Genomic DNA, 70,991 nt, shown 5'->3' with positions numbered 1-70,991 from the left:
GTGGTTCCCTGAGTGGGTCCAAACTGATGTAACCACTAGTCCTTTAGTGATGGTCTTTTTTTTTAACATGCACAATTGACTACCCATTTTCTTTAAAACATAAAGAAAACCAACATTTCTATTTCCAGGAGACATGGCCACTCTGACACCCAACCTCTAATGATCACTATTGTCACCTACAGGTTAACCTATTTTAAACACACAACAAAGGGGTGTGTGTGTGTGTGTGTGTGTGCGCGCCCACGCATACTTCTCTCTGTATTAGTTTTCTTCTCTATTGCGGCTCTAACAAATGACCACAGACTTGGTTGGTTAAATAATACAGATTTATTACCTTAGAGTTCTGGAGATCAGAAGTCAGACGTGGATCTGAGCTAAAACCAAGGTGTCAGCAGGGCTGTGCTCCGCTCTGGAGTTTCTAGGTGGGAATCTGTTTTCTTGCCTTTTCCAGCTTTGAGGCATGCGTGGCCCTGTTCTCCATCCTCAATGCCAGCTACCTTCTATCTCTCTGATCCTCCTTCAGTAGTCACAGCTCTCCCTTTCCTGGACTGGAAAGGTTCGTTCACAATTAGGTTGGGTCCACCTGGATAACTCCCCACCTCAAGGTCCTTATTTTAATCACATCTGCAACGCCCCTTCTGCCACACAACGTTGAAGAGTCCCAGGTTCTGCAGATTGAGGCATGGACGTCTTCGGGAGCGCCATCCTTCCGCCTGCTGCACTTCCTGTCAATAGAATATTTAATTTCCTGCTCTTTTGTCAATTTCTGCCTTCTTCATTATTTCTTGAATCACCTGTCTTCCCTGAGTTTCGATTTACTTCTCACTCAAGTTCTTATGCTAATGTGTTTTTTTTTTTAATGAGAAATGGTGAGTGGGAAACTCCATTAACCTTTCCTTGTCTAAAAATATCTGTATTTTCACTCTCACTCTTGATTATACCATTGCTGAATACAAGATGCTAGCATGACAGTGATCCTTGCTCAGTGCTTTGAAGATGGTCCTTCCTCTGGTGTCTATTACTGGTGATGAAGATTTTGCTGTCCGCTAATTTTTGTCCTTTTATTGGTAATCGGCTTGTTCTCTCTGGCAGCCTTCAGGATTTCCCATTATCCTTAAAATTCTGAAGCGTCCCTGCCACATCCTGCACCAGCCTTTACCTTCATTCGAGGGCTCAGGGCTTGGAGGCCACTCGGGTGTCACAGCCGGGGTGAGAGTCCCCACCAGCGGGCTCTGGTCAGTCAGGGACCTCGGTGCCTGGGTGGGTCATCCCAACTTGCTTTGCATATCAAATTTTTTAATTGGTAGGTAATTGACTTTTTTAGTAGCTTTTTTGAAATAGAATTCACGTACCATACAAGTCATCCATTTAAAATGTACGATTCAATGGTGTATAATGAAGAGTATATATTCAATAGATATTCGGTATATTCACAGGGTTGAGCAGCCGTCATGCCAATCAAGTTTTGAGCATTTTCATCACCTCCGAAAGAACCCTGTCCCCTGTCATATATCCCCATCCCATCCCCCACTGTGACCCTGGGCAGCTCCTAATAAGCCTGCTGTCTCTGTCTCGCCTGTTCTGAACATTTTGTACAAATGGAATCATACGATATGTGACTTTTGTAAGTGGTTTCTTCCACCTGACATAACGTTGTCGGGTTCACCCACATTGTAGCAGGTGTCACTGCTGCATTCTTCCCTTTTGTGGCAGAATAAGATTCTAGGTAGGTCTTTTTAACCCTGAGAAAGGCATGAAAGAGAAGCAGAGGTCAGAGCTGAATTTACTATGAAATGAATCCAGCTTATGGGCTTCCCTGGTGGCGCAGTGGTTGAGAGTCTGCCTGCCGATGCAGGGGACACGGGTTCGTGCCCCAGTCCGGGAGGATCCCATGTGCCTTGGAGTGGCTGGGCCCGTGAGTCATGGCCGCTGAGCCTGTGCGTCCGGAGCCTGTGCTCCGCAACGGGAGAGACCACAACAGTGAGAGGCCCGCGTACCGCAAAAAACAAACAAACAAAAAAAAACAAATGAATCCAGCTTAAGCTTCAGGCTTTTCAAGTGCAAGAGGCCTGACCGAGGCCCTGGGCACTAGAGACAGTGAAAGTCCAGCCTATGTGTATCAAGTGAAGGGATAGCCAGGACAATCCTGGGGTTTAAAATATTTGTAACAGTTAAGAGAATTTGGACTCTTTGAGAATATAACACACTGGACTTGTGGTGGTTCCAATCTAATGTGTTTTTGAGTAATTGATGCAGATTTTGATATTAACTTGAAAGATAGAATCTTACTAAGTTTTTAAAAACATTATTAAATATTGGAAGATGGCTGGCAAGTCGCTGTGTTTATAACCTTAGATTGTTAAAATCACTTAGGTGCTTCTACAAGTTTTGTTTGTGAGATAACTAAAGTATTTGAAACAAAAATATAAATATTTAAAAATAAGAAATGCAGTTCAAAATGTTTAAGGACATTGAATAAACAGTGTTTGAAGCACGCCTCCCCCACTAAGCCTTATCAGAATTCTCCAGATCTGTAAGTAGAATAAGATAAAGTGAACTTCAAAGCCTAAGAGGAAAAAAAACAAGTTTTAAAACTTGTCACTATTGATAAATCAAATATTACATTTTTTTAAAAGGCAGCTGTGGGTAGTTTTTCCCATGCACAAAAGAGGTCCTCCAGGACACCATGAAATCCAAACAGAAACACACAAGTTCCTCCTCCAGGTACAGCTCTGAGTCTTCTGTAAAATTAATTTGCCAGGAGAGAATTCATGTTCCAAAGATCAATTTCTTGCATGTCTCCCAGCATTGGCATTTATAAAGGAGTTTGGGTGTCCAGCCCCTTTGAGGCGAGCTCACCTGTCCCGGTGCCGTGGATTCCTTCGGCTCCCTCCTCCTGGCCCCCTGCTCTCCATCCAGAGCCAGGTCCAACCCTGGCACTCAAGGGCCCTGTCCTGTCCTCACCGGGGGCCCAGGCCTCTCGGGATCAGTTTCCTGACAGCCCCCCAGCGCGGAGGGGTGCAGAGTTATTCCAGCCTGTGCTTCAAGCCCTGAGTCCGAGTCTGGATCTTCATCCCTCCGGATGCCCCCCACCCCCCAGCCGTCTCCCAGGCCCCTGGTGGCCTCAGGGCAAGCATTCTTGTCATTCAACCTGTGGGCAAAACACCCACTGGCCACTAGGTATTTTGTATTTCCCTTGCCCGCCCCCGCAAAAGGGGTTTCTCTGTGTATTCCTTTTTGTTTCCTCTTTACTTATGTCATCCTTTATTGCTATACTTTTTTTTTCTGTTTGTTTGTTTTTTTTTGCGGTATGCGGGGGCCTCTCACTGCTGTGGCCTCTCCCGTTGCGGAGCACAGGCTCCGGACACGCAGGCTCAGCGGCCATGGCTCACGGGCCCAGCCGCTCCACGGCATGTGGGATCTTCCCGGACCGGGGCACGAACCCGTGTCCCCTGCATCGGCAGGCGGACTCTCAACCACTGCGCCACCAAGGAAGCCCTGCTATACGTTTTGAGGCAACAAAAAAGTCTCAAGGTACCAGACTCTGGGGGAGGTTCTATTTTCCTCTTTATATATATTTCTGCAACATTTAAACTCTTTGCAAACATTTATCTGCTCATTTACTATCAGAAAGAAATTTCAAAACACAAATTGGGAAGGAGGGACGCTGTGGGCCCTCATCGGACTTGATCGTCAGTGGCACTGGATCCAGTGATCATGACGGATCACGCCCTCTGGTGCACAATTTCTCCTGGGTTTCCGTGACCCCACCCGGAGTAGTGTATCATAGTACTGCAAACTGTGCAGCTTAAACAACAGAAATTTACTTTCTCATTGTTCTGGGGGCTGGAAGTCAGTGATCAAGGTGTGGGCAGGGTTGGTTTCTCCTGCAGCCTCTCTCCTTGGCTTGTAGAGGGCCGTCTTCTCACTGTGTTTTCACATGGTTGAAGGGGAGTGGAACGTGCCACCCCAAAATGTGCCTCTTTAGCCTGTGAATTATTTTGAGCTGAAGGCAATCCAGACCCAGATGACTTAGGAAAAACTTTCACCTCTCCCTTAACCGCCTGAAAGAATTTCGATAGAGGCCCAGAAAGAGGGCTCTTATCAGAGATAACTGTTTATCTGACAGACTTACCTGCACGGCAGGGCAAGCATCTAATGACCAAACCTCTGCTCTTCTTAGCGTCCTGTGAGAGACCCTCCTCCCCTTCAGAGCCTAGGCCCCCGTCCCGTTCCTTAACTCAGGGTGGTGTATCAGCCTCAGCTGCAGGAAGGCCTCTGGGTCTCGTATTTTTATGCGGATCCCGTACGTACAAGTTAAATGTGTTTTTCTCCTGTTCATCTGTCTTACATCAATTTAATTATCAGACCAAAGAATTTAGAAGGGAAGAAGGGGAAATTTTCCACCACGTGGCCTTTGCCTTGCGCACACGCACCCCGGAGGTCTTTCTGGGTCTTCTTCTCATCTTCTTGGAAGGACACCAGTCAGACTGGATTAGGGCCCACCCTGAGGGCCTCATTTTACCTGAGTCATTTCTTTAAAGACCCTATCTCCAAATATAGTCACACTCAGTGGCATGGTGGAGTGAGGGCGGCAATGAGGGGGTAGGGCTTCGACATGGGAATCTGGGGGAGGCCACAGCCCAGCCCATAGCCCCACCTTGACTGGTCCTTCTCCCGCCCCTTTCCAGGATCTCGCTGCCCCCAGGCCTCCATCCAGAGCTCCTTTCTCCGGCTCCCTCCCCTTGGTGACCGTACACAGCCACAGGCTTTAGACACTGCTGTCTCCACTTCTGTACAAACGATTCCCACATCTCTCCTTCCGCCCCGCTCTCTCACCCCAGCTCCAGCCTCGAGTTCTCAGTTCCCTCTGTGATATCTCCATTTAGGTGTCAAGTGAGCATCGCAGATTTAACTTGTCCAGACCTGAACCATCACCTCCCCACAGACTTGCCCCTTCTCAGCGCAGTAGCTGACAACCCCATCCTTCCCACAGGTCAGGCCAAGAACCCTGGAGGCATAAGACTGGTCCTTCCCGCTAATGAGGAGAGCAATGTGCTTGAGTGCCTTTCTAACCACATGAGGCTTCAGGCAAATCGAGGCCCAGAGACTTGCTGCCGGCTGATGGCGGGTCTGGGCTTCGTGCTGGATCCCCATCACCTGCAGAAACAGAGGCTGGAAGGGCTTGGAGCGTCCAGGTGAAGAAGGCCTTCCCAGCAGACCTGTGCTGGCGGGGCAGCAAAAGCTGGGCACTTCACAGCTCTGCAGAGAGGCAGGGCTTGGTACCAGAGCTTCACCTTGGAGCACACAGTGGGGTTTACCTGTAGGCTAAGGAGGCGAAAGCCTTGGGGCCCTGGGAGGGTGGTGCTCACGTGAGCATAGCATTTTTGCAAACATCGCACAAGTAAGATGTCATAACTGCCGTCGTGAGGACCGCTGTCTCTGCTCACACTTGCCTCCAAGCCAGTTCTCTTGGTGATGCTGCAGCTGCCATGGACATATTGGGATGGAAGCTGAGTTGGGGACACACTGCAGTTGAGATGAGTAATTTTTAAGTTGTCTGCCGTCGTGTGTAGGTAATTCGCTGTTAACTGCGAGTGTGGGAATGGCTTCCAGGAATGCTCCTACCGCCCACAGGGCGAGCTGGGGCGTAAGGATGCTGGACAGGTGCCTCCTCATCATATGAGCACAGTATGTCCTGTGGTGCCCAGCACCCTACCTTTGTGGGAAGTGGAGTAGAGCAAAGGTTCTAGACTTGTGGAGCCAGAAGCTGCCCTGCTAAAGAAAGGCATGGGGTTCTTCCATCCTCTGCACAGAAATGCTATTTTTTTTTTTTTTTTTTGCGGTACGCGGGCCTCTCACTGTTGTGGCTTCTCCCGTTGCGGCCTCTCCCGCTGTGGAGCACAGGCTCTGGACGCGCAGGCTCAGCGGCCATGGCTCACGGGCCCAGTCGCTCCGCGGCATGTGGGATCTTCCCGGACCGGGGCACGAACCCGTGTCCCCTGCATCGGCAGATGGACTCTCAACCACTGCGCCACCAGGGAAGCCCCAGAAATGCTATTTTTAAATTGTTGTCATAAGAAGTAAGCAAAGAGTATGCTCCCCGCCAAAATGTAGTTTAAACGTCATTCTAGAATTAATAAAACCCTTAGGTTATTTTTCTGAATTTGTACTATCGTGGTACTGTTAGCTTGTTAGCATTTGCAATTTATGGTGGTTTCTCATTTTATTTTATTTTTTGAAATTGAACATTTTAATCCTATCCATAAACACTTCTGCTCTAGTCATGTTTTATTACACTTAAAAAAAATGAATTCATGGCGTGTAGTATAAAAATGGAGCAGCACAAAAGGAATGAGAAAAGAGTAACTACGTCTCCCAGTCCCTTAATTACAGAACAGATTCTTACAGGAAATGCAATTGCTTTTAAATATTTTTGTTAGCAGTATTTTGTGATTATCTTCAAATTACAAAAATATCACAATTTACTGATGTTCATATTTTCCTGTTCCAATCGACAAGAATTTTGTCTATTCAAACACCTCAGTTACTCCCCCTTCTACCCCTGTATTTGGATTGTTGTATCACTGATTTCAGTTCCTTTAATAGATATCTCTGCAATGTGGATTCTCATTTTAAATAGATATCTGATCTTAACCTGCTTTTGGATTTATAATTTTGTATTTTACTCCTTCAAGCAGGTCTTTCCAAATCAGATAAGCTCCAGCTGAGGGTCTGGTCCTAGAAGGGCCGCTTGCAAATATGCCTCCCCCATCCTCCAGCAGTGCTGGGTTCCCAGGTCTGTGCAAACAGGCCGTTTGTTGACAAAGAAGGAGAGCTGGAACAAACCGGTGCCACAGAAAACCGGGCTTCGCACCTGCCCAGTTGCCCGTCCCGGTCGGTTTGAATTGAGGTTTTGTTCGGTTCTCTGCAGTAGTTTTGCTCTTTCTTCTCTTTTCAAACCACCTTCAGATCATCATTTCCTGGACCGTTGACACAGTAAGGACAGGCACACCCCCACGTCCCTGCATTACAGAGTTGGACACGGTCGCTGGCTGGCAGCCTTCCCACTGGACCCTGGGGGCCTGGAACCCGAACCCAGATTTCCTGGAAACTCCAGCCCTGGCCTGGATGCATGTATGTCCAGTGAGGGAAGTCGTCTGAAATTTCCAGCAACAGCAGAGATGTGCTCAAGGAACTGTTCTCTTCTCGGGGCCCAGAGAAAGAAGCCCACGGCCCCAGGGCTTAATTGCCTCTGCGGGTGTTTCTGGTCCAACTGGAAAAACCAGGTAGGCTGGGCTCTGGGTGATGGGCCAGTGGGAAGAGGGGAAATGTTTCCCCTCTGGTGCACCTAGTGAGAAAGGGGAGAAGCAGAGAAGGTGAACCACTCAGCAAAGAGCACAACCACCAGATCTGCTGGGGGAGGGACAGAACCAGTCCTGGGGGAGGTCTAGGCCCCCCATGCAAGCACCCCAGCTATGGACCAGGCCACGCAGGCCCGGCAGAGGAAGGGTCAGGACTCACTTCAGTCTCTTGCCGAGTCCCCATTTCTACCAGCCCCCCAGCTCCCCATCTCATCTCCCAGCTGTCAACCCAGGTCCCTGATAGGACAGGGGACCGCACTTCATCTAACAACCTGGCTAGCACTTGCTCTGTGGCCTAGAAGTAAACTTGGAAATGTCAGAACCTGCCTGCCCGCGTGCTAGGCCTCCTGGGGCTGGGTGTACGGCCTCTAGGGCTCAGGCCTGGGCCTGACTTTGCTGCCGCCATCTGCAGGTATGGTGCAGGCCTGGCAGCCACCTTGACCACAGCCCCCCGGCACATGTGTGTTAAGCCTGATGACACAGCTACGTTTAAGGACACACAGCCCCTTCCCCAGCCTCGGCCACCTTGCGGCTGTGAACGAGATGTCTCAACTCTGGGCCTCATCTCTCAAGCAGGGCTAGAGACACCTACCGCCTCTTCACACTCAGGAAGCACCACTGATGTATAGAGCACATGGTGGACCCTCCAAACTTAAAAAAAATTAAACCTATTAGTCTATTCAGGCTCCTATAACGTAGATACCGTAGACCAGGTGGCTCAAACAGCAAACATCTCTCACAGTTCTGGAGGCTGGAGCTGAGGACACCAAGTTGCATGCATGTTCAGTGTGTGGTCAGGGCCTCCTTCCTGGTCCACAGGTGGCCGGCTTCTCACTGCATCCTCACATGGCCAAAGGGGCGAGGCAGCTCCCTGGGATCTCTTTCATAAAGACACTGATCCCATTCATGAGGGCTCCATCCTTAGGACCTAATCACCCCAAAGGCCCCACCTCCTAATACCATCACATTGGGGGTTAGGATCTGCGGATGAAGAATGTCACCTGCCATGTCAGTGAAAAAAGAACGTTGTGGCCAACACGCTATCAGCCACTGCGGCAGTCCTTCGGGTCTCCATCAAACCGTTATTCCCTAAAGACAGTAAGACCCTTTCCTTGCCTCTGCATTTTCTTGGGTGAACTGGACCCTGGAGAACACAGTGAAAGAATTGTCAGATGCTGTCCACGTACAGTAATAACAGGCTGCACTTGTGCAGAATCCTGCAAACATAGTGCCAAGGCTGCTGCACAGCTTGTGTCCTTTAATCTTTCCAATAACCCCATGAAGGCAGGCGCTACTGGTCCCATATCACTGATAAGATAACTGAGGCTTAGAGGAGTTCAGTAGCTTTTCAAGATTACATATGTTGAGATTCTAACTCATATATTTTTCTTACACCTCCCCTTTTCCCCCTCATTCGGCTAGATCTGGCTGTGGACATTATTTCCTGGAGATGGAGGTGACAGATGGAGAGAAGTGGGTCTTTCTGGTTCTTTTTAGTCCCAAAGCCTAAATCCTTAGGAGAATTATTTAGAGAGCCTCCTTTTAAAAGGCTGTAAAATGAAGGGAGGAGAGACTTTGCTAAGAAGGAGAGGAGAGGGCTGGGGTTTTGTGTTTGGTCTCTATGCCGTGCTCTCTTCTAGGTGGAGATCAATTGTTTCAACTTCCTCTTGTATAGACGGCTGGTCACCTTCTCCCCAGGGGATGTGGGTTTCCAGGTAAGACGGTGACACAGCCCCATCTGACACTCCTGAGTGTCAGCAAGTGCTGTGGTTTTGCCAGTTTTGCCTTTTCCCCACCTGGGGCCTTTTCTGGGCACCGCAGGGCGCAAGGAGGCAGCTACCAGCAGTTGTTATTTTTTACATTTGTGCTTTTTTTTTTACGGGGCTGCATGGTATCTACTTTTAAATTTTTATATTGAAATGAGTGGATTCATGTGGTTTGCAAATTTGAGAATTTCATGTAGCCGTTGTGATCATGAAATATATCTTGAAAAAAAGATCCAGGACTGGGAATCCCTACAAGGGGGTCTGAAAGGACTGGGCAGGTGTTTTATTTACTAGGATTGATTTATATGCCACCTGTCACAAAAGTTTGATGCAAGATTGCAAAAGAGAATAAGAAGACCAAAGCAATAAGGTGACTAAAGTCAACAAGCAGGATAAAAGGACAAACAGGAAGCAAAGCGTACCGACGACAGAGGTGAACACAGCAAATGTGTTTCCGAGCTGCCTGAAATCCGAGGGCATGGGGGGATGGGGGGCAGCACGGCAGTTCTCCTTGGGAGCAGACAGTCCTTTCCAGTAGGACCAGATCTGACACTGACATCTTTTCACCAGGCACAGACAGGACCGTGTGTGATGTGGGGTCCACGCCCACAGGGAGAGCTGATAGCAATGCCCACTCCTAGGCTGGGTTTTCCTTCTATAAATAATATAGAAGAAAATCCTCCATTCTTGGAAGGACCTTAAGACTGTGCCTCCAAAGGGCATGAAGTGTCTTCTCCTCCCCTTCCACTCTCTCTCGACTCCCAGCAACCAGATGTATCACCGCTGGAATCACCCTCACGGTGGTCCTGGGATCAAGCCAGGGTCCAGTCCGGTCCCCGCTTACATCACAGGCCAGCTTTTCCCTTCTGCTCGGAGCCCCTTCTTCTTTCAGCCTCCCAGGCCCTCTCCCCGCTTGGTCCCTCCCGACCCCGATCATGGGCTGTGTCCTCTCATCTTCCTTCCCTGGGTTCTCCCCGACCAGCTCCATCTGTGGGGGACACTCCCTTCCTGGGGGCCTGTCTAGACCCCCGGCTCTCAGTAGCATCCTCTGCAGATGACTCTAACTTTGGGGTCTCCTTTCCCTCAAGTCCAACGCAAAGTCAACATCTCTACTTAGAGGCTCATCTGGCAACCGTGCTAGTTTCCTAGGGTCACTGTAACTAAACACCACACCCCGGGGGGCTGAAACAACACAGTTTTATCCTCACGGTTCTGGAGGCCAGAAGCCCAAGGTCAAGGTGTCAGCAGGTTTGGTTTCTCCTGAGTCTCCCTCCTTGGCTTGTGGGTGGCTGTGTCCTCCTGTTACCTGTTACACATCCCTGTTACCTGTGTGTCCAAATTTTCCTTCTTGTGAGGACACCAGTCAGATAGGATTAGGGCCCACACTACATGACTCATCTTAACTGAATCACCTCTTAAAGGCTCTACCTCCAAATGCAGGGTGTTCTGAGGTGCCAGGGGTTAGGGCTTCACCATATGAATTGGGGTCTGACACAATTCAGCCCATAACGGCATCTCAAACTCAATCTGCCCAAGACCACGTTCTTAATCATCCCCAAATCTGCTTCTCCATCTCAGTAAATGGCCCCTCCAGTCCCCCAGCTGTTCAGATGAAAGCTCTCGGGGGTGCTCTCTGAGCCCCCGCTTGCCTCTCAGCCCACACGCAGTCGCTAAGGCCGCTCCCAGCAGCTCCATCACCATCCCAGCTGCCAGGACACTCTTGGCCTCGCTGAACGCGCCTTCTCCGTGGACCTCCCTTATCCGCGTGGCTCCCTGGTAATTCGTTCTGAACACAGCAGAGAGCAGACTGCTCCTTCCAAAGGTCAACCAGGCCCTGGGATTTCTCAGCTCCCATCCAACTCAGAATACAACCTCACATCCTTCGCGAGGTCCCGAGGGCTCCCATAACCTGCCCCGTTCCCAGTGCCCCCAGCTCTCCTCTCTTACATGTTTTTTACTGTTCCTCTTTCTTCTCCCACACAGCCTAGGGCCGCACCCCTGGGCTTCTGCCTGGAAAGCTCTTACCCTACACAGGGGCACCTGTTTCCCTCCAGCCTCATTTCGGGGCCTCCCGAATGAGAAGCATCCCCCTCTCTGCCCACTTGTCCTGGTTGAATTTTTCTTTTTCGCTCTTAGCCCCATCTGACACTCCGTATTTATTGTTTATGAGGTTCTGCCTTTTCTGGTGGAACAGAAGCTGCATAAGGACTCACTCTCCCAGAGCCCCCAGCACAGGCCTGGCTCACGGCAGGGGTTCAATAAACTTGGGGGCCCCCAAGAGCAGAAGCAGGCGTGGGTGGGGGGACCCTCCGCTGGTTTCCCCATGGCCTCTACGTAAGGATGTGAGGAGTAGAGAAGGAGCACAGAGGAAGGCGGAGATGTTTGGGTTGCTTGTACGCAGCTTCTGGTCTCAACCTTCCAGGGAGACAGGGACCCAGAACACGTTGCTGGGCATCCAGCACTGACTGGACTCCAGAGTTTCTGGAACAGATCAGACAGTGGTTCCAAGTGTGTTCTGTGTCAAGGCCAGCCAAGCAGATGCCCACGTAAACAAAGACCCCAAATAGCCAAAGCAGTCTTGAGGGAAAGAAACGGAGCTGGAGGAATCAGACTCCCTGGCTTCAGACTATACTACAAAGCTACAGTAATCAAGACAGTATGGTACTGGCACAAAAACAGAAATATAGATCAATGGAACAGGATAGAAAGCCCAGAGATAAGCCCATGCATATATGGTCACATTATCTTTGATAAAAGAGGCAAAATATGCAATGGAGAAAAGACAGTCTCTTCAATAAGTGGTGCTGGGAAAACAGGACAGCTACATGTAAAAGAATGAAATTAGAACATTCCCTAACACCATACACAAAAATAAACTCAAAATGGATTAAAGACCTAAATGTAAGGCCAGACACTATAAAACGCTTAGGGAAAAACATAGGCAGAACACTCTATGTCATAAATCACAGCAAGATTCTTTTTGAACCATCTCCTAGAGAAATGGAAATTAAAAAAAATAATAAACAAATGGGACCTAATGAAACTTAAAAGCTTTTGCACAGCAAAGGAAACCATAAACAAGACGAAAAGACAACCCTCTGAATGGGAGAAAATATTTGCAAACGGAGCAACTGACAAAGGATTAATCTCCAAAATATACAAGCAGCTCATGTAGCTCAATATCAAAAAAACAAACAACCCAATCCAACAATGGGCAGAAGAGCTAAATAGACATTTCTCCAAAGAAGATATACAGATTGCCAACAAACACATGAAAGGATGCTCAACATCACTAATCATTAGAGAAATGCAAATCAAAACTACAATGAGGTATCATCTCACACCGGTCAGAATGGCCATCATCAAAAAATCTACAAACAGTAAATGCTAGAGAGGGTGTGGAGAAAAGGGAACCCTCTTGCACTGCTGGTGGGAATGTAAATTGATACAACCACTATGGAGAACAGTATGGAAGTTCCTTAAAAAACTAAAAATAGAATTACCATATGACCCAGCAATCCCACTACTGGGCATATACCCTGAGAAAACCATAATTCAAAAAGACACATGCACCCCAATGTTCATTGCGCCACTATTTACAATAGCCAGGTCATGGAAACAACCTAAATGCCCATCGACAGATGAATGGATAAAGAAGATGTGGTACATACATATGATGGAATATTACTCAGCCATAAAAGGAATGAAATTGGGTCATTTGTAGAGACGTGGATGGATCTAGAGACTGTCATACAGAGTGAAGTAAGTCAGAAGGAGAAAAACATATATCGTATATTAACGCATATATGTGGAACCTAGAAAAATGGTACAGATGAACTGGTTTGCAGGGCAGGAATAGGGACACAGATGTAGAGAACAGACGTATGGACACCAAGGGGGAAAGCGGGGGTGGGGGGGAGTGGTGGTGGGATGAATTGGGAGATTGGGGTTGACATGTATACACTGATGTGTATAAAATTGATGACTAATAAGAACCTGTTGTATAAAAAAATAAAATTAAAAAATTAAAAAATAAATAAATAAAATAAAATAAACAGAAAAAAAAACCAACAACCAAGAGTCGGTGGGTCTTTTGGAGGTTTCTGGAATGAATGAGCAAGCCATGTGCCTGGGCCTCCTGGAAAACAGTCATGCTGTGAAGCCAGTGGAAGTAAAATCTTGTTGACGCAGAGACAGGGAGGTCTGGGTGTTTTCAGTTTTTGTATTTTAAAGGACACAGTCACTGAAGCAGCTACAATTTCTAAAAACCAGTGAGAAAAGGAATATCTGTGTATTTGGATCTTTAAAAATATATATACACACATTACATATACATACTCTGTATTTATACGTGTATGGACATGTACGGGTTTATGCATACATACATATGTGTACACATATGTGCATAGATATTGAAATTGTGCTCAGTGGTTCACACACCTCAAATGGATTGAACTAGAGGCATGTGAGTCCCGATGAACTAGGCGGTGTACTGATCAGCTACAGTCGGTTTCCTGAGTGGGGGTGGCCACACGGAGAGCATCCTCCTGCCTGGAGAAGTGGAAGGAGGACCAGGCGGTCGCTGCAGGCTGCGGGCCACCCCTGGGATGCTCCTGTTTCACTTTGCAGCACGTGGCCCCCATCCCAACAGAGCAGCTGCCATTCTCACACTGCTGGACACTGTGTCTCTCTGGGGAGAAAGAGATTGAAGGTTTTTTGTTCGTTTTTTTAACATCTTTATTGGAATATAATTGCTTTACAATAGTGTGTTAGTTTCTGCTGTGTAACAAAGTGAATCAGCTATACATATACATATGTCCCCATATCTCTTCCCTCTTGTGTCTCCCTCCCACCCTCCCTATCCCACCCCTCTAGGTGGTCACAAAGCACCGAGCTGATCTCCCTGTGCTATGCGGCTGCTTCCCACTAGCTATCTATTTTACGTTTGGTAGTGTATATATGTCCATGCCACTCTCTCACTTCGTCCCAGCTTACCCTCCCCCCGCCCCGTGTCCTCAAGTCCATTCTCTAGTAGGTCTGTGTCTTTATTCCCTAGGCTCTTCATGACCTTTTTTTTTCTTCTTAGATTCCATATATATGTGTTAGCATACGGTATTTGTCTTTCCCTTTCTGACTTACTTCACTCTGTATGACAGACTCTAGGTCCATCCACCTCACTACAAATACCTCAATTTCATTTCTTTTTATGGCTGAGTAATATTCCATTGTATATATGTGCCACATCTTCTTTCTCCATTCATCTGATGATGGACACTTAGGTTGCTTCCATGTCCTGGCTATTGTAAATAGAGCTGCAATGAACATTGTGGTACATGACTCTTTTTGAATTATGATTTTCTCAGGGTATATGCCCAGTTGTGGGATTGCTGGGTCGTATGGTAGTTCTATTTTTAGTATTTTTAAGGAACCTCCATACTTTCTCCACACCCTCTCCAGCATTTATTGTTTCTAGATTTTTTGATGATGGCCATTCTGACCGGTGTGAGGTGATACCTCATTATAGTTTTGACTTGCATTTCTCTAATGATTAATGATGTTGAGCATTCTTTCATGTGTTTGTTGGCAATCTGTATATCTTCTTTGGAGAAATGTCTATTTAGGTCTTCTGCCCATTTTTGGATTGGGTTGTTTGTTTTCTTGATATTGAGCTGCATGAGCTGCTTGTAAATCTTGGAGATTAATCCTTTGTCAGTTGCTTCATTTGCAAATATATTCTCCCATTCTGAAACTTTGGGCCGCCATTAACAGGGAGAAAAAACCCAGAAAACAGATGCAGCCCCTGAAATTGCCTTCCTGACGCAGAGCAGTAGGGGGTTTTAGAGGAGAGAATGCACTACGGGTGGTAAATTCAGCTAGTGCCAAGGTCTGGCCATTGAAGCTCGGGGATCCTGAATGTGTCCTCAACGTCTGAAGGGGCATTTAAGCAAGAGTACCAAAAAGAGCATCTATAGCATCCCAGCCAGACTTCATCTTTTTCCAAAAGGTTATTTGAATGCATATGAGCCAGAAAAGAGAAATCACATATAAGCATGAAAAAATCAAGCATGTTTTATAATGAGAAATACTTGTGAAAAACAAAACCTCTGAGTTTTAGATCCTTAAGAACTTACTATGAATGGAATAACATTTCTAAGTTTTCTCTTTTGCAAGGAAAAAAATTATCCGGACCATCGACACCACTCTTTGTCAGCAGGGTGAAGATTCAGGGCTCACACAGGGGTTCAGTGGGGCCCATTTCATCAGAGCAACCTTTCTGCAAATATATTGCATTTGGTAATGAGCACATTTTAATTTCTCTTGACTGTAATGTGCGTTCTGCAAAGAATAACGAAAACTGTATCGCTCATTTAGAAAACAATTTTAACAAAATGCTAAGAAACGTAGGAGGGGTGGAATATTATTTGCTATGTAAATGAAGCTTATCACGAGAGTCCCCTGGGTGTCTGACCTCACTGAGCACCCCTCCCCCACAAGCACCTCCCCCTTCCTGCTGTGTACCTGGTGGGGGAAGGGAGGGGAGAAGAAACCAGGGCCACAAATCCACCTCATCTCCCCTCTTAAGCCCTTCAAGGATGCCCCCGCACTGAGGTCCAACCAAGCTCTTCGAATGGGTCTGTGAGGTCTCCGAGGTCTGACCCAGCCCAATGTTTTCAAAGCAGCACATTTCAAATGAAATATTGTCCACGCTGCAAAATGGACCCAAGCAGACGTGGACAAAGGAGAGAGTTCAGACCTGCCGGGATTGTCCCACCTTGGCCTCCATGCGCCCACAGGACTTGGTCCTCTCCAAGCACGTGCAGTGGTGACAGGCCCCCCTGCCAGGACTGGGGAGAAGCAGCTCCTCTGTGCTGTCTCTGTTCCCCACTCACTGGCCTGCTCCTCCCCCATCTTGCCAAGACTGCCAGCCTGGCCTTAGTTCTGGTCCTGGTTGGGAACTCCCGGCCTCTGGACAGTCCCCGAGGGACGAGCTGGCCAGCAGACGTGCTGGCCTCGGTCTTCTGGGAAGCACGAAGCTTGAAAGGATCTGTGACCACGACCTCCCCTGAAAAGTGACCCTTCATGCCTCAACACCTGGCCGTATATAACCTTTCATTCAACTCTGCGGTTTTCAAAAAGCTCAGGATGTGGGCTGGAAAAGTAACTCTGCTGCCTGATCTTTAGGGAAGTTTATTTAACAATAAATTGTTATTGTGAGAGTCGTGGGGCATCTACTAAAGTGCTTTAAAGGGCATGGCAGGCCCCTGTATATAAGCTTTGCATTTGTACTTTACCTGCAGTTCTGCTGCCATTTCTTGTCTGAAAATGTTGGCTTTCAACACTAGGATGAAAACATTAGTCTGGACCTAATAAAAAAAGTCTTTCACTCACTAAGGCATAGACATGCGATCCGCTGGGCTCTTGACAGAGGTTAGGTATTGGGGGGTCTGACGGTAACAGTCTTTGGTGCTCCGAGGTAGAAATGTGGTTTGACAAGAGACAGAGCTTGAAACTCACCAGGCTGAGGTCGATGGTTCCTCCATCACGGGGTTAATTCCAGAGTGGATTAATTAGAAATGGATGAATTCGCATACGCAGGAAGTGAATACCCTTAACTTATGGTTCTTAGGCGCATGGGTACCATCTTGAGAGTCAGGAACACGTCGCCATGAAGATGTGGGTCCGAGTCAGGGGAGAGGTTTTGCTGGAGGGGTAGCAGGTCATGTTTTAGGGGGAGGCGGTGTCCTGAGAAGTACTAGTAGTATTACCAGTAGTAACAACTGGGTGAGAGTCATACTTTTGCTAAACCTTTTACACTCCGTTACTCAGCTTAACCAAACTTCCTCTCTGTGGCTTTTCCACTGAGGCACTGAGAGGTTAAATGACTTCTGTCCTGTGCCAGGTTCCCTGAGGCGGGAAGTTTCTTGAGGAGTGTTACTGGAGTCAATGTTTTGGGAGTGAAGGAAGCAGAGCTGGACAGGGGATGGGCTGAGCTGTGGTACCGTCACCACAGAGGCCTGGGCCACCCCTTGGGGAGCAGAGACCTCCTACTCAGCGGTCATTGTGCAGACGACCTCCTGGGAGAGGGGGGTCCTGGGTCTGGGAATCTGGTGCGTCGGGGCCAGAGGTGGGCGTTTGGGTGGAATGCAGCGGGAGCCCCCCAGGATGTCATGGAAGAGCCGGTGCCCTGAGAAGCACTGCAGTTAGAGGGTTACAGGGCTGTCCCTTCATCGCTGTGAGAGGGGACAGTCACGGCTGAAAAACCTATCAGCTCAAGAGTTCATATTCTTGAGAAGAGAGAGAATATTAAGCAAGAAAAAAAGTCACAGAATCATGGGAAAAGCCAGAGCGTGGCGCATGCCCCTGGCCTGGCCGGCACAGGGGAGGCCCCGGGAGGGAGTAGGGTCCCTCCCCAGCACCCTTCATCGTCTGCACCAGGCCACCGGCCGGTCAGGGCCAAGGACCGGGCCTGGGTCTAGCTGTGAGGATCCCGTCTGACCAGAACTGGTTGGTGGAACCAGAACTGGTTGGTTGTGGCCAGCAAGCTGGCCGCAGACCTGGAACAAGCATCTCCAGAGATGCCCCATGCAGCGTGGAAAAGCCATAAAGCCTCCGCCCGGAACTGCAAAAGGAAGTCGCTCCAGGGCCGAGCTGGGGGCCGCCAGCGCCTCTCGGGATGCCAGCAGGGCAGGGAGTCCAGGTCCTCCCTACTGGACGGGGGTAAGGGATGGCCAGGTGGCCACCAAATGCTTCTCTCCTCCTCCCCTTTTCCAAGTGGCATTTTTTATTGCCATTGTCCTGTTTTCTGTCCATCATGATGAATCTTGTGTGTTGGGGACAAAGTTGGAACTTAGCCCGCAGAGCCAGGCTCAAGGAGGCTTGCTGACCTGAGTGAGTGCACATCCACTGCTGCCCGGTCCTAGGTCCCTGGGTGCGGGGTGTCTCCCCGTGGAGGTGAGAGCAGCTGGGTGCGGAGGGCCAAGTTCGGATGCATGGGACCCAGGGCACTGGAGGAGGCCGACAGAGGGAAGCAGGAGGCAGGGTGGGCTGTTCCTCGTTCACTGCCAGCTGCTGTGGGTGTTCCCCAGGCCCCTGGCACACCCTATGCCCTTGCAGTTGTCTCTCCGTGGGTTCTGGGGCAAAGGGGGCCAGTAGGACTTGGGACAGACTGGGAACACTGGCCCCTCCCACATCCTCATACCAGGAGCCCTGGCCCCTGTCTGATGCAGCCACCCAAGCGATGGCTGAGCCGGTAGGCCCAGTTCTAGCCTCAGCCCCATCTGTGTGTCGAAGGCAGGTCAGATCTCACCCCCCGCCGCCCTGCCCTGAGCCCCAGGGTCCTCAGCTGTAAAATGGGGAAATCAATGTACCTGTCTCTCAATGAGGGAGTGTAAACTCCATGGTGGTGACTGGCACAGTAAATGTTTAACGAAAGATAATTGCTATTTTTACAGGGCCAGAGACCCAGGACACGCTGAGCCTTGGAGCAATGCCTTACAACTGGCTCCAGCCACAAAAAACAACAAACATTGAAAACTTTTTCCTTGTTTGAACAAGTGAGACCTGAATTCACCCAAAGAACTCGCTGAAAGCACGGAGACGTACCAAGCAACCACGGGAGATGCTTTTCCAGCAGTGGCGTTTGGGGAAGGGGCCTCATCCACTTCAGAAGGACGGGCCAAAGGTCCTGAGCTCACCCAGGGGTGTGGCTTCATGTGTCTTCTGAACAGTCTTCCCCATCATTTTGGCTTGGAATAAATTCTCTGTGTCCTGCATCCCTGTATTTCAATAGACTCGATTCTTTTTTGCTCCTTCTGAGTCTGGGTACCCATGGGACTCTTGGAGCAGGTGGGCGTCAAAACCACAGCACAGGGGCTTCCCTGGTGGCGCAGTGGTTGAGAGTCCGCCTGCCGATTCAGGGGACACGGGTTCGTGCCCCGGTCCGGGAAGATCCCACATGCCGTGGAGCGGCTGGGCCCGTGAGCCATGGCCACTGAGCCTGCGTGTCCGGAGCCTGTGCTCCACAACGGGAGAGGCCACAACAGTGAGAGGCCCGCGTACAGCAAAAAAAACCTCAAAAAACAAAAAAACCACAGCACAGGACTTCCCTGGTGGTCCAGTGGTTAAGACTTTGCACTTCTACTGCAGGGGAAACGGGTTCAATCCCTGGTCGGGGAACTAAGATCCCACGTGCCATGCGGCACAGCTAAAAACAAACAAACAAACAAACACCACAGCACAGAATTATCATCTCCATCTTAAGCAGTGTGGGCCCAGAGATGGTGTCATCACTGACAGATCATGACTAGCTCCATCATTTCCATCAGGGGAGTCATGTTCAGTTACACACATTTTAAAACCAATTTGTTTAATGATATCACATCATTTGTAAAATTATGAAATATTCCACGCATACAACAGCATAACGCGAAAAACTATAAAGAAAACATAAAGGGAACACCTACTAGGTAGTCACCATCCAGGTTAAGAAACATATTATCACTGATACATTAGGCATTATGTCCAGTCCCCCCAGTTTTCATCTCCCCACCCACTGAACCCTATCCATTTCCACTGGGGGAAAACCCCAATACTGAATTGGGTGTTTATCCATTTCTTTCTCTTTTCCACAGTTTTGTCATATATGTATATACCTCTAAAAATGTTATTTAATATTGAATGTTTAGAACTTTATATAAATGGAATCCTCTGTATGTTGTCCTCCTGCAACTTGCTGTTTTGCTCCACATGTTGGGAGAATTATCCATGGTAATGGGTACAGTTGTAGTTTGCCCATTCTAATTGCATCGTCTGAATAGATCAATACATACTTATTTCTTTTCCCATTAGAAGGGACTGACAGGAGTTTCCTGTCAGTATTTAGGTTGTTTCCAGGCTTTTGCAATAGAAATAGTGCTTCTGTAAACATTCCTGTAGAAGGTTCTGGGCACTTCGCAAGAATTCTTCAGGGCACAAACTTGGGGGTGAAATTGCCGGGTGAAAGTTTTAAACAACTTCAACGTTACTGCAGAACTCTGAAGTTTTTCAAAGTCTTTCCACCGGTTACACCCTCCTCCTTGATCCTCCCCTCCCCTCCAGCTGACTCAGTTTGGGCCATACATGGTAGTGAGTAATTTTAATTTTTGCCAATCTGGTACGTGTTTGCTTTTGTGGTAAAATATGCATTACATGAAATTTACCATTTTAACCATTTTAGGGGCGCAGTTCAATGGCATTAAGCCCATTCACAGTGCTGGGCAACCACCACCACCATCCATCTCCAGAATTTTCCATCGTCCTCAACTGAAACTCAGTCCCCATTAAACACTAACTCCCCATTCCCCGCCCCCAGCTCCTGCCACCCACCATCTACTTTCTGTTTCTATGCATTTGACTCCTCTAGGGACCTCATATAAGCAGAATCCCACAGTATTTGTGTTTTTGTGTCTGGTTTATTTCACTCAGCATAAGGTCCTCAAGCTTCCTCCACGTTGGAGCCCTCACTAAGTTTTAATTTGTGTTCCACATTCTACAATGATATATCTGCAAAGATATGTCTGTTCTACAATGATAACAACCCCCAAAAGGGGTTGGTTAGAGAATTTGACCTTGTGCTTGAGGAAGTCGTCTAACCAGTCTCTGTCTGGTTCTTGGGTTCTCATCTCATCTCGCAGACCACAGGGCATTGAGCGATTTCGTATCACTCTGCTCAGGCCACCATAAAAAAATATCACAGATTGGGTGGCTTAAACAGCAGACATTTGTTCCTCACAGTTCTGGAGGCTGGAAGTCCAAGGTCAGGGTGCTGGCCTGTTTGGTTCCTGGTGAGGCCCCTCTTGCTGGCTTGCAGACAGCCGCCTTCTAGCTGTGTCTTCACATGGCCTTTCCTCGGTGTGTACAGAGTGAGAGAGAGAGAAAGAGATCTTCTTTCTATAAGGCCATCAATCCTCTCAAAATCACCAATCTACCTATGACCTCATTAAACCTTGATTACCTGAAAGTTCTATCTCCAAATACAGTCATATTGGGTTGGGGCTTCAGCATATGAATTTGGGGTTCATGATTCTGTCCACAACAGGTGTAAAATGGGGGAGGGCAAGGACAAGCTGTAGCCCACAAGGTTAGACTGTTGCCCCTGACCTTGACAGGGGTGTCCTGCAGAAGCTGAGGTAGGGCTCATCGTCACAGAGGTAAACACACATGGCCAGGAGTCCCAGAAGTGGGAAGGTCGGGGGCCTGGTCATTGCCTCATGCAGGAAGTGAGCCAGCTGGCCAACAACAAGTGTGGGAGCAAAGCCTTTCATTCCTGCTTCATTTCTCCCCAAATCTCCTTTATCAGGTAAGAAAGCTTCCTTTTATTTTATCTTTGCAAAGGACTTTTGTCATGAATGCATTTTAAATTTTATCAAATGCTCTTTCTATATATATTAAGATAGTTTTATGATTTTTCTGTTTTAATGTGTTATTGTGTTGAATTATACTAATAGCTTTTCTAATGTGAAATCAGTATTACATTCCTAGGACAAACCCAATTTAGTCGTAATCTTTTTTTATACATTGTTGGATTCATTTTCCCAATTTTTTAAAGGATTTTCACTTCTATATTCATGAATTAGATTGGCTCATAATTTTTCTTGAACTTTCTTTGCTGACTTAGGCCCTGATGAGCTGGAGCGTATTTTCTAAATTCCTATTCCTTGGAAAAGATATTTGAAAGCCTGGAATATTGTGTTTCTTAACTGTTTCTAAGAATTAACCTGGAAAATCCTCTGGCCAATTATTTGGTGTAGGCATCTATATATGTCCATTAGTAAAGTTTGCTCATTGCATTGTTCAAATCTTCTATATCTTTACTGAATTTTTATTTGTTTGTTTGGTTGGTTGACCTATCATGACTAAGAGAGATGATGGTGGATTCGAAAAGATTTTTCAGTTCTATCAATTTTTCTTTGTACATTTTTTGGAGACTATGTTGTTAGGTATAGGCAAGTTCCCAACTGTTATATTTCTCCAGTGATTTGTGTCTTTTACCATTACTAAGTGACTCTCCTTATTCTCAATAAAGCCTTTTATTCAAAGGTCTGTTTTGTCCATTATTAAATTTGTCAAGCCAGTTTTCTTTTACATATGTTCATTCTACATAGGTCTCATACATGGCATGTTTCTGTCTTTAAAAATTAGACAATCTGATAATCTATATCTTTCAAAAAATCTATTCGTATTAACTGGACAGTTGGGAGTACTTACATGTATTGTGTTTACTGATGTATTTGTATATATTTTTAGGTTTATATTTTATGCTTTCCATTTGTCTTATTTTTTCTGGGTTTGATTTTACTTCTCTTCCTCCCCTCATCTTTCTTTGCTTTATTTTGTTAAATTTCACTGAGTGTTTTCTTCCTTATCTCATTTTTTTCTTCTTTGGGTTTGGACTAGGTCAACATACATTCTATTTCTATTCTTTTACAATTTTCCTTTTAACAAGCATACTCAAAGAAGCCTCAGGTTAATCTATGTGTTTATTCTCCTCCAGAAGATTACCATCATTACAATGCTGTAATTCTGATCCCCCCACTTAGAGGAACAGAATTAAAGCATTTTCCAATATTTTAGTTCTACTTTTTGTTGTTGCTGTCACTGCTTTACCTTTATAGATTAATCATTATCAGTGATGCTTTTTTTTTTTTTTTTTTGCAGTATGCGGGCCTCTCACTGTTGTGGCCTCTCCCGTTGCGGAGCACAGGCTCCGGACGCACAGGCTCAGCGGCCATGGCTCACGGGCCTATCCGCTCCGTGGCATGTGGGATCTTCCCGGACCGGGGCACGAACCCGTGTCCCCTGCATCGGCAGGCGGACTCTCAACCACTGTGCCACCAGGGAAGCCCATCAGTGGTGCTTTTTTATGGTGTCAATATTTGTTTAGATTTATTTACATTGTTACCTTATTCTTGCCTCACCATTTCCTTTTGCATGTGAGACTTGCCTTCTGGAATTATTTTTCTTCTTCCTGGACTTCATCCTTTTCAAGTTTCCTTGTTGTGGTCAACACTGTCTTGGTTTGTCTGTAAATGTCTTTTCCCTCTTTCCTGAAGGACAATTTTACAGGATATAACATTTTAGGTTGACAGTCATTTTTTTCCTAACACTTTGAATATTTTTTTCCACCATATTCCGTCTTCCATCTGGGGGCTAGGTCTTTCACTTCAGGATGTGTTTTTAGATCTTTTCTTTATTTTAAGAGTTCTGCAGTTTCACTATATTACATTTAACTCTGGATTCCTCTCTTTTCTTCTCAGAATTTGCTGTGCTTCAATAATTGAAGGATTCATGACTTATCAATTTTGGAAAAAATATTTAATCATTATTGCTTTTACATTTGTTCTCTCCATTTTCACATTTTCGAGGTCTAACCAGACATATTTTAGATCTTCTTACTCTGTTCTCCATACCACTTAGCTTCTTTGTCATATGTTTTTAAAAATAATTTTGTCCTTCTATGTGAATTTTGGATAATTTCTTCAGGTCTATATTCCAAGTCACCAATTCCCTCTTCAGCTATTGAAAATTTACATTGTTGTTTGTTTGTTTCTAGAAGTTCTATTTAGTATTTTACCCCTAATTCTGTTAATTTTAAACAATCCTTGCTTCTCATTCATTTTTAGAGTCTCTGCTTTATTTTTTCACCTAGCAAACATATTTATTTTATCATTTGTATCTAATAATGCCAATATCTCTGGTCTGATTCCACATTTTGTTATGCTTCTTGATTTTTTTCATGGTGTCTTATTTTAATTGTTTTTAATTCAATTAAGCTCATTTTAATTGACTGTGTGGGAATTTCTCCCGGGTTGAGGAGTGTATTAGTCAGGGTTCTCCAGAGGAAAAAGAACCAGTAAGAGATATATGTTATGTCTGTGTGTGTGTATATGTGTGTGAGTTTATTATTATAGAAATTAGCTCACCTGATTATGGAAGACAAGTCTCAGAACATGCTGTTTGCAGGCTGGAGAAACAGGAAAGCCAGTGGCATAATTTAGTTTGGGTCCAAAGGTCTAAGAACCGGGAGCACTGATGTTGGAAAGCAGAAGATGGATGTCCCACGTTGGAGAGAGAGAACAAACTGGCCCTTCCTCTGCGTTTTAGTTTTATTTAAGCCCTCAAAGAAATGGATGAGGTCCACCCTCATTGTTGAGGATAGATCTTTACTCAGTCTATGGATTCAAATGCTAATTTCTTCCAGAAACACCCTCACTAACACACCCAGAAATAATATTTTACCAACTACCTGGGCATCCTTTAGCCTAGTCAAGTCAACACATAAAATTATCCATCACGAGTGGCATTCCACTAGAGAGGCTATGGGTTTGCTTCTGCCATGTGCCTGGGACATGGCCAATCTGGGACCACTTTTGATTAAATTCTTGACTTGATGTTTTTCTGACTACAAAGATAGTGGGAATTAGGGTTCAAAACTTAAATTCTCGTTAAGAGGGCTTGCTGGTAGTTATCAATTCTCAGGAGGGCATTAGTCCCCCTCCACTGAGAGCCAGGACTAAGGTATAGACAAGTTGATTAGTCATCACCCATCGGTGGGGTAGATACAATTATTTTTTAATCATGCTTTTTCTGAGGGTATGGGGCTTTGGGGTGCTGACGTTGTGGTATCCTAGCAACCTCCCACCTTGCTGAGGCCTGCGACTTTGTTTGTCATTCACCCCACCCCCTGCCCACAAAACTCTGCAGGACTAGAGGTATTTAGGTGATTTCAGGATGCCTGCCACGACCCTGACTTCCCTGCATATCTGCTCCCATTTCACTTTTGTGTCTGAGTATTTTCCAAGTTTTCTTGCAAAATCAGCTGTAATTTTAAAGAGTAGTAACAATATATATTCTATCAAGCCCTTTTGGTTATTTTGTAGTATGAGCATTGTTTCAGGATATCTAGCTCGCACATTGCCATGAGCAGAATTCTGCTACTTATTTTTAACCTATAATAATATTGTTTTGCTTTCATTGTATTATGGCTACTCCCCTTGGTTGAGAATTCTGATTTCCACTTGTGTTCATGGAAGATGTGGTAAAGGGTGCTTAGCTTCAGAGCTGGTTGGATTCAGTTGTTCAATGCTGTCATCAAGAATTGGGTTTCTTTTCATCTCTACGCTGTGGGTTGTTCTTTTCTTTCTTTTTTTTTAAAATTTATTCATTTACTTCTGGCTGTGCTGGGTCTTCGTTTCTGTGCGAGGACTTTCTCTAGTTGTGGCAAGCGGAGGCCACACTTCATCACGGTGCGCGGGCCTCTCACTATCGCGGCCTTGCGTTGCGGAGCACAGGCTCCAGACGCGCAGGCTCAGTAGTTGTGGCTCACGGGCCTAGTTGATCCGCGGCATGTGGGATCTTCCCAGACCAGGGCTTGAACCTGTGTCCCCTGCATTGGCAGGCAGATTCTCAACCACTGCGCCACCAGGGAAGCCCTGTGGGTTTTTTTAAAATTGAAGTATAGCTAATTTACAAAGTTCTGTTAGTTCCAAGTGTACAGCAAATATATATATATATATAGTTTTCCATTATAGGATATTGAGTATTGTGCTATACAGTAGGTCCTTGCTGTTTATCTATTTTATATATAGTAGTCTATATATGTTAATCCCAAACTCTTAATTTATATCTCCCTCACCCCACTACCCCCCTTTAGTTTGTTTTCTATGTCTGTGAATCTATTTCTGTTTTGTAAAATAAGTTCATTTGTACCATTTTTTTAGATTCTGCATATAAGTGATATCATGTGATATCTGTCTTTCTCTCTCTGACTTACTTCACTTAATATGATAATCTGTAGGTCCGTCCATGTTGCTGCAAATGGCATTATTTCATTCTTTTTTATGGCTGAGTAATATTCCATTGTACATATGTACCACATCTTCTTTAGCTAGTCATCTGTCAATGGACATTTTGGTTGTTTCCATGTCTTGGCTACTGTAAATAGTGCTGCAATGAACATTGGGGAGCATATATCTTTTCAAATTAGAGTTTTCTCCAGAGATATGCCCAGGAGTAGGATTGCAGGATCATATAGTAACTCTATTTTTAGTTTTTTAAGGAACCTCCGTACTTTTCTCCATAGTGGCTGTATCAATTTACATTCCCACCAACAGTGTAGGAGGGTTCCCTTTTTCTCTACACCCTCTCCAGCGTTTGTTATTTGTAGACTTTTTAATGATGGCCATTCTGACTGGTGTGAGGTGTATGCTGTGCTTTTTGGGGGAGAAGCTATCTTCATCCTGGTACTAGCTCCCTGGTGATGGAAAGATGGCTATCAACATTTCCTGTGACTACTTCTTCTTCTTCCTCCAAGCACAAGGAAGAGGGTCTCTGGAAGCTCCAGCAGAAGAGTAAAAAAATACCAGCTTCCCCACCCTGACCCCAAACCTCCGAAACCCTCTCTTCCAAGTCTCACTGGCCAAAAGTGGGTTGTGTGTTCTCCCTGAAGCACGAATTCGGGCAGGGATGGGATTCAGCTGCTGAGCCAGACACTGGCCACGTGCTCCCCTCTAGCAGTGGGGTGGAGTTGGCTCCCCAAGCCGGTGATCTGCTCCTGGGAGATGTGTAAACTCCAACAAAAGTTCGGGAAAGTTGCCCAAAGAAGGGAAAATGAATAGTGAGAAAACAATCACAAGAGGGATGAAGGTACAGACACACATACCGCCTGGTGTGTAGGTGGACATTGGGTTTTGCAGGAACAATGGTGCCATTCCCAGAGGGCTCCAATTATACTATTTAAAACAGAAATATGTGCGTCGCCACCAGAAGACCACCTGACCTGACCTATCTGCTGGAGACGGTACGCAAGGGTCTTCTACTTGGACAACCCGGACACCAGTGATGGGAGAGAGATGGGAAGGGCTGGGGCATATGCAGGATGGTCTCCTGTTGTGGATATAAGGATGGGAGCCAAAGGAGAGGGTGGAAAGAACTTACTAGGAAAGTCCAGTCCCAGGTCACCTGCTCAGGAAGGAGTGCTGAGCCAACGCAGCATGTGACTTGGAATGAATTGGGCTTTCTTCTGCTTCTACCTGATTCTAAAGCAATCCACGTTAATCTGTGTATTGCAAACAGCATTGAAAAGAGCCTCTTAAAAAGGGGCAAGATTTATCTTACCCTCTTTCCTCACCCCCTGTCTCTTGCCTTAGGTGGGCGGGAAGACCTCAAGCCACTCTTGGGGACGTACTGAGGGAGGGGGAGGGACTTGGGACCTGAAGGCAGAGAAGAGCCGCCCAAGAAGACTGGGGAGGGTGCTCGGCGCAGAGGGCTGCGTCTTGGGCTCTAGTGTCCGGGCCAGCGGCCCTTGGGAGCAGACTCCTGGGTCCTCTCCGAGGGCACAGAGGTCAAGCGGGTCCCCAGCGCCAGGGCTTGGCCGGGTCGTGCGAGACTCGGTCAGCACTGCCCAGAATCTCCCTCCTGAATCCCGACTTGAGTGTTCGGGCGCGAAGCGCCGGCCACCGGCTCGGTCCAGGGGAAGTGGGGAGGGAGATGCGCTCCTCCCCAACCCTAAAAGGCCGGCTGGGGACGGAAGCGTCCCCGGGCTCCCTCTGGGTCCCGCCGAGAGCGCGTCCCGGGCTTTCCCAGGAAGAAACCCCTCCTCCTGCCGCCCCGCCCGGACCAGCCTCGCCCGGGACTGCCGTTCCGGTCCGTCCCCTCCCCCTGCCCGAGGTGACCCGGGACCGGCGCTTGGGGGTGTCACCCTGGCCACTCGGACACCGCCTCCCGGATTAAAGCGAGAGCCGGGGAGGATCGGGGACTCCGGAGGAGGCGGAAGAGGGGAGGAAGGCAGAGGGGCGGGGAGCGCCGGGCCCCGAGCACCGCAGGTGAGCGGCGCGCGCGGTGGGCTCTCTGGGCGGGGGCGGGGGCGGGGGCTGGGGGTCCAGGGCGCGAGGGAGGCCCTGGGCGCCCCCCGCGCTGGGTGGGAGCAGCGGGAGGTGAAGCCAGGTGTGAGCAGCTCCTGCCCGGCAGGTGCGTCCTCCCGCCCGCGGGACGCACGGGGCTGAGCCGAGCAAAGTGACCTGCGTGAGGTCAGGAGGTCTGCGCGCGCCTGGGACGCCTTGGCGCGCGGGTCAGAGGCCCCCGGCTGCCCCGTTGGCATCAGTCGCCCGGGACAGGTCGCCCTGCGGGTCCTTAGCCAATTGGTAGGAGACAGGCGTACCGCGGAGTCCCTCGGGGTGCGTCCCATCGGCTGAAGTCGGCTCCCGCTGCCCTGTCCTCTGGGCCCCGAGCTGGGGACGAGCGGTGCGCCTTTTCCCTTTGGGGACGAGGAAGAGGGAGACTTGTCCCTCCTCTTCTTTGTTTTGGGAAAATCTCTGCAGCCCCGTAGTGTTACCTGAACTCCTGCTTCTTGGTTGCCTCCCGGAGTAGGGAGAAACTGGAAACTCTCTGAGATGCCGGGAGCGATACGGCCGGCGCGGCGGGGACAGGCCCGCAGGGCCCCCGGGCGAGGTGCTAACGGCTCGGTAGCCCCGGGAAGGCACTGTCCACAGCCCGAGCCCCACGGCGGCGACCCGGAGGCGACGATCAGGGCTGGGCCGCCCGGACACCGGGCACCCCTGCCCCGCGAGGAGTGGTCCTGGTCTCCAGGCGCACGCTCCCTGCCAGGAACAAGGCCAGGCACCCGGGCGCTTCGGTCCACGGCAGGACCCCGGACCGGGGCCAGGAGGCCGAGAGCGCCAGCCAGATAGTGGGCGCCCTTATCGAGGCTTCGTGGGCCCTGCGGAAGAATTGCCTTATGGCCCCAAATTGCGTGCTTCCAGGCCCCAGAGGGCCTGGTTGTAGGTGGCCGCCGCCAGTGGCTTGAGCCCGGGCTTTTGCGAAGGGCCCGCCCCGCTGAAGGGCACAGCGCCGTGATCCCGAATCCCGAATCCGTTTCAATTCCGTTTCGGACGCCCAGGAGGAGGAGGGCCTGTCAGGTGGAATCCCAGTGGATCGTTTGGGAGGGAAAAGATTGCGACCCGAGGTCTGCCTATAGGGCTGGGGTGTCCCAGGGCTCTGCCTCCAGCCTGCGAAGCCCACCCGGATTGAAGCCCGCGCGGTAGTCCCCGGGCCAAGTACGGTAGGGGGCCCACCCAGGGCGCCAGTGCGTCCAGGCACTGCTGGCGCTCACGGCTGCAGAGAGCCAAACAAATGACGGAAAATTACAAAAGCTGCTAAGGAGAGTTTCAAGGTGTTTAGAAAACCTGCCGTGAGGGGAGGGCTGTTGACTTAGCCTGGGAGGTCGGAGAAGGCTCTCCAGGAAGTGAGGATGGAGCTAACATCCCACCGCACCCGGAGGAGAATGGGGGCTGGGAGTGTGCACAGGGCTTGCACAACCAGGGGACCTGGGGGCCAGGCGCTGCTGCTGCTGGGTGAGGTGGAGGGGTTGGGGGGGGGGGCCCGGGGGATCACTGAAGGGATGCTCCCCTTTCTCAGCTTCACCAGAGGCGGGGCAGGCCTGCGTCTCCCCACCCCGGCCAAGCTTACTGGACCCCTGGGTCAAGGTTGAAAGGCCAGGGGGCACCAGCAAGCACTCAACACAGGAGTCCGGGAGTTGCGGTGGCGGCCTCTGCCTGGAGATTGGCCGCGGACACACCTCCCTCTCTGCTTTGAAAAATATGACCTGGTGAGCAGCAGGGGGCTTTCTCATGACTCCCAGTCTGTTTGGTCCCCAGCAACATCTTTCTTATTGACGCCTCCAAGGTCGGTCTTCTAGCAAGTTTGTGTAGCTGCCGGGAGCCTACAGAGCCCAGGAGATGGCGTGGAGCTTGGCCCCCTCGCACCCTGGGCTCAGTTGCCTTAATTGTAGGAGAAAGTTGGGCCGCACTGGTGTTGTCATGATAACAGCAAATGTGGATGTGGCGTTTTCTTCCAGCCAGGCATCATTCCAAGCTCCTTATGATGTATTTAACTCAGGTGAGAGGAAACTGAGGCAGAGGGGTGGCATAACTTGCTCCAGGCCCCAGGTCCTGTAGGGAGAACTGGGGATGCAGGCAGGCCACCTGGCTCCAGGGGAGCTGAGCGATGCCCGGACCCCTCGTGGGAGAGGGGCTTGCTCGCCAGCCAGACTGGCTTCACCATAATCCAGGAGCAGAGCCCCACCTGGGCTCCGTGCTGCCCGCTTCCGGGGTGACCTGGGCAGGAGAGCCTGGGGCAGTGCAGCGGGTTGGCCTCCCCGAGTGATGGGGCCAAGGGTGAAAATGTCTTGCAGGCAATGAAGCCTAGACACACGATTGTCATCGTCACCCTCCTGTAAGCATACTGACCGCGACTCTGGGCCTGGCCTGGGGGCACGGGGGTCTATCAGGATGTGGAAGCCAGGGCTCCGGGCTGGTGTCTGTCACTCTTTTCCACCTAAGCCTGGGGCAGGAGTCCTGGGGGCTTTGTAACCATTTGGGGTCATCGCCTTGGTTTCAACTGCTGCATCAGACTCGGAAGGAGCAGGAAATCTATTTTCTCTAAGCCCCCCAGAAAGTTCCAGGCTTGGGAACCAGGGGTCATGCCTGAGCCTCAGGCAGGGAAGTAGAAAGGAAAGGCGACTGGCTCAACATAGTGTCTGGTCAGCCTCGCTTACCTAAGGAGGGGAAGCTGGCCCTGCTTGAGTGGGGGACGGAGAAGGGGCACTCAAGTCCCACGTACTCATCTGCCCTCTGCCGCTCTCACAGCTCTGGGTCTCCTGGGGTGCCACTGCTTTTCCCAAGATTGCTGAGCCTCTGCTGCCCTTCCTGGTCCCTCTTTAGTTTCCAGGGCACCTGCCAGGGGACCCCTGCCACTGGGCCAGCCCCAGGACAAGCTAAGTGGCCTCTGGGTATAGGGAGCAAGGCTGTCACACACCTGAGTGCTGAGATGTGAATTGGGCCAGGCTTGGTGAGTCCCTTCCTAGCTCGGGGATGGCGAGCCCTATATGTAGGCCATCTTGGGGAACCCTGGCTTGCAAGCCCCCAGGGGCTGTAGGCCTGGGTGTGTGGGAGGGGACTCCGGGCGCCCCCTGTGCCATTGACCATCCTGGTCCCAACAGCACACGGAGTAGCAAAGGGCTCGGCCAATCGCACAGGCAGTTCCAGGGAACAAGCCAGAGACAGAGCTTGAGGTCAGGAGGAAGGGCAGGTGACCTAGGACTTGGTTTGCCCTGGCCACTGGACAGCCGTTGGGAGAAGAGGAACTGGGAGCATGCAAAATGTCACGGGCAGCCTTAGAGTCATCCAGGGAGAACGGCAGGTGCTGAAATTCTGGTGAGGGTGCGGGCAGTTCCTTGGACTGTAAACTGGATTTTGAAGAGGGAAGGTGACCCAAGGACAGGCTTTTTGCTCCTGTTAGAGGCAAGTCAAGGAGAAGGAGGGAAGGACTTGCCGTGGGGGGAAACTGCTGGCCTTTAGTTCGTGTGAACCATCAGGCATCAGCGGGGCGGGGTAGGGTGCGGGAGGGGCGAGGGTACAGAAGTGCGATATGGCATCAGTGGGGCGGGGTAGGGTGCGGGAGGGGTGAGCGTACAGAAGTGTGATATGAAAGAAGGAAATGTTTGAAAGGCACCAGCTGAAGTCTAGAAATTCATGCAAGGGCAGAGTGGACAGAATCATTGGGAGCTCAACCAAGTAGGCCTGGGAAGAGAAACCGTGGCCTTCCAGTGGACGTTGGTTAGACAAATATTTTCTAGTGAGCTCTGATCTGGAAGACGAGACTAAGCCCAGGCTTTGTGATGACTTGTTTGTATGTGACCCCATGTCAGAATCCCTTTAAGGTCCATGATTCCCGAGGGGCCCTCCTGGCAGGGCTCCCTGGAGACTTGATCTGTACATGGGGCACATGAGCCTGTGTTTTCTAGGGATGCGTTTGGAGTTTATCCTTTGCATTTCCCATCAAAAAGAATAAAAGATCGTCATGTCTGGCCTCGCAACTGAAGCCTGATTTGGTTCTAGAACGTGCTGGGGAAACGACCTTCCAGTGTTGGATCAAACTTTAGTTTTTGGTTTGAGGAACTCTTTTCTTCCAAGGCAATCCAGTCGATATTGAAACTTTCTCGCTGTGGGAAACTTGGTTTCCCTGGATTGCGTTAGATCTGCCTTCCTGATGTTTCTGACCATTTTGATTCCGGATTCTCCCTTTGGATTTTCACAGAAGAATATTGAGTCCCCTTTCCGCACAGCAGTCCCTTAGCTGCTATCATTGTGTTATTCCTGAGGGCTCATCATGTGAAGGGCACGGTGCTAGGACACGTGCACACTTAATCCTGGCAAAACCCCCATTGACGTGTTATGCCCATTTCACAGATTGACTCGGGCAAGTTCTTCAAACTTTAGACAGTGGCTTTTGCACTTTGTCGAGGCCTCCTCCCTCCTAGAGGGATTGGGACACCTCTCTGGCCTGTCTGTCGTACTCGGCATGCAGTCAGCTCTGTACACCTGGACGTGTGAGGTCACCCACATCCTCAATTTGGAGGCTGTTTCTGTCCAGGTGCCGGCTTTCCGGCACTCTCTCTCTTAAATTTCATCTTACTCATTTGGCCTTTGGAATGTTTTCTTTGTATGGTACAAAGCTAGATTTGATAAAAAAAAAAAAAAAAAAAAAAAAGGACCAGACCCAATTCCTGCCCTGAAAAGTTTGTAATCTCGTTTGGACCATGAGGCATTCATAGAAAAAGAAACTTGGTGATGCAGGCAGTACTTCCGAACTGCTGTCTCTCTCCCTCTCCCTCTTTCTGCCATTCTACTGATGGTCTTATACTTGTGTATGCTGAACTGTTCGTTAAATCCACCACAGTCTGTTACCTTCCCTCTAACAGTGCATCTTGTCTCCAACAGGACACGCAAACATCTTTACACGTAAGGTGATTTTGTGCAGTGGTTGAGGCATAAGGGGTTCCACTGGTCACGGATCAGCAGATAGGGAGTGTCTGTTGGTGTTGCTTGCTTTGGAGTTTGCAGAAGGGATACTGAGTCTGAGGTCAAGGGAGGTGGAGCGTCTTTCACCCATCACACCTCATCACACCACCAGCATCTCGAAGGTACCTGGCGGGGCCCATGCAGGAGCCCCTATGTGAACGGTGTGTCGGGGGAAAGTCAGTGGAGCCTTCATTATAGGGAAAACCCCTGACCCCCAGATGGGGGTCAGTATCTATGAGGCTGACCTCATTTGCGTTGGTTTGGTAGTTTTCAGAATAAACCTCCAGCAAGTGCGTTCTGAGGTCCAGAGGAAAGACACTACAGTATAAGCTTCATTACTTCATGGGAAGCTGGTGGAATTCCACGGCACCATCCTGTTGAGTGGTGGCCGGGCAGGTGACTCGAGGCATGAGTCAGCCCTCTGAAAGGAGAGCCCGGGGTGGCCCGGGACAGCCGTGCGCTGTTGTGTGACTCAAGTGGGGGAAGTTGGAGCGGGACCTCACCGGGAACAAAGAAGGGGACCAAGCTTTGACACACGTGCCCTTTGGCGCTTCAAGGAAAAGTGCTTCATTGAGGCTGGCTTTCTGGAATCCAGGGCAATCAGCTGTGTCCTTTAGCTGACAGGAAAGAACACTGGAGCAGCGGTGTTGCCTCTCACCGTCTGGGCTGTCTTGCTCCTTTCAGAAACCAGTTAAAGAGATTTACTATCTCGTGTGGGCGTGGAATTGCCTGTTTCGAAGACGAACCACGCGGAACGTGATCTCCCGGTCCTTTTAGACAGCAGTGCGTCTCCCGTCAGGTCCAGTTCCCGAGGGAGACATTTCCCCCTTCCTTTGTTTTTGGCCACAGAGAGTTAGAGGTGGCGCGACTCTCTCGTCTTTCCTTCCAAAGTCCATGCAGCCGATCTGGGCACACTTGGTGTTCTGGGTCCTAAGGGTTTGTGGGCCGTGGGATCGCTGGGTGAGATAGGATTGTACTGCGGTTACTTCTGGGTCCTGGGCTTTTATGGGACAATTCCCGGCCGCGGCTCCCGGTGCCCCTGGAGCTCCTGGCTTCCTAGTCTCTCGCCGTTAGGGATATTGAATGAATAGGGAGCGTGGATTTCGGGCATTGATTCATCACTCCTTTCAGAGGGCTCTTAAACTGGGAAAGCCGCCAGTGGGATCGAATTTTCATTTCCTGAAACTTCAACCAACCCTATAACTGGCGAGATAGCTCAGAGGCACAGGGAGTGACAGCCACCGAGGGCAGAGAAACCAGGGGTGCGAATGTTCTCTGGGGCAGGACTCACCTGAAACTAATCCGAGGAAGGTGCAAGCTTTTCCCGCTTAGACTAGAGGATATTGTGTTGCTGTCAAGTCTCAGAACCCTCTCTCTTTACAGAGCAGACGATGTAGGAAAGGTTATTAATATGTGATAATCACACCCACTTAAAGGCTTAAACGTCATATATATTCTGAATGGTGATCTCTGCCTCCTGTATATCGCTCAGATTCATTTCCTCATGCTCGGAAAAGTGTTGACTCTTTTTTTAAATCTCAAAAAAATCTTAAAGCTATCAGTACAAACTGGTTCTTTTATTTTATCTTTGCGTGAAGAGTAAATAAATGAGCTGCGGCATCTTTCTTGTGACTTGTTCAACGAGCTTCCCTGAGATTAAACAACCATACTTATATTTTTATTTATAGCAAGTTAATGTTGGGTTTTTTTAACATCTTTATTGGAGCGTAATTGCTTTACAATGGTGTGTTAGCTTCTGCTTCATAACATAATGAATCAGCTATACATTTACATGTGTCCCCAGGGTTTTCTTTTTCTAATGTAATGAGTCAGAGAATAATTTCGCTCTGGAGTCACGCAGTGCCGGGCAGGAGCTGGCTCTGTTGCCTTTGGCTCCATTGGATTTTCAGAGCCGGTGGAGTTGGTATCTTGAGCACCCTTTCCAGATGTAAATCTGCAACTGCGACCGATCAGGCCCATCCTGCCTCTGTGGCCTGTTCAACGTTTATCAGCAGCTTTCTCTAGTTGCGGCGAACGGGGGCTACTTCATTGCGGTGCGTGGGCTGCTCACTGCGGTGGCTTTTCTTGTTGCGGAGCACGGGCTCAGTAGTTGTGGCTCACGGGCTCTAGAGTACGGGCTCAGGAGTTGTGGCTCGCGCGCTTAGTTGCTCTGTGGCATGTGGGATCTTCCTGGACCAAGGCTTGAACCCGTGTCCCCTGCATTGGCAGGCGGATTCTTAACCCCTGCGCCCCCAGGGAAGCGTATGTAGCACTTCCTGTGTTCCAGGCACTAAGAGCTTCTTTATCAACTCACTTTACTCCCCTAACAACCCTGTAGTGGGTGCTACTGTTAACCCCTTTTGCAGACAAGGAAACCAAGGCCCAGAAACCTTAACTGAGTGGCCCCAGGTCACAGGTAGTGAGTGACTGAGCTGGGGTTTGGATCCAGAGTCTAGTCATCGTGCTGTCTGCATCTGCTGTGTGCCGGGCACTTTACAGATGAGAAATGATCAGACCTGATCTGGCCAGCTCTGAAACCCAGAGCTTTCTCACTGTGGATGGGGTCCTGTGGAGGCGTGACTGTGAAGGCCGTTTCTTGGAGTATTGTTTGGTCAATTCAGGGCAGCCAGGGGTGGTGGACAAAGGCCATTATTTGCTTATGATGGGAAGAGTGACGTCAGATAAGCCTTTACTATAAAATTTTTTATGTTGATGGTCTTTCTAGATAACTACTGTTCACAAATGTCAGAAAACAAGGCGACCCAGGGCTTTCTTTTCATGACCGATGTCCTTAGAAACCACCCAAATGGTTAATTCTAAACTTCTTTCTTTTCTGGATTTGGGATAGTGAGTGGAGTAGCAGGCAGGGATGGATGTGTTTTTTGTTTGTTTGTTTTTTTGTTTTTCTTTGTGGTACGCGGGCCTCTCACTGTTGTAGCCTCTCCCGTTGCGGAGCACAGGCTCCGGACGCGCAGGCTCAGCGGCCATGGCTCACGGGCCCAGCCGCTCTGTGGCATGTGGGATCTTCCCGGACCGGGGCACGAACCCGCGTCCCCTGCATCGGCAGGCGGACTCTCAACCACTGCGCCACCAGGGAAGCCCAGGAGGGATGTGCTTTATGGAATTTCTAAATGTATTTGTTTATTAAGGTTGGGGCGGTTCCGTATGGATTATTTGAAAAGTCCGGTGTGGCCTCCATGTGGGTCTAAGCTCTAGACCGCCTGCTCCACGCTGGGGTCGGTGGTTGCTCCACTGTCCCAGTGGGTGCTCTGCAGAGTCTTATCACCCCTGCCGTGGCCTGGGCACGTGAGGTGTCTGCCTGTGCCCTCGCGTTAAATCCTCACGTGAGCAATCCAGCACGATGGCTGCGTCCGCTTCTGTCCGAGACTCAGAGAGGTCAGTCGCCCAAGGACACCTCACGGTGTGGCACTGCCAGGAGTTGACCCAGATTTTTGCCTTCCTTCACCACCACCCGACTCAACGGTCTATAAGTCCCTGTGCACGTTTCTCTCTTCCTGGATTCTCCTTTTGGTGGAGGTGACGTCGGGGAAGTCTGGGCTTCCGGGTGGGAGCTGGGTGAGTGCCGCAGGCCCTGAACTTAACAAGCAAGTGGGTCCCCGTCTTCTTCAGGATGAGCAGCTGCAGGAGGAGGTGGTGAGCTGAAGGCAAAGGTGAGCGGGCAGAACCGCCATGGCTCTGGCGAGAGGTGACCCTTCTACTGCATTCTCGAGTCATCGTGTGCAAACTCACCGGTACGGAAATAGCACAGTCTTGTCGTTGTTTCTTCTAGGTCAGCTTGGACGTTCCAAATACCTCCCTTTACCTGATGCAGCTGATAAAATCAGGATGGCTTTAAACTCAGTAAGTGGTTAATCATTACCTTCCTGGCCTTTCCTCTGTTCCCGGTTCCTTCTGTTATTTCCAGCTATGTGTGTGAGTCGGCATTTTAAAAGCTGCTTGCAGGACTGCCTTTGCTCCCCGGATGCTGTGAAGGCGTTCTTGGGGTGAGGGGTGAGCAGGGGCTGGGCGGGGGGAGCCACGTGACAGCTGCGCAGCGGGAAGTCTCAGAGCTCTCGGAGGGGGTGTGGATGTGTGATTCTCCCCTGGGCCTCTTCTCTTCCTGCTCAGGTTGGGGTGGGGCAAGGGGACAGGGGTGAGGGTGTGGGGACAGATAGAGGCAGGACAGTGGTGAGAGGGAGTGAGTCCTGGGGAGAAAAGCGCGCTTGGGATACCGCCAGCCAGCAGAGCACAGAGTCGCCTTGCTTCCTGGTAGCCTGGGACAGGCTATGGCTGTGTGGGACACTGGGCTGGCTGCCCCTCTCCCTGAGACCCTCTCCCCCCACAACACACACACTTTGGAGACAAATGCACTATCTTTATTCCCCATCGCATCTCACTCATGGTCTTATACCTGGGAATAAGTGCATTTAGTAGTTATTCTACTGGTTAATGACAAAATTCTTCTCTCTCTTCTATCTGGAAAACAGACGTTTGCTTCCCCTGCCCCTTTATTTAGTATTATGTATTTATTTATACTAGAGCCTTTTTAAATTTTAAATCCACAGCACAGGAATTCACTGGGCCGAACCGCTCCCACCTTTCCTGGGAAGGACGGCACGTTCTTACATGCTTCAGATAGAGGCCAAACGCCTGTGCCGCTTTTTGGCCTCTGGTTCCCCCATTTAGATGAGAGATTACATTTCGTATCCCTTTCTGTTACTGCTCTGGTTTCGAGTGTAATCTTTGGACTTTGGAAGGAGCCCGTTGGTGAGTCATTAAACTCGCATTCGGCCCATTGCTTTCTAATCACGCTGCCCTGGAGGCCCTGTTTAAAATTCTCAGCATCTAGTCGCCTCTGCTCAGAATACTGGTCCTCTCTGAACTCTCGGTCAACAAGGAGCAAGGGGACAAATTACTGAGTGGGCAGGAGTGTTGCATGTGGACACTCAGATAAGAGGGCAAGTGTGGCTCCCAGAGTGGCCCAGCCAGTGGGTGGTTCAGGGGGGCTGACGCAGGACAAGGCGGCAGGCTGCTGGGGTCCGGAGTGTCCAGTGGGGGGGCAGCGCCTGGAGAGGGCCATTTTTAAGTAGGCAGAGGGGGAGGGGAGGGCATTCTAAGAAGATGGAAACCAGCCAAAGGATGGGACTGAGAGGGAAATGGAGTAGCTGGGCCCCCCCTTCCACGTTTGTGTGTGTACACACTGTGTCCCAGAAATTCCACTGACAGGGACGGAGCTGCGGAACTCCGCACACTCTCAACATAAACGCATGCGTCCTAGAAAGATGCTTGTGGGAGCAGATCTGCTGGCCACCCCCCCAGTTGTAAACCTTTTAGGTAGATTTCTTAACCTCTGTCACTCACGTTCCTGTCTGCAAAATGGGTCTATCCATCTCAGCTGTACCATCTTGGGGGGTTACGGTCACGCTTCAAGGAGGGCACGAATACAGATGCCCGAAGCAGGCGAGTTCTCGAATGTCAGCTCTTATTATTCTCATTCTAATTCTGGCATTGCTAGTCCATAACTTTGTAGCCCACTCTCAGGGGATGGGGTATTGTCTCGTTCCCAGACTTCTACACGTTTTTTTACTCAATGTCAGCCATTTGGTTTTTTTTCTTTATTTCAAAAGATGAATAGTAAACAGACAAACAAACCCAAAAACTATTGCCAATTAATTGGAAACGCTGGTGAGCTTTCATTCTGTGTGAGTTCAGTTATTGGCATAATTAAAGATGCCCTAAAGGAATCTGCAGCACTGACCCAGCAATCCCACTACTGGGCATATACCCTGAGAAAACCATAATTCCAAGAGTCATGTACCACAATGTTCATTGCAGCTCTATTTACAATAAGCAGGTCATGGAAGCCACCTAAGTGTCCATCGACAGATGAATGGACAAAGAAGATGTGGCACATATATACAGTGGAATATTACTCAGCCATAAAAGGAAACGAAATTGAGTTATCTGTAGTCAGGTGGATGGACCTAGAGTCTGTCATACAGAGTGAAGTAAGTTAGAAAGAGAAAAATAAATACCGTATGCTAACACATATATATGGAATCTAAGAAAAAAAAAGGTTCTGAAGAACCTAGGGGCAGGACAGGAATAAAGACGCAGACATAGAGAGTGGACTTGAGGCCATGGGGAGGGGGAAGGGTAAGCTGGGATGAAGTGAGAGTGGCATGGACATATCTACACTACCAAGCGTAAGATAGATAGTGGGAAGCAGCCGCATGGCACGGGGAGACCATCTCGGTGCTTTGTGACCACCTAGAGGGGTGGGATAGGGAGGGTGGGAGGGAGATGCAAGAGGGAGGGGATATGGGGACATATATATACGTATAGCTGATTCACTTTGTTATAAAGCAGAAACTAACACCATTGTAAAGCAATTATACTCCAATAAAGATGTTAAAAAAAGAAGAATCTGCAGCGCTGTCCCAGTGTCTTGTCTGAGTGTGATGGGGTGTATGTTTAACCTTTAGGATAATTAGGGTTTTGTATCATTCATCTTCTTTTTTAATTTTTAAAAAAAATGTTTAGTGGGGTATAGCTGCTTTACAATACTGTGTCATTCATCTTCTTTTTAATCATTCAGCGGTCACCACCAGATGTCGGGCCTTACTATGAGAACCATGGATTCCAACCCGAAAGCCTCTACCCGCCGCAGCCGCCCATGGCGCACCGTGCCTACGTGGGGTACCCGGCTCAGTACTACCCGCCCGCGGTGCCCCAGTACGCCCCGAGGGTTCAGACGCACACCTCGACACCCGTCATCCTCATGCAGCCCAAACCCCCGTCGGGGCCAGCATGCACCTCAAGTAGGACCCTTTTTGCATTTATTTCCTCTAATGGAGCCTGAGTTTTGGGTCTGCCTTCTCCGGTGGCCCGTCTGCCCCACCGGCTCTGGTGCCAGCTCTCCTCTGTCTGCCGGGCTGGTCTGGCTCTGCATACCTCTCCCCTCCCCCACTCTGTGTCAAAGCTGTGGGCCTGGGTCTCGCCTCCTGTGGGCCTCTGGGGGCCTCCCGGCTGCTAAGACCTTCATCTCCCACTAATGCTCTGGTAATGGCTTGGCCTGTACCACCCAGGGTGGTCTTTCTAGCTGGGCTTCTCTGAACTGCTTCTTGTCTGCGTGTTTTGTTGCTGAATCATCTTGAGTCGATGGTAAACCCCCAATGCAGGGAGAAACGATTTCACCTTTCTCTGTGTACCATTCCCTGGGCACTGCAAGTCACGTTCAAGGTGCTCGAAGAGCAGCTTGTGTATTTTGTGTTTGGTGAATGAAGTGGCCGGTGGAACTGTTGTACGGAAGCATCTGCAATATTTCTCTTGCCTCGAAGGGTCTTGTAGCCAGACCTGACTGGGCCACGGAGGAGGGTTGAGGGGCTGAAGGTGGTGTGTCCTCTGCCCATCCCCTTAATCCCATACCTTTCTTATCCTCTCATTCATCTCCTTTCTTTGCATTGCATTTTGTCTCTTCTCCCTCCAGACCCCTTCCCGTCGCACCCCTCCCCAGGCTTTTGATGCAGGCTAGTTGATGTGGTGAGAACTGCCCAGGCAGGACAAGTACTGCCATTGCTAGTATGAGCACAGAGCCAGTACAGTGGCTGGACCAAGGAACATTTTCACTGATAATGTTTTAATTTTAATTCGTGAGATATGCCTACCTACGTACACCACTTGCACAGTTAAAGATTAGTGACAGAGTGAATTTCCACGTGCCGCCACCATGCCATAAATAATGACAGTAAGGAATAGTGAATAAGACCCGTACCCTTTGAAGACGCCCCTCCGCAGACCACTCCAGCTCTTCACAAGTGCCGTCACCCTTGGATTTCTGCCTCGGTCCTTGCCTCTGCCTCCTTCGCGCTTCATAGGTGGCTCGTCCATCCTTCCTTCTCCGCACCGCTACTCTCTTCCATTCCTGTGTTTTCTGCCCCTGCCCCTTTCCTGTGTGGTTCTCTTTCCCTCCATTCATTTGTCTTGGATCAAGGAAACACTTGCCTCTGCACTGATGTCTTTCTGGTGGTGGTTGGTAGAATGAGGCCAGTGGCTGCTACTCGGGGTGATTTCGACCCCCAGGGACATCTGGCAATGTCTGGAGACAGTTTTGGTTGTTATAACTGGGCTGGGGGTGCCACTGGCATCTCCTGGGTAGGTGCCAGTGACGCTGCTAAACATCCTCCAGGGCGTAGGGTGACCACTCCCCCACCAAGAATGACCCAGCCCAGATGTCCGTGGTACCCAGGCCGAGGACCCCTAGTCTTAGCCTGTCATGCTCTTAGCTCATCCTTCCCTCTCTTCCCCGACACTTGGCAAACACTGATCTAACTGTCTCCACAGTTTTGCCTTTTCAGAATGTAGAGTTGGAACCATGTAGCATGTAGCCTGGCAGAGCCTTGACAGTATTTTGCAAGTTACTTAAACAGCACAAACTCAAGAGAACCCCAGCAGGAATACAAGGGACATTTTTATCTTAATGGCTCTATTTGTTTTATCAAGAGGTGTAGGTGTTTCACATTGAACCACAAGGCATACACATGTGAATGTTTGGGTTTTGGAGGACTGAAGGTCAACAATCCTGTGCTACTAATAGTTGACACTGGACACGATAGGGCTTTTGCACCAACAATTGACAACAATGAAGGTAAATAATAGTCAGTTATAATTACACTCACAATCTGTACAGTTGCAAACCAGCACCCAGTCATGTCTGATCGACCAGACAATGATTCCGAAATGCCTGTCCCCCAGAGGTGAGATCCGGGACTCCCGCTGCCCGAGTTCCTAGTGAGGGCTGGGCAGGTTGCCACCTTCTCAACGAGAGGTTCAAGATGCCTAGTTTAATAGCCCTCAACTCACCAGGCACGCTATTTTATCTTGGATAAGATAACACATAGGGAATTCTCCTAAAGGAAGACATCATCATTGACGAATGGGTCAAATTGGCCACTTGGAATTTCCCCTGAGCTTCCTTGGGGACCCTGCCCTGCTAGCAGTAAGATGCAGGCACAGTGCCAAGTCCTGATAATGTGGCTGGCGGTACATGGAGCTCCTCAGGCCGGCGGCTGTGACCTCACCCGTGAGCCTGTGGCACTGCAGACTCGCGCCTCCTCTCCCCGAGCTGAGTCAGAATCTCTGGGTAACAGGCTCCCCAGTGATTTCTAAGCCGGTTTGAGCACAGACTGTGGGATTGGCAGGACATGGTAACGAAATGAGAGGCGAGGCTTTGAGCCCCGATCAGATGGGTCAGCTCTGGTCTCTCAACCCCAGAAGCTGAACGTCTTGGTCTGGTGGACTTCTCGAAGCAAGAATGTGCACAGGTGGGGTGCAAGGCCCCCCCACACTGCACCTCTGCAGCCTGGGTGTCCTCCTGTATGAACTAAGCGGTTGGAGTGTCTGTGTGAGCGCCTTCGCCCGGACACTGCCCTCTGCCTCTCCGCCTATCCCAAGGGATCACTGGGCCAGGAGCTGCTCTCTGCACAGGACCTGCTGAGGGCGGCGGTGGGGGGGGCCTTCCTCTGAACGTTGGCATGACGTTCGGCTTACAGTCTGACCGACAATGGCGTGTTGGTTTGTTTTGACTAGAGAGCGCTGGTGACCTTCTCCAAAAACTTGTATTCTTAGCTGAAACGTAAGCCCAGAGTTCCTGCCCCCAGACCCGGGAGCGATGCCAGCGCTGCCCAGTAGAACTTCCTGCAGTGACGGAATGTCCTGCCTCTTCACAGTCCAGCGCAGTAGCCACTGGTCACATGGGATTACTGAGTAGTTGAATTTACCGAATGATTTAATATCATTTAACGGTCATTAACTGAAGCGCAAATAGCCACATGTGGCCAGTGACTGTTTAAATGAGTCAGTGTGGCTCTGTCCCATCCCTCCCTAAACCACCTTGAGGAAGAGGCTTTTTTCCCGCTGCCTTGGGTACCACTGACACGGAGATGCTAGTCTGAGGAGCATTATTATTATTTTGCTTATGCCTTATAATCACCGGAACAAGGTATGTTTCCTTTTTTCAGCCATTTTTTTATTCATCATTTATTTGACTACCTTCAGGCCATACTTGTGAAAGAGCTTAATTTTAATGTATGTTGCTTCATATCACGGCTTCCTGCTTCGGTTCTCAAAAAAAGCCTAAAGTTCAGTGCTATGGAAGAAGTAAGACCTCCCAGGATACGTTCGTAAAGAGAAAACTCACATTTTTAAATGTATAAGAAACTATTATTCCTTGATAGGATACACCATATATATTTGAGAGTCTAACTTCTAAGAAACTTGGCGACTAAGTTGTTCACTTGACTCTTTTCTTCCAGGGACTAAGAAAGTCCTGTGTGTCACCTTCTCCCTGGGGGCCCTTCTGGCTGGAGCAGTCCTGGCCGCCATGCTGCTGTGGAAGCTCAGTAAGTGCAGGACGGGGCCAAGTCGTGGTGCGCCGGCCCTTTAGTGGCCCTACTCTCTGGGCTGGGGGCTCACCCACAGCCCCTCGGGAAATTTCTCATCTCTTTCCTCCTGTTTGGTTACGTGATGCACGAATACCCTTTCTCGGAAGCGGCCAATCTCGTTTGCATGCTTCCTCCTAATCCGTGGGCTGTCAAGGTCCCGTGCCCTTTGTGTGTGATATTCATACACATGGGAGAAGCACGTTGAGTTTCCCCCGTGCTTCAGGCACTAGGTGGCACCTGGCACTCGTGAGCACAGTGGGTGCAGCACCTCGGGGCCACACCTGGTCCCTGTGTCTCAGTGTACAGCGGTGGCTGCCACAGGCCCCTCCTGTACCCACAGCCACGTCTCCTCCATCAGCCCGGGGCAGGGTTTGTGGATCACAGGACTCACCTGTGTGGCAGAGAGGGCGGGTGCTGTCCAGATCCGAGGCTAGGGGTCCTCCCCTGAGCAAAGGGACAGACCCGAGGGGGTCAGGATCCCTGCGGCCGCTCCCTGTGACGTACGTTATCGGCAAGGACTCATCCCCTCCTTTAACAGTAAAGGAGGAAAAGCTCACTCCCTCTTGTCACCTGGGTGCTGGGAGGTTTTCTCGGTTTCTCAGCCCGGTGGACATCTCCCTTCCATTTCTCTGCCAGTGGAGGACGAGTGCTTGGGGATGGAATGCAGCTCCTCGGGGACCTGCGTCAGCCCCTCTCACTGGTGCGACGGCATCCTGCACTGCCCCAGCGGCGAGGACGAGAGCCGGTGCGGTGAGTGGCGGGGCCGTGCCGGCTGCCTCGGAGGGGGGACCGCTCTGCCCCACCACAGAGGCCACAGCAGGGCAAGCGTGACGGTGTCAGGCCCGTGACCCGAACGCCGAGCGTTCCACAACTGAATCCCTTCCTGAAGGCTGAGCCTCGCGTCTAAGCCCGGTTTTCAGATGACGGGACAGGCTCAGAGTGGGCGAGCGCCAGCCCTCCACCAGCATCGCGCAGCATGGGGGAAGGGAGACCACAGCCCAGGGCCAGGCCAACGTGCCTGCCCCAGCTGCCACGACGTCACTAAAACAGGCAAACTGTTTAAGACATAAAGTTGGGAGTGGGCTCTGCATTTTCTAAACAAGCTGCCTTTCAAGTGATCTATGTTGTCACGGGGTGGGCACCTTTTCTGCTTTTATTATTTTCAATGAATTATTTCATGGGTGGTAAAGTGGTCATGCCAGGGAAAATGATGACCCTGGCGTTGAGGACGAGGCTTGTGCTAATACCCACTGAGGGCCATACCCAGAGCCTAAAGCCTGCTGCGTCCTCTGGGAGCTGTGTTAACTCTGAACGCAGGTGATGCCAGTCAAAGGCCGGGCTCTACGCCACCGCTGTCTTCCTTCTGCAGCCATCCTGGGGGAGGATGGATTTCCCGTACATCCCATTTCCAGGTCAGGGCACCTGTGTGAGATGCAGTGCGGACTTGGCCGTGGAATCCTCAGGGTTGGGGGTTAGGCCAGAGCTCAGTCTCTGCACCATCTGCATGGACCTGCGTCCACGCTGGTGCCTTGGCCTCTAAGTTCCGACCTCCTGCAGTTCCTTCCCGGAGGGGGTTTGCACTGGGCAGTGACTCACTCTGTAAACTGTTGACGTAGTGACTTGCCTTTATTTTGGTGATAATATATTTGTCACCATTTTCTTAAGTAAAGCAGGGAGTTTTTGAGGTTGAGAAGATGTGGTTAAGCTCTCAGGCGGGATGACATTTGATGTTTCCCTACCTGTGCATGTGCATGTGTTGATAAACTCTAGCAAGACAAACTCATGTTACCTGGAGAGACTTTCTCTCTCTCTTCTTAATACTGAAGTTGTATTTACTTAAATACTTTAAGAGTTAGTGTACTCAAATAGATCATAATTCGGGAAGTCCCTAAGGGTATGCAGTGAAAAATCTCATCTCCCCCATTTCACTTACGCTCATGCACACTCACACACACACACACACACACTCACATACTCACACAGAGTATATACTCACACACTGTGAGATAACAGAGTGTATGTATTGGTCTCTGCCCCCAGTTCTCGGCACAGGGCTCCTGAAACCTGGTAACTGAGTGATGAGACCACCAGGTGCATCTTTGGTTCTAGTATTTCATCCTTGACCCCAGTTCCTGACACGGAGCTCCTAAAACCCTTGTCATTTCCTGGGTGATAGGAGTGTCTTTTGTCCTAAGAACGCGACTCTTGGCGGGCTCCTGAATGGCTCCTGGATGGGGGCTGGTCTTGGTTAGAAGCTTAGACGGTAGCTCCGCACCCCACTGTCTAGAGAGGGGGAGAGGCTGAAAATGGAGTTAATGATCGAACATGCCTACGTGATGCAGCCTCCATAAAATCCCAAAAGTACAGGGTTGGGGAGCTTCCGGGTTGGTGACCCCATGAAGATCTGGGGAGACCGGTGTGCCCAGAGGGCACGGAATCTCCCGCCCCTCCCCACACACCTTGCCCTGTGCTTCTCTTCCTCTGGATGTGCCTCTGTGTCCTTTATCCCATCCTTTATCATGAACTGGTAAACAGCAAGTAAATGGTTTTCTGAGTTCTGTGAGCTGCTCTAGCAAATTAATCGAAGCTGAGGAGGGGGTCGTGGGACCCTCTGAGTTCTAGCTGGTCGTTCAGAAGCACAGGTGACAACCTGGACTTGGGGCTGGCATCTGAAGTGGGGGGGCAGGGGAAGGGGGAGGAGGGCAGTCTTGTGGGACTGAGCCCTCAACCTGTGGGATCTGATGCCATCTCCAGGTAAAAGAGTATCAGAACTGAGTTAAACTGTTGGACACCAAGCTGGTGTCCCAGAGAACTGCTTGTTATGGGGTAAAACCCACATGCATTTGGTGATCAGAAGTGTCAGGAGTGATATGTTCTGTGTAAGCAGTAAAGAAGACACACGTGAAACAAGGATGTGAGGAAGAGGAAAGAACAGGGTAGTTTTTCTAACACACACACACAGACACACACACACATAGACACGCTCACACACAGACACACACACAGACACACACAGACACACTCACACACAGACACACACACACACACACACACACACACACACACACACACACACACACGCCTGTTCATCAGCCAATCATGTTTTTTCCTTAGGGGCAACGAATAAGAGTATCTTGTTTCTCCTTGCACAGAGTTTTTGCACGAAAATGTACATGTGTGTTTGCATCGTTAATGTGCCCGTTTCCCTATGGCTGCCATCCAGCTGACTCCACAGGACTTGATGACACATCCTGGAAGTCACTTTTCTGCTGGGACGTGAGCCTCCCCTTTCCCTCCGCTGCACTCGCAGCGTTCCTTTGCATGGAATCCTGAGCAGTTTCACGTGTACAGAACGAACAGAGTTCCCATCGCCCCCCCCGCCCTCACATACAGTCGCCCCTGCTTGTAACATCTTGCATTGGGGTGGTACCTGCACTGTAAGTGATAAGTCGATATTGATACATTGTTATTGACTAAAGTCCTTAGTTTACATTAAGGTTTACTCGGTATTGCAGATAAATGTACAATGTATACATCTGGACAGTAGGTTTGGACAGATGTCTAACATGTGTCCACCATGACAGTGTCATACAGAGTAGTTTCACTGCCCTAAAAATCCTCTGTGCCCTACTTGTTCATCCCTTACTCCCCAGCCCCGAGTAACCACTGATCTGCCTACCGTCTCCATGGTTTCGCCTTTCCCCAAGTATCTTAGAATTGGAACCCTTTCAGATGCTTCTTTCACTGAATGATGTGCCTTTAAGGTTCCTCCACGTCTCTTCGTGGCCTGAGAGCTCAGTTCTTTCTAGTGTTGAATCGTAATGCATTGTCTAGATGTCCTCCAGTTGGCTTATCCACTCACATGGTGTGTGGAATCACTCATCACAGAAGCAGTAGGAAGTGATCAGACCAAGGCGGGTCATTCCACAGCAGAATGAGCCCCAGATGCCAGGCCCTGAGCAACCACTAATCTACTTTCAGTCTCTATAGATGTCCTTCTCTAGACGTTTCACAGAAATGGGATCATACAGTGTGTGAGCCTTTGTGTCTGGCCTCTTTCACTCAGCAGAATGTCGTGGGTGCTGTATTGTGTCAGTGTTTCATCCCCTTTCATGAACAAATAATACCGCCTTATGCGGATGGACCACATTTTGAGCATTCATCGGTAGATGGACATTTGGGTTGTTTCCACCTTTCGGCTCTTGTGGATAATGCTTTCACGAACATTTGTGTACAGTGTTCCCTTTTGTCTGAATACCTGTTTTCAGTTCTTGTGGGTGAAGGGCATATTTTGCGGGGAAAGGCTGGATTCTCGGCACCTCTCATGTGTAGCTGGTGCCTTGGGAAGAGGGAGCCCAGCCCTGCCTCTGGGTCCCAGGGCCTCTGTGTCCCAGGGAAGGTGGGGCTTATGTGGCGGACAGGACGATGGTTTGAGACTCACCAGAATCTCCCTTCCTGCAGTTCGCCTCTACGGACCCAACTTCATCCTTCAGGTATACTCAGCTCAGAGGAAGTCCTGGCACCCCGTGTGCCAGGATGACTGGAGTGACAACTACGGGAGAGCAGCGTGCCAGGACATGGGCTACCCGTGAGTTCCGAGCCCCGTGGCCTCCGTGATGATGGTGACAGGCGCAGAGACATAAGATCAGTGCTTCTCTCTGTCCCTCCCTGGAAGCGCTAACACAGGGGCACCGCGAGCCTTTGTCTCCTTTCTAAAGCCGCTCCAGGAAGCCGGCAGGGGACCGTGGGCAACACACTGCCCCATCCCCCTCCACGGCATCCCCAGCCCTGCCTCTGGGGCCTCCATCAGCTCCTGGTTCCTCGAGGCTGTCCAGTTCTGCGGTCACCAGGGTCCAGGGTGCTGGCCGAGGGCCTTGGGTGACTCATTTCCTAAGGAGCCCCCAGGCAGGGTCGAAGCCTTGACTCCACTCACCTCCTGGGTGGTAGCGAGAGGGGAGGGCTGCAGGGAAGGTCTGGAGGGAACAGATCTGCATAACCTTCACTGCGTGAGCGCGGAAGGCGCTGGAGGCCTTTGAACAGAAGAGAGCTGATCAACAGATTTATCCGTTAGAGAATTCATTCCTCATGCAGCCACCAGAGGAGGTGGGAGAGGGGGGTGGGAGTGCCCCCTCCTCAGGATTCCAGCCAGGGACACGCCAGACCCTCCTTGTCAACGCGTGGCAGCCGTCTGGCCTCTCAGGGAAAGGCTGTGCGATTTCATTGCCACCGTCTCTTCCTTGGGGGTGTCACCGTGTAAATTCTGTGCAATTCTAGTGTGTTGCCTTTATGCCAGTTTTCAAAGTGAATTACCACTTGATAAGAAAGCTGGCATCTTAGCTAGTGAAATACTTCAAAATGCCAGCCCCCAATTGCAGCGTACGTCACTGGGAATGACGTAGGTGAGGCCCCATCACGGTTCAGGGTCTGTATTTTATCACTGGGAGCATTTGAACAGGTGTAATTTTGTTACATTATAGGTACTCACACACCCTTATTCTTACTGCTTCTTTATCCTAATCCAGATTAGATTAGAAACACGACTGATGGAGGACATTTCCCTGACACTTCAGGCTTATCGGGTGGAAAGATGGTTATAACGCAGCGTCACTTGACTGGAAGTTGTGTTTTTGTTTTCCCAAATGCTATGCTGTTCCTCGTAACCAGAATGTCATATTCTGATGTAGCTATAACATAGGATTTACGAATGCTCACAACAAAACCCATTATTTTACGTAAGATTTTCTGTCTTTTTCAGGAATAGTTTTTTTTCTAGCCAAGGAATAGTGGATGACAGCGGGGCCACAAGCTTCATGAAGCTGAATGTCAGTGCCAACAATATCGATCTCTATAAAAAACTCTACCACAGGTATTTAATTTGGTGATTTCTTTTTAAAAATGTATTTCATTGAAGTATAGTTGATTTACAATGTTATGTTAATTTCTACTGTATGGCAAAGTGATTCAGTTATATATACGTTCTTTTTCATATTCTTTTCCCATTACGGTTTATTACAGGATATTGAATATAGTTCCCTGTGCTATACAGGAGGTCCTTATTGCCTATCCATCCTATATACACTAGTTTGCATCTGCTAATCCCAAACTCCCAATCCATCCTTCCCCCACCTCCCTTGCCGCTTGGCAACCACAGGTCTATTCTCTATGTCTGTGAGTTTGTTTCTTAGATAAGGTCATTTGTGTCATATTTTAGATTCCACATATAAGTGATATATGGTATTTGTCTTTCTCTTTCTGATTTACTTTGCTTAGTACGATAATCTCTAGGTCCATCCGTGTTACTGTAAGTGGCATTATTTCATTCTTTATTAGGGCTGAGTAATATTCCCTTGTATGTATGGACCACATCTTCTTCATCCATTCCTCTGTCAATGGACATTTAGGTTGCTTCCATGTCTTGACTACTGTAAATAGTGCTGCTATGAACATTGGGGTGCATGTATGTTATTGAATTGTAGTTTTGTCCAGAAATATGTCCAGGAGTGAGATTGTTGGATCGTATGGTAGCTCTATTTTTAGTTTCTTAAGGAACCTCCATACCGTTCTCCATAGTGGCTGCACCAACTTACATTCCCACCAACAGTGTAGGAGGGTTTCCTTATCTCCACAACCTCTCCAGCATTTGTTATTTATAGACTTTGTTTTTTTGCGGTATGCGGGCCTCTCCCTGCTGTGGCCTCTCCCGTTGTGGAGCACAGGCTCTGGACGCGCAGGCTCAGCGGCCATGGCTCACGGGCCCAGCCGCTCTGCGGAATGTGGTATCTTCCCGGACCGGGGCACGCACCCGCGTCCCCTGCATCGGCAGGCGGACTCTCAACCACTGCGCCACCAGGGAAGCCCTTATTTGTAGACTTTTTGATGATGGCCATTCTGACTGGTGTGAGGTGATACCTCATTGTAGTTTTGATTTGCATTTCTCTAATAATTAGCGATGTTGAGCATCTTTCCATGTGCCTGTTGGCCACGGTGATTTCCTCTTTCCTTTCAAGAATTGTGTAATGGGAATGAGTAGGAGGCGTCAGGGAGAATCACTGTCCAGAGTTTGATTTCTCTGCTGCACCTGCGGGTTTGTCTGAGTTTCTCATGGGGAGGAGATTGGACTTTACGTAGAACCCGTCCCTCTGAGCAGCTCTGGGTTTATTCCAGGGAAGCGGCTAAGGTCTATTTGTCATCTTGTTTGTGCCCTCTGCCCTCTGCCCTCTGCCCTCTGCCCTCCATGGTACTGGGTAACATTGCACAATTGAAATTCCTTTTTCCTGATTTTTTTCTCTCTCCGGACATTAGACATGTACCTTACTGTGTGTCAGGGTGTGTGTCTAGGAGTCCAAAAGAATGTCTCAGGGTCCCCACTGGGGTGATCAACTCATCCTGGTTTGCCCAGGACTCTGCCGGTTTCACACTGGAAATCCTGCTTCCCAAGAAGCCCCTCAGCCCCAGGCAGCGGGGGTGGTTGGTCCCCCAGCCCAAGCAATCGTGTCAGAGGATGCTGTGCAAGGGGTGGGCCTGGGAGCGAGCGGCTGGTCTGGGGCACCAATGTTTCCTGTACCTGGAGGGATACTCGCAGCGCTGGGCAGGTCGCAGTGCGTCTGGTGGGTGGAAATGAACCTGAGCTGGTCCCCTGGTTGATGGTTTAGCTGTTTCGGAGGGTGGGGGAGACGGCTGGACTTGAGCTACTCACTTTGTGTTGCATACGTTGAAAATGGTTGCGGTCTTCCTAGGATCATTACTATCCGAATGTTCCTTAACGTGAAAGATACACGGTGTCCTTCTTGCTTAAGTCCTCCTCAGCTCCCAGGTCCCTATCTCCCATCCCCAGGTGGCCAGGCAGGCCGTCACCTCCCTGCTGGCCAGGTGCCAGATGCTGCCTTGACGGGAGGATGGACGGGTCACACTTCCCCGCCTTCCGTGTGAGTGGGAGGCTGGGGGCAGGTTTGCGTTCCTGGTGGCCCGGCGGGCTGACTTCTGCCTGGGGCCCCTGGTCTGGCTGTCCCCAGGAATGTGAGAGGGTGAGCCCAGGAGAAGGGGTGCACACGGCCAGGTGTGCCCATCAAAACAGCAGGCCGTGGTTTGCCCTCCCGAGGAACTAAACACAGCTGCCTGGGCTCTTTGTAAACGCCCCCGACTGTCTCGTCATCGTCTTTGGTTACATGGAATCAGGGCTGAGCAGGGGAGGAAAGGCTGCCACCTCTTGGTAACTCACAAGGTGGCTGCTGGGTTTGGAGGAAAGAAGAGAAGGTCATTGCCTGGGATGTGGTGTCCCCGGCATGCATGGTGTGAGGTGGGAGAACTGCTTTCCTCTTTGCTTTCAGAAGTTGCTCTTTGGTACCTGAGTCCTCGCAGGGTTTGTCTGAGTGCCTCCTTTGCGCCCTGATGCCGGTGGCTGCACAGTGTGCAGAGGAGAATGCCCTTATGATCCTTAGACAGCATCTTCTCTTAATGGGAACATGTCTTCTCTCGGCATCCAATGCCCCCCAGCCAGAGACCGCCGGGACATGCCTTGTCCTGGAACTGTGGGTGTCTCCACGGAAGTGGGTGAGAAGGGACTTATTACAGGGTGTGGGCTTGTGTTGAGTCCTTTTGGGGAAGGTTCCAGGAAGCAGGGCTTTGCCCTGCATTGGATGCTGTCCGGAAGTGAGGGTGATTCTGTAGTTGGTACCTTAACGGTTTTTTTTTTTTTAGAAGGTGGGTGGCAGGCATGAAGCCAGGCTATGGCTGGGATTGGCTGGGAAGTGCGGCTACTCGTGTCAGCCAGCATAGGGGCCTGTTGGTCACTGTGTGGCTTGGACCAGGCTCATGGGATCGTGCAGTGGGCGCGCCCGCGTCCTGATCCATCATGTAACAGTGGTCTGGCCCCATGTGGATGCCCTGGGAGCTGTTTACGTTCAACAGAACGTGGCTAGGTTCGAACATGAGGGTGTCAGGGCTGTTTCTCTTCTCCTCAGCCTCTTGGGGGAAAATTCCGTACACGGTGGAACACATTGGTTGTTTCTTTTTCACAGGTAACCTGGAATGTCTGCCCCCCAAAGGAGTAACTTTTCTTCTGTTCCAGGCAAATGATTGACTGTATAGTTTCCTGTGCAGTAAACGTAAAGCAGTTATAGGAATCTGGAAGTTTACGAACGTCTTCCTGACAAAATTACAGGATCGTTTTAAATCCCAAGGAAAACTAATAACAGCTGATATGATGTGTGCTTATCTTCACAACCACCCTATGAGTTGGTACTATATTAGCCCATTCTGCAGATGGGGAAATTGAGGCACAGAGAGGTTAGGAAGCTTGTCCAAGGTCACACAGCTTGGATTTGACCCCTGCACTTTGATTCAGTGTCTGCTCTTTACTACCGTCCCCTATGTATATAGATTTACTTTCCTTATTCAAGTCTTCAACTGTGGACTCTTCTATGTCTGGGGAGGCAGAGAGTGAGAACAGTAGAAGAAAATATTTATTTCTAAGCATTTTGAGAATCAAGTGTCTCGTTTGTTAGAGTGACCAGAATTTTCCCCTCTTCTTTTGTAGTGATGTCTGTTCTTCGAAAACAGTGGTTTCTTTACGCTGTATAGGTAAGTGATTCTTGGTTTTCCTTTTTGTGTTTCTAAAATAAGAAACATTTGGTACTTATAGAAATGTATCTCCCTGTGTCTCTGGGGGATGTGGAGAGATAAGGTGGGGTAACAGGTCAGGACGTGCCCAGCACTCTGCCCAAGGGACTCCTTTCTTGAATTCTGATGCACATGAGACGCCTTCAGCCTCAAGTCCAAGAAGCAGCTGTCCCATGAGGACGGGAGAGCTCAAGAAACTGCCGGGGCCACACTCTAGGGCATCCGCGCGCTGGAGCTGGACGCCTGTGCGTGTCCCCGCCCCTGTGTTTGGATTATAGTTTCCAAACCTTCTCCTGGTATGGAGGACACTGTCCCTGTGCTCCCTTCTCTGGGACAGCCCCATCCTGTTCCCATTTGGGTCTCAGGCCTGAAGCTTGGCTTTTCAGTCTGAACAGCTGAAGCTAGCAGATGCCCCTAGGTGGACGCATGCCCCAGTGGTCCCGCTGGTACCTTCCCACCCAGGCTGGCTCAAGCTTCTTTAGGTCCGGAGAAAGCAGGTGCCTGCCCTGCCTTCCCGCGCACGCGCCGCCATCCACCTCCTGGCAGCTTGAGGGCAGCACACGTGAGAAAAGCCTCTTTAGCTCTGTTCGGGAATCTTGGGGCCTCTGAGCATTCGAGGGGGTGCCAGGGCCTTTGTTATCCAGGCCCCCCACCTGGTGTATGGGAGACGCCGATGGAATCGCACGAGTGCCAAGGAACAGGGGCACCCAGTGCCAGCAGAAGTGGTGCTTCCTGGGGGGAGGGGGAGGAAGCACCTCCTCTCACCCCACCCCCCAACGCAAAGAGACCAGGACACATTCTCGGAAAGTCGGACCCCAAACAAACAGGAACAAGAACAGACAACAGTCACCCTCCGGCCAGACAGGACCCTCGGGCTGGGGGCCGTCTGGGCACCGGGTGTGACAGGCGTCAGGTGGCTGGGAGCGGGCGGCCCTGCTTCGCTCACCGGCCGGCCGCGCTGTGCTTGTCGCCCTCAGAGTGCGGGGTCTCCGGGAAGACGAGACGCCAGAGCCGGATCGTGGGCGGATCGAGCGCTGCCCCGGGGGACTGGCCCTGGCAGGTCAGCCTGCACGTGCAGGGCACCCACGTCTGCGGAGGCTCCATCATCACCCCCGAGTGGATCGTGACCGCCGCCCACTGCGTGGAGGAGTAAGTCCCGCGGGGGCGGGTCCCGGGTTGGGAGGCGGAGGCTCTGGGCCCTGCGGCCTGGAGTGAAATCTCCGAGTCCTTCGAGTTCCGGTTTCCTTGTGGACACGCGGGGATTCTAAGGGCGCCCAGGTCGTTGCCTCGCTGGGCGGGTCAAATGACTCGTGCAGTGCGTGGCCAAGCCCATCCCTTAAGCGTGCGTCCATTACTCGTGGGGCCTGGCGCAGGGATGCGGTGTGGGGCTGGGGTGATGCTGTGATCAGAACTCCTTCTAGGGGCTTCCCTGGTGGCGCAGTGGCTAAGAATCCGCCTGCCAATGCAGGGGGCACAGGTTCGAGCCCTGGTCTGGGAAGATCCCACATGCCGCGGAGCAGCTAAGCCCGTGCGCCACAACTACTGAGCCTGCGCTCTAGAGCCCGTGCGCCACAACTAGAGAAAGCCCGTGCACAGCAACAAAGACCCAACTCAGCCAAAAATAAATAAATTTATAAAAAAAAAAAAAAAAGAACTCCTTCTAGCCCACAGTCTTCTCAACTCTGTCCCACTTTTCCTGAGGCCCCTGCCCTCTTGGGAGGCCTGGTGTCCCCTGGGTGCTCATCCCCAGAGAGGATGCACTCAAAGACACTCAGACCTCACACTGCCATGCAGGAAGGTCCTCTGTGGTCCATTAAACACCCTGGGCCACAGCATTGCCCGTACAGGGGGGTGGAGAGGGGCAAGGGTAACCATCATTTACAGTGTTCGCTTTTGTAGAAGATACTCTTCCCCCTCCTTTTTTCTTAAACGTGGAGGGCTTTTTTGTGTTTTTTTTGGTGTTTGTTTTGGTCACATGGCTATTTTGAAAAAGCCTCGCTCATCAGAGTTATTTTTCTTTAGAGTGAGGCCGGGCCTGGCTTGCCCGTTCTCTGGCTCAGTGGCTTCAGACAGCCCCCTCGAGGTGGCTGCCTGTAGCATCTGCACCTATAAGACAGGTGTGCTGCTCCACGGGCTGTTGTATGGTTGAAGAAAGCAGTGTTTATTACCCAAGAGCGTTCCCTTCCTTCCATCCACCGTATTCCATGGGCTGTAGGATTTTCTTAGAAGGGAAATACCCAGATCAAGGTAATGCCGGGACGGCTATTAGACTCAGAGTCTGTTCATCAGTACACACCTATTAAGCACCTACTGTGTGCCAGGAAATGCTCTAGCATGTAAAAGTCAGTTAGACCCAGCCACGCCGGAAATGGGGTTTCAAACCTCAGGAAGGCACTTAGGCTCAAGAATAAGCGTTCTTGGAATCGCGAGGGTTTGCAGGCTGGCGGGGAAGCACGGAAGGAATAGGATTCACTGACGAGGTAAAGGAGGGGAGTGGGGGCTGTGTGGGGTGCGGAGGGGGAGGGGCCTGAGACCACCTGGCCAGCCTTGTCCCGCGGCTTTTGACAAATCACGTCACCTTGGAGACCTTGGCTCGGGCGGATGGCTTTTGAAGGCCGACGAATGAGCGTTTCGTGTTTGTGGTTCTGACACGCTGAGTGGTGTTCACGTCTGTCTTCCAGACCTCTTAACAATCCCAAGATATGGACGGCCTTTGCAGGAATTTTGAGACAATCTTTCATGTTCTATGGAAACGGATACCGAGTAGCAAAAGTGATTTCCCACCCGAATTACGATTCCAAGACCAAGAACAACGACATCGCTCTTATGAAGCTGCAGACACCTCTGACTTTTAACGGTGCGTAGCGGCGTTCCTGCAGCCCGGGGTACGTGAACGGTTTTGACCGCATCTTAAGGAGAGGTTGACTGGAAATAAAATGTGCTGTGATGTCCAGAAGGAAGGAAGTTGCACTGAGTTGTAGCGTGTGGAGCCAGGGGAGGGGTTGGCTGCTAGAAGAGGGCTCAGCAGAGGCCGAGTCACCCCAAAATGTGCCTTTGGCCACTGAGGGATGCGTTCACTGTGGCACTTTTCCTCCTCGGCACGGTGACGACTTAATAAGCACACGTGAACGTCTAGAAAAGTTGTTTCCTAGTCAGCATCTGGTGGGTCAGACTTCACTCGGTGCTGGTTTGCAATTGCACCTGTTGTGAGTTTAATTATAAATTGCTAATCACTTACCTCCATCCTTATCAATTGAGTCCGATGCAGCCCTACCACGTCCAGTGTCAACTCTTTGCGTCACAGGACTGTCGATCTTCAATCCTCCGAAACCCTAACTTTCAGAGGGGGGCGTCTTGCCTGTTAGAAGGAGGGTCCTGGCAGGGGCAGGAAAGGGCATGCCAGGACACACTGGAACCCAGAAGTCTCCCTGGGCAGGAGGCTGGTGGTCCCAGGCCCAGGGAAGATCCAGGTGGACACCGTCGCCGGAGGCCTTCAGTTAGACCAGACCCGCTCACGCTGTTTTCCCTTCTTGGAACAGACAGAGTGAAACCAGTGTGTCTGCCCAACCCGGGCATGATGCTGGAACCGACACAGGCCTGCTGGATTTCCGGGTGGGGGTCCACCTACGAGAAAGGTGAGGCTCCCAGCAGGGGATCTGCGGGTCTCAGGAGCAGATCACTGGGTTCTGAAGCGGGAGGTCTAGGTTTTGATCCTGGTTCTACCACTAAGTGATTTGACGACTTTGGGCAGTTCGCCCAGTCTTTTTGCCTGTTTCCCCACGTGCTAGATGGGAAAATCCTAGCTGCCCTACCTACCCCATGCCCTTATTAAGACCAAATGGAACAATGTGTGGAAACTGGTTTTTGAAGGGTGGAGGCCACCGTGTGAGGGGCACACGGCCCCCATGTTTGTACCCCATGGTCGCTAACAGGCCGCCCGGAAGTCTGCCTGCCTTTGATGGCTGAGTGATAACGGACTCGGTGAGGATGGGCTTGTGTGACCGGCAATGCCAGCTGCAGGCGCCAGAGGCTTTGTCCTCCTGCCCTGACACCACAGAGTGGGAAGAGGCACTAGACCCTCCTGACGCAGGCTGGCCCAGCTGCCTTCAGTTATAATTTGCTTTCATCTCAGATAACGTTTTTCAAATGAAGGGATCCTTGCTGTTGCATTCTTAGGGAGCATTGGATGGGCTTAGTCGTACATTTATATATTGTTTACATCCTTCCAAAAGTGTTTAGGGCACACCTCCAAGGATCTTTTAAAGCACGGTGAATAGCTCAAGGGCGGGGTGGTTGGGAGGGGTAGGGGAGATGTCGGTGGCCCTGGGTGTCCTGGCATCTGGTCTAAAGAAAGCTCCTGGATTGAGCCTTCCAGGTGTGAGCAAGGTTTCCCAGCATCCAAGACAAAAGGGAAAGTCAGCCACAGTTTGTGGAGCACCGGCCAAGAGCTGGGAATGCAGCAGTGAACAAAATGGGACAGAAATCTCTACCCGCAGGAGCTTCACATTCTCCTATGGATGTCTCGGGGCAGGATGTGCTCAGACAGGAAAGGAATAACTGAACTAGGTGCTTTCAAACAGCGGAGGTTTGCGACAGCGAGCGGTGGTCAGGGAAGGCGACATTTGAGCTAAGATCTGCATGACTAGAGTGTCTAACGAACAGAAGGGCCAGTGTGGCCAGGGCACGATGAGCCGGGGTGAGGGGGCAGCCTGGGGCCAGGTCGCATAGGGCCTTGTAGGCTATAATGAGGATATTGGAGTGACTTGATCTGAGAGCTGTGTAGGGAGTCACGGCAGGGTTGGGGGTGAGGGCAGACGGAACAGCACGGTGAGGGGACCAGTGCTGTGTCCTCCGAGACAAGAAGGCGGCTCAGACGGGGGGTGGGGGTGGGGTGGGGGTGGGAGCACGTTTGGGACAGAGCCTTCAGAGCTGCTGATGGATGGAGTGTCAGCAGAGAAAGAGCAGAGAGTCACAGGAAGGCGGCTTCCAGCTGTGACGCGAGCCCCCCGGTGGGTGGTGGGACCATTTCCCGAGTCCGGAGGACGGGGGGCGGGGTGCGGTATGGCTTTGGGTGGAGGAGCCCTCTAGGAGAGGGCCCAGAAGACATCCAGGTAGCAACTGGGAGACATAGAGTGCAAGTCCCAGCGAGCGTCTAGGAAGTTTCCACCTGCTGGCAGCCGAGGGCAGATGGTCAGAGAGTGAAGGGTCATGTGGGGTTGAGGACAGTCGGGTGTTTGAGGTGGAAACACAGGGCTCCTCCGGCGGCCCTGGGAACGGTCCAGAGAAGAGGGAGCAAGGAAGGAGGAAAGCTGACCCCAGGGAACCAAGTGGCTGGGTGATGGGAGAGGATGATTCTAGGACACAGGTGATGGGAGAGGATGATTCTAGGACACAGGTGATGGGAGAGGATGAGTCTAGGACACAGGCGGAGCTCCCCAGCCCCAGAGGCAGGCAGTCTGCTACCAAACCCAATCTGGAGCCGCTTTACACACAGACCCCAGCAGCTGGAAGATACCCCGGTGTCCCAGGAGCCAGTATGGGAGGAAGGGCGTGGCTGTCTCTCCACACCCCCCGGGAGGGAGTCCAGGCTTCCTGGGAAAGCCAGGCCATCCTCTGTTGCAGGGAAAACCTCGGATAGGCTGAACGCGGCGATGGTGCAGCTCATCGAGCCCTGGCGGTGCGACAGCAAGCAGGTGTACAGTGACCTCATCACGCCGGCCATGATCTGCGCGGGGTACCTGCAGGGAACCGTCGACTCCTGCCAGGTGATGACCAGCTTGCGTTCGGCCTCTGGGCCTTGGCCGGCTCCCAGGGGGCCCGTGAGGAGCGCCTCCTCCCCCACCTGGGGCCCGGGGGCGGCCGTGGGAAGTGACGGCCATGGACGGTGCGAAAGCCCTGGTACCCCCAACGATGCACGCCGCTGCTTCCTCTGGAAGGCGCTATGTGGTCGAAGTGTCACAGAAATAAGTCTTTTGACTATTTAAAAATATGGACAGCCATTGATTTGGCAACTATTAACTGATGCAGACGCCAATTCGTCGCTGGTGCAGTCTCTTTGGGGCACTATATTACTGTCACCTCGTTGGAGGAGACCTGCAGCCCCTCCCATTACCCCCACCTCCTTGCCCTCTGTGATGTACGGCCTGGGGTTTCACTTCTGCTCTGTAACCTGCTGTGTCCCCCAGGGTGACAGCGGAGGCCCTCTGGTCACTCTGAAGAGCAGCGTCTGGTGGCTGATTGGGGACACGAGCTGGGGGTCTGGCTGCGCTAAGGCTTACCGACCGGGAGTGTACGGAAACGTGACCGTGTTTACAGACTGGATTTATCGACAAATGAGGGTAACTTTCCCGTCCTCCTCGTTGGGTTCTCTGGCTTCGCTGTGTCAAAGCCTAGGAGGTGTGGTCCCCGTGCCAGGTGGCATCCCCTCCCCCACTGTCCAGGGCCCACCACTGGTGTTTGGGTGAAAACGTCTGGGGCTCAGCTTTGTAGGGTCCAGAGCTGGCTGTGATGGGCTTCCTTGTGCTCTGACCACGCTCGGTTCTGGCTCAGGTGGTTCTGTTTACCCACCCAGACGTCGTTGAGTCAAACTTCTGGTGGATGGGCAGAGAGCAGGGAGAGGCAGGTCAGCCAGCCGTGCCTCTGCCCTGTCCTTTTCCGGGCTATCGAGTACGCCCTGGGGCCGGGGAGCAGCTGGGGTTCTCTGGTACAAGGAGAGGTGGTAAGGTGGGGAAAGATCCCAGGGGCTCCCGACCTGGCCTGTGGTGCATAACGGAGCCCAGTCCTTGTGCTCTGCCTGGATCCTGGGTCCACCTCACGGGCCTCGGGACCGGCAGAGCCCACAGATTTCGGCTTCTTCTAGGGGTTGGCTCCTGGTGGAAGAAAAAGTTCTATTCTGTCCCCTCTCAAGTCTCCAAAGGTACCCAGGTGCAGAACCAGAGGGCATTGCCCAATGAGGTCCGGCCTGCATCTCCCCAGATTGAAACCGTAGGACCTAACAGCTTCAAGTGGCCACGGGGCCCATCTAGTCCCCGCCCCAGAAAGGGCCGAGTGCTGGAAATAGATGACTCCCTCTGGCCCGCCGGGGGCTATGTGGTAGAGGGAAGCTGGGGGGGCTGCGGTGGGGCTGGGAGGAGAAGGCAGCCCGGACACGTTGAGGGAGGTGAGCCAGGCCAGGGGGAGACTGTCCGTCCAGGATGAGAGAGCAAACGGGCAAGGTGTGTTAAGGTACCGCCGGTGGCTCAGCACGGCCAGAGCGGGGAGTGAGAGGGCTGGGTGGCAGCAGAGAAAGTGGTAGAAAGCAGGACAATTAGACACTTGACGTCTTTCAGTGGCTAAGGTCACACTCGGTTTGCCCACAGAGGCCTGTGTCCCAGCTGTGCTGAATGATTGGATCCCTACACACCCTGTTCCCCCTTATGCCTCAGGGCCTTTGCACATGCTGTCCTCCACTGTCAGCCTAACCCCTTGACCTTCATGCTGTAGAAAAACAATATCCCTTTGTCTTATTAAGCTTACTCATTGGTGTATAAGGGCCTCACGTTCATTTAGGGGAAAAAATAATTTTCTACCTTTGTTTGTCTCAAGAAAATAACATCGTTTCTTTTTCCTTTTTGAACAGGCAAACAGCTAATCCATACAGCCTGGGTCCTTGACACCATTTCACAAGAAAATGAAGGGGCTGATTTTTTTTTTTTTTTTTTTTTTTTTTTGCGGTACGCGGACCTCTCACTGCTGTGGCCTCTCCCGTTGCGGAGCACAGGCTCCGGACGCGCAGGCTCAGCGGCCATGGCTCACGGGCCCATCCGCTCTGCGGCATGTGGGATCTTCCCGGACCGGGGCACGAACCCGTGTCCCCTGCATCGGCAGGCGGACTCTCAACCACTGCGCCACCAGGGAAGCCCGAAGGGGCTGATTTTTAATCCCTGTGCATGATGTATTTTTAGAAATGATTCCCAGGTCCTTTCGTTTTTATTAAATAGTGAACCTGTCTGTCTTTGGCACGCTCCACAGTTCTCTGCAGGCCACACGGCCTCCCCCACCCCGGGTGTACACTGCCGCGCCCCTCGTCCGACAGGGGAGGCCCAGCTGGGTGTGGGCATGCAGGGCTAGTGCAGGCAGAGGGCTGGGGTCTGTCCCACGGGGACCTCCCTTCCAAGCCCCGTTCCAGGGGCCCCTCTTGGACGCACATGGGGCTGGTGACTTCTCAGCTGCTGGACGGCTTGAGATGGGAAGGGAGGGAGCCAGGTAGAAACTGCAGGGGCCACCCTCTGGGGCCATCACCAGTGCGGGCCACTTGGGGCAGCCCCGGGGCCTGTCTCCCCACGAGGGATTTTTGCTGATCATTTTTTAGTGCCTTCTTAGCAGCCCTGGAAGGTGGCTGGAAATAAAGGGACCAGCCCTTCGTGGGTGATGACTTGATAGCCACTTGTCAGGGCACTGAGACCTTTTTTCCTTCTTGGGCGGTGGTGAGGGTGTAGACGGAGCAGATGTGTTCAGTGCTGAGCACTGCCGGGGCAGGGGGCCCCTGCCTGTTGGGTGGGGCGCTGTCCAGGGAGACCAGCCTTACTCCACGTCTTCTCCCTGTCCCTCTCCTTGGAGACTGTGCTACGCCCCACCCCCTACCGTGGTCCCACCCCGAGTGGGGTGTCTGCTGACCCTCTTAAGGTCTGCTAATCACGTGGAAATTGAGGTGACCCAGGGCAATCAGGGATGCTGATTAAAGATACACTGTTTCCTGTAAACTTTCTACATGTTACTACCTCAGTGCTCATGGAATCTGGGCCGTGATCCTCTAAGTAGTCCTACACCTGACTCTGAAACTACTGTTGCCTTTGCCTGTGTGAACGGCAGCGGACTTGAGTTGCTGGCTCCGAATTGAATGCTCTGTAAGTGACACGCACAGCACCTGTGCTTGTGACAAAGAAGAGAGAGGTGTGTGTTGGACTCCCTGTGACCCCTTCCAGCCCCTAAAGTTTCCCTGGAGGGAAGGTCGCGTTTCAGTTGCCAAGTGTGAAGCGTAAACGCAGGGCCGTGAGATTCTGCACCCTCTCAGACACGCTGGTGTTTCCAAGAACAAATTGAGTGATTCTGTGCTAGGACTTAACCTTGGGACGGAAGGCTGTACGATCCGCTCGCAGGATGCTTGGCCGGCAGCAACCGCAGGGACCATCCGGACGCGCCTGCTCCCCGAGGCGGATTTTAAAAAGCATTGTCATGGTGAGAAGGCGTTCCTTCTTTAGTGCTTCTCTTAATTTATGTGATCACTGTTTGTCTTCTGTTTTGTATCTTTTTTAAATTGTAAAATTCAAGTGTGAAAAATTGTACAAATAAATTATACATTCTTTTTCCAAACGTGTTGAGGCTCTGGAGATCTGTGTGGCCACCGCGAGCCAATCTGGCGTTACTTTGTAGGGCCGGGATGTTGGAGCAGCTGCTGCGTGGTGGGGTGGGTCTGAGGCGGGGGGGGGGGGGGGGGGGAATCACTTGTACCTCCCACTTCTCCCAGATTCAGACCCCGAGACCCAACTCTCTTCTAGAACTCTCTGCCCAGTGTCCCAAGAGTTTTCAGAACCTGCCTCCTCAAACATGAGGCTAGCGTCTCTTCCCGTAAAGCTGTTTTCCTAAAATCCCCACGAGCTCACGGTGGCAGAACTGCTTCCTTAACTAACAAGCATCTCCGTCCCTGGAGTTGTGGCCACAGGTGGGAGACGGAGCTTGGGTAAATGTTTTCCTACCTGGAACAAAAATCCATTCTCATTCTTCAAATTCCCCAAATCCAGCAGGTCCCAACAGGTAACAGGTGATTGGAGAAAACAACCGGCCGTTGTCTTCATCACGTCAATTTGCGTTAAAATTATGGAAAAACTTGTAATTGAAAAAGAAAAGAAAGCACATGTTTTTGATAGATAACGTTCAAAAATACAGTTGAGGGCTTCCCTGGTGGCGCAGCGGTTGAGAGTCCGCCTGCCGATGCAGGGGACATGGGTTCGTGCCCCGGTCTGGGAAGATCCCACATGCCGTGGAGCGGCTGGGCCCGTGAGCCATGGCCGCTAAACCTGCGCGTCCGGAGCCTGTGCTCCGCAACGGGAGAGGCCACAGCAGTGAGAGGCCTGCGTACAGCAAAAAAAAAAAAAAAAAAAAAAATACAGTTGATTCTTGTTACTCGTGGCAATTATGTTGTACAAAGTCATCGCGAACCTTGAATTAGTGAATATTGAATCATGGCTCCTAAGGGACAAATAGGGGCAGATGCCTGCCAGCCACCTGTCTTTGTCAACCCATCACTGCATAACCTTGTTCGGTATGTGTTTGTTTAAAGACACCTTATGGGTATATATTGTTCGTTCGTTAACATTGAACTTATGGCCCACAGCCCTAAAACACTCACTCCTGAAGGCCGCTTCTCCGTAGGGCACAGCCCAGCCTGCCTGCACTTAGCACACTAGACAGCTCTTTCCCACTCTGCTTGGGGCCATTTCAACAGTGAAATCACCAGCCAAAAGTACAAAAATGCTAAAAAAACACCGCATTAAATAGACTGAAAATGATACTTCTTTACAGTCTGAGCTGAAACGCATTCAGCAACTCAAATGTCTTGCCCCTCTGCCCCTGTCCGCAAGTGTTGATTTTGCGGGGAACCAATACATTTTAAAAGCAAGTTGGTGAATCCACCCATAAGGGATCTGCAAATAATAAAGATTGTATACCTGAAAACGTCCATGTGGGCAAGGCAGCTGACATGCTTTCCAGTCACACTTTTCATTTTGGAGTCCCCACGTGAATGGTTTTACTTCTGGATGAGGCTGATTTCACCTAAAAAGTCCAGCCAGAACACTGAAAACATTGATATGTTTGTACTTAAACCTTTATAAAAGACATAGGTTCGATTTGCTCAATATAAATGAACCCAAAATACTAATTAAAGTGGAAACGAGTATTAAGGAAAGTGTGGAATCTGTGTTGATCGTCTTGTGGCTTCCTGCAGCTGGGGCAGGGGGAGTTCGCAGCGTGGAAAATGAATGAACTTTGATTCGCTTCTTGCTGAGCTGTTATGGAGGTCGGGGTACAGTCCTACCTTAAACTCGGGTCCCTGGCCTGTTCTCAGCTCCTTCTCTCTGGTTCTCCTGTGGTTTCCCTGACCTGGCTCTGATTTCAGAGACGTTTTCCTTATGGCCAAGGCTTCACCCTGGAACCTGACTTTTTAAAGAGATACACACACACACCCCTGGTTGAAGTCAAATCCTTTGCTGCTTTGGACGCAGAGAAGGTTATGTGGCACGGGCCAGAGCTCTTCTCCCAGCGCCCCCAGTGTTTTAAGGGCTGCAATTTAGGCTATTTCCAAAGTGACACTTAAAAGATTCACTGTTGTACCAGCTACCTCATTTTAAATGAATTAACCCCATAAACATGGGCGTTGCTGTGATTAAAGAACCTGATCTTATAATCCCCTGAAAATCCACTGATCCATCTGAATCCACTGAAGGTGAGTGGATTCAAGGTCAGTGCCCCTTTTGCTGCTTTTATGGCTACCTGGCGGATGATTTGTCCCTGGGACTGGATTCCTTTCCTCCCAAACAAAAACTGACCACGGGGCCTTTTCTGGCTGGCTGGCTGCTTTCGTCTTTGCTTTCTGCTCCAGAAGGAGAGAAATAAAGGGAGGTCTTCCATAGCATCTTAGAAAATAGTCAGGCATCCGGCAAGTCATTTGGACAAGTGCCCAGCATCTCCTATGCCCACTCCACCCCTCACAGCATTTAGTAAGCACCTGCAGACCCTGCATTCTGGAAAAATGAGGCCTCCTACTTTGGTCAGTTCAATGTGATCTGGCCCCTCTCCTTGCTCTGCTCCAGACTCAGCCCCATCCTATGGGATCAGCTGAAGCCCAGGCTTGCCTGGAGTGAGGGACCACGAGTGGGCATCACTGCTATTCTAGCACCTTCTGCACACGTTGATGGACCTTCAGGCCGATGCTGTACAGCAGGCAGCAGACCCTGGAGTTGCAGGTTCTGATCCGGGTGCCGCCCCTCATGGGTGGAGATGGGAGATGTGAGAAGGAGAATGGCGGGGGCAGTTCAACCCTTTGCCTGAGCCTCTCCGCCCTCTGAGTGAAGGAATCACACAGAGTGAACTCCAGGGCTGTCTCTCCCTGAGTCCTGAGCAGGTGAGAGGAGAGACAGTGCACTTCTCCCCTATCGATGGCTGGTCGGAACAGGCCTGAGGGATTCCTGGACGTCTGTTCTTTCGGGGTAACAGGAAAGTGATTATGAGTACCTTGTGAGTCCCCAGCGGGCTTGCTCCCTGGGGAAATTCCCGTTCTCTGGAGCACGTACTATCAGCTTTCTTCCTCTACTCAGTCTAGGAATCGCCAGGAAAACCGTAGCGACAGCAAAGAAGAACCCTTGGCAACACGAACACCTCTGATTCTGGTCCCTTGTTGGTATTGGAGCAGTTACTCAGTCCAGCCACGAGGGGGCGCCAGCCTCCAAGTGTCCAGAGCATCCCCTCTCGTACATGAATTCGCATATTGTCCCAAAGCAATGAGGATCACGGAGTCCTGAGTGTCAGAAGGACCCTGGGATGGGGGTGCGGGTACGGTGGGGGCTGGGTGGGAGGGGACAGTGTAGCTAGTTCACCCCCCTCCCCCCAACAACAAGCGGTTGTCCCACTGGGCCTGGGAGTGGACAGCTCGTGAGATAGCCACTCCCTTCCTGGTGGGCTGTCTGCGTGCGCCCCCAGCCCTGCCCAGTCCAAGGACACTCAGGACCGTGCTGTGCTCCTTCTGGCCAATTCACGGTTAACGGCCCACCTTCTCTGCCCCCCAGACCTGCATTGGCCTGTAAAACCCCGCTGGCTGGGCAGTGACTTCTCTGGACGTGGGCTTTTTACCTGTCAGCCTCATGCCAGGTGGCCAGCGGTTAAGCAGACTGGACACTTGATCAGCACACGTTATACACAACGAATGCCGATTGCTTCACATTCTGTCCCATTTCTTTAACTGGATTCCCCATTTCCCTTCAGCCTCTCATCAATAACTGACCACACTCCTCTGTTCAACTGTTCGCTGTGACCTGATCCAGCACCGAGGGAAGCGGTAGTGCCCACCGACTGCTCCAAGCGTTCCCGGCTGCTGTCACTGTCAGACTTCTCCCCCCCCAGATAAAGAAGGTGTCAGAGAAATGTCTGGTCGAAACGAGTTTATTACAAATCAAAGAAATAGGCTTCTGTGTGCATTCACACACGTGGCACTAATGCCCCTAAAATGTCGGGTGTGAAAGGCCACTACAGAAACCGGAATGACCCTCTTAGGATGCTGTGTGGGCATCGGTAACTGATGAAGTGATGCAGAGAGCACAGGGCAGCCGTGGACCATCTGTGTAAATCACTTTATGCCCGAAGCCAGCGTGCCCATCACAGCTTCTTACTAGGTCGTCATCCACTAACAGCAGGGATGACGACTACAGTCTGACTGCTAACCACTGGCGCAACTGTGAAATGATCAGCTAATGACGCGAGGCTGGCAGGGAAAGATGTCGGTCGCCGGCTCCCTGGAGACCCCGGGGCGGGGCGGAGGGCGGGTTCAGCCGGGGAACTTGGCGAGCCGAGCCCGGGTCAGCCGCTGCAGCGGCTCCCTCGGGAGCTTCCTCCTGTCGCTGGTGTCGCTGGGCTCCTTCAGCAGCCTGTCGTACTTGTCCTTGTTCTGCAGCAGCTGCAGCATCCCCTTCCGCAGCTGGCCGAACGTCTTGAGCATGAAGAACTGGATGATCGAGGGGGTGTGGCTGGAGATGCGGGTGCTGACCTCCTGGCAAGAAGGGAGGGGCAGTTCACAGGAGGGTGAGGGGCTGCGGCCGCCAGGAGACCCTGACGTCACCGAGGAGCCCCCGGCACGGACGAGACCTGGCGGGTGCAAAAGCTCCCCACCTGGGTTTCAAAGGCACCCTCGTCCTCTGTGCTCCAGGAGGCACCGCGTCGGGGGCCAACCCCAAGCCTGGGCTCCCACCAGCCTCTCCTGATCACTAAATGCTTACTTCTGATGCAAGAGGGTAAAATGTGCTCTAAAAAGGTTAATGGGCAGACTGAGTACAAAAACTCTGCCCCGAAGATTTTATAACCTTTTTTTTTTTTTAAATCAAAGCTAAAATTATTTAGCAGAAAAGGAGCTGGGCTATCAAAAACCACAGAAGGGAGCTCTCTGAGTTCTGGGCACGTTGAAAGTTCGTTTCGACCTTCCTTTCTCCCTCTCTGTAACTCAGCAGGACCTAGTGGGGTCCTGGGACAATATCCCCTCCTCACCCCACCCATGTCCTCTGCTTTCCCTTTGTCTCTAAAAAAAGAAAATGTATCCAAGGAATAAATTTAATCAGAGAAATGAAAAAAGGCAGCAACAAAGGAAAATAGTCAAGCCAAACAAAATAATAACAGTTTAGCCATTAAACAAAGTCAAGGACCTTTAGTCCCTCCTCAAGGGCTACAGACAGTATTTTGCGCCATGTCCTCTGAGCTGCTTTACAGAGACTAAAACCCCCACCACGTAAAAGAAGTTAACCATATGCTGCCCACAATCACGTAGCCCCCAGATCAGTTGGAACCAGAGGGTTGAGGATGTTGACCCTTGGTGACCTCACCACCAACCAATCAGAGGAATGTCCACGAGCTCATCACGTACCTCTTTAGCATGTTAACCCTTCCTCTTTTCCCTACAGAATCTCCAAACAAAACCTGGAAAATGGGGAATTGGTTCTTTGGGCCATGAGTCCACCTTCTCCCCAGGATTGCCGGCTTCCTGAGTAAAGCTGTCTCTCATTTTACCCAATACTTGTCTCTCAGTACTGGACTCTTGAGCCATGAGAAGCAGAACCTGAGTTGGGTAATGTCACCACACCCCACCTGCTAGTGCAAAGTTTCTCTTTCCTGAGATAAGTTGATCTCTCAACAAGCTGATATATACTGGTACTGTAGCAAGTTCTGCAACCTCTCCGTGCTTCACTTCCCTTCTCTATAGTATGAGCACCTGGCCTCATGGGAGGGCTGAAAAGATTACATGAGCTAAAAACAAAAGTTTAGAAAGGTGCCAGGAGCGGAGCAAGCACTCAGGGTATGTGCGTGGAGGGAATCAGTGAGCTGGAGCTGGAACACATGCTCCGTGCCGCAGGATGAGAGCAGGCGAGGGATGGGATCGCCAGTGTCACCAATGCAGGGCGGGAGAGAAGGGACAGGCAGATGAAGGCATTCCAGGGGGATGCTGGGGCCAAGAAACCGACGTCTGATGTTGGAGAATGGACACCAGCTGAAAGGAAGGGCTGGTCTGTCTGACCGGCAAAACCACACACCCAAACAGCTTTTGAGAGTCTGGTATGAACACGGCTGCAAAAGTCATTTTCCCGTTGTCCTGGAGATCATCCAAATCATCCCTGGTTTTGGTGAAGTAGGAGATGGGTAACGTTCAGCCTGTGACCTGCGTGTAACAGAAGCAGGGGCGGCCAGGCAGAGCCACATAGCGGGAGGGGAGCAGCACGGGTCAGACAGGGAAGGAGAGGGAAAGCCTTTCCTGCCGGGGAGCTATCTGGTGAGCACAGTAGCCCAGTGAGCAGGGCTGGTGCAGAGTTCTTCCTGACCAAGTGGGTGTGGGGGAGCTGAGGTGGTGGGCCACACAGAAGGGCCACGTTGCCATGAGACCATCTCTTGGGAGCTGAGAGGAAATTTCTGAGTAGTGAAAATCAGCTCCCCTGGACCTCTCCGTTGTATTTTCTTTTCATCACCGCAACTATAAGATCCATTACGAGGCTTCAAGGCCTTGGTGGGTTAACCAAGATCAAACTGGGTTATTTCAGGGGCAGCACCATTGGGAACAAAAAGAGTGTGACACACATGATATGTCGACTTGCTCACTGTTGAGGGAGGGCTGATTCTTCTAAGAGTCGTGACTGATATGGGCCAATGAATCTGTATTTTCTCTCTAGGTGTCCTCTGAAATCAGTACTAGATGCCTGCTGGCCAGAGCTCAGGGATCTGAAACAGCACATGTGGCTTTCACGCCACTAACTCCTTACTCTGGACGTCCTTCACCAACTGCATCACCCAGCCCCCCGGCCCTGGACTCAGCTTGACTTGCAGGGTTTCCCATGGTGCCTTGGACTCACCTTTCCGGAAACTGTTTGCAACCACAATACTCCATCTGTAGAACTCGGTTCGCATTTTGTTAAACAGCCGAGAGTCACGCTCTCCCACGAATTCTTCCCCTTCTATTATATTAGTGATCTCTTTATTAAATGCATCAATTTTCTGCCAAGAAGAAAAACGTTAAGTATCAGCGGAGATATTCCAAATACAAGCAAAGTAGTTTGGCGGTCGCATGCGTGCAGAGGGTGGGCGAGCCCTTCTCTGCTGCCTTACAGGCCCGGGTGCGAGGACAGGAGAGAAGAGGCTTTGGCAGCAGACAACCCCAAACTCCCCTCACTGCCCGGGGGTCTCGGGTGAGCGCGCTTGAGGAAGAGCCGATGCTGTGAATGGGATGGCCTGCCACTCCCTGCCCACCATCCTCCAACCCCAGCCCCTTTCTGGTGCTAAGTGGCCAGAAGGAGTCCGGATCAGCTTTAGGGGAGTGAAGAGAGACGTGCACAAGGCCCACGCACGATCCCTTTGTAGACAGTGACGTGCGACTCTCCGGCTTGGTGCCCCTGGCAACACTCACATCTATCAGAGAGAACATCTTCCCACTTGCGTCTTCCGGGATATCTGAGCCGTACTTCTGTAGCTCCTCTGTTATTCTCTGGTGACTCTCCTTTATCTGATTTTCTAACAGGGGCAGAGATTTCTGAGGAAAATAGAAAACAATGGAAAGCCATAAATATGAAGAGGGAATGAGTCAAGTTTGGCGATGACGGGAAAGGAAGAGTTAGTCCAGTGCTCATAAGATGCCACTTTGTAACCAGGCCAAGTGGATAGTTTATGAGCATCCCACTCAACCTGTGGTCCTCTGACAGGCAACATCCACACCACCTGGGAGAATCCCGGGCCACATCCAGACCCCCTGAATCTGAGCCGGCATCTTCACGAGATGCACAGGAGATCCACGTGTGCTGACGTTTGTTAGCCGACACGGTTAAGCTTTGTGTCTGCAGGATTCTATTCAGAGATTGGACAGCTTTGCAAGTACTTACACAGATGTGCGTGATGAGTTCAGTGGTCAGTCTTTCAGCCAGGCACAGGACCGTGGCCCTTCCTTCCTCCAGAAGATCCCTGTGAGAGAAGACAACGTACGTGTCCATCTGGGTCTAGCCAGAAAATGCAAGTCGGCTCTGCTGCTAGGGAAAGCCAAGGCAAATCCAGTTACTTCCCGCTGGATGGGATGTCCTGCATCTGGTCCCCAAGAAATGTTCAGAATTGGATCGCATAGAATTGACTGAATTTCAGTAACGTTAGGTATTTCAAAAATGGTATAGAATGATCGCTACCAGCTGATATATTGTGTCTCATGACATCTGACTATAGAAATGGTCTTTATAAAAATATACAGTCACCTCTAGATACGTTTTCATAACGTGCACATACCCTTCTATATACGTGATGCACGTCAGTATCGAGCCTCGTGAAAATATACTGACACAGGTTTACGGATGAACCCTGAACTGGGGGACCCACCCTTCCCCAAGAGGAGAACTTAAACCATGGGCTGGTTGGAGGAAGGAAGCCAAGCCCTTCTCTCACTCTTTCCAAATATGTGTTTGCAGGGTGAGTTATTACATGATATTCTATATTTTAAGGGACTTTTTAGGATGAAGGGCGGCCAGGAAGCATGAGTCCACACACCTCTTTGCAAGAGTACACTCGTACCTAAGTTTCAGTGTCCACACCTGTCAATTTTTAAAATTGTAAAGTATACATAACATAAAATTCACCATTTCGGTCGTT

At 50.7% G+C, this 70,991-nt stretch overlaps 2 protein-coding genes across 2 annotated transcripts in view; one reads left to right on the top strand and one right to left on the bottom strand.

Moving 5' to 3' along the window:
* Window positions 1-36,714: 36,714 nt before the first annotated feature.
* On the top strand, window positions 36,715-59,548 carry TMPRSS2 (transmembrane serine protease 2; the record flags this gene model as incomplete). The annotated part of the gene is made up of 13 exons (XM_079921468.1): window positions 36,715-36,730; window positions 36,815-36,885; window positions 39,623-39,845; window positions 43,338-43,424; window positions 44,103-44,216; window positions 47,928-48,054; window positions 49,222-49,332; window positions 53,002-53,045; window positions 54,062-54,233; window positions 55,766-55,941; window positions 56,624-56,719; window positions 58,707-58,849; window positions 59,270-59,548. The coding sequence occupies 13 exons, from the start codon at window positions 36,715-36,717 to the stop codon at window positions 59,546-59,548; spliced, it is 1,659 nt and encodes a 552-aa protein (XP_079777594.1).
* Window positions 59,549-66,660: 7,112 nt separating this feature from the next.
* The window catches only part of LOC307186426 (interferon-induced GTP-binding protein Mx1-like), a gene marked incomplete at both ends in the record, with an annotated part of 21,111 nt that continues 16,780 nt past the window's right edge, over window positions 66,661-70,991 (bottom strand). Inside the window, 4 exon segments of the mRNA XM_079921467.1 lie at window positions 66,661-66,977; window positions 69,221-69,362; window positions 69,772-69,894; window positions 70,241-70,319. Of these exon segments, the coding sequence (XP_079777593.1) occupies window positions 66,661-66,977; window positions 69,221-69,362; window positions 69,772-69,894; window positions 70,241-70,319 (661 nt within the window).

This window comes from Stenella coeruleoalba (assembly GCF_951394435.1).
Source record: "Stenella coeruleoalba genome assembly, chromosome: 5".
Lineage (NCBI taxonomy): Eukaryota > Metazoa > Chordata > Mammalia > Artiodactyla > Delphinidae > Stenella > Stenella coeruleoalba.
Note: the sequence above shows the minus strand (reverse complement) of the source record. Positions and strands in the feature narration are given on the sequence as shown.